Source organism: Pleurodeles waltl, chromosome 9, assembly GCF_031143425.1.
Source record: "Pleurodeles waltl isolate 20211129_DDA chromosome 9, aPleWal1.hap1.20221129, whole genome shotgun sequence".
Lineage (NCBI taxonomy): Eukaryota > Metazoa > Chordata > Amphibia > Caudata > Salamandridae > Pleurodeles > Pleurodeles waltl.
Genome location: NC_090448.1, coordinates 75,970,819 through 76,042,907, shown reverse-complemented (window position 1 = coordinate 76,042,907; position 72,089 = coordinate 75,970,819). Strand labels below are relative to the sequence as shown.

The following is a 72,089-nucleotide window of genomic DNA, read 5'->3' as shown; positions in this document are numbered from 1 at the left end:
GGGGCACTCCCAGAACCAGTTGTAACTGGCTGGAACCTCCTCTCCCTACCATTGTAAAACACTGTAAGAACTGACTATAAGTACAGGGGAATTTTCCCCACAATTTGGAGACTCTTGGAATCATCTTGGAACTGGACACCAAAGGCTGAAAGGACTCACCAGGAACCGCCATGGACTGCTGCTGCTGTGCTGACATGTGACCTGCCTGGTCACTGTGAAGGACTTGCAACTTGCTGCCTTTCCCTTGTGCTGGCCTGTAGCTGGGCCCTCCACCTTGTCTTAAGATTCTGCTCCCCAGGGGCAGGGTGCTGTGGCCCCTGACCCCTGCATCCATTTCTTCACAAGGGGTGCTTCTCCGTGGTTGTGGCTGCCATAGCGTTGATTGCAGCGCTCTTATGGAGCCTTGGGAGCTCGTAGGCTCCTTGCTGCATTGTGCCCCTTTAAATAAGATCACCGCAGCGGCCCGGGAAGCTGGAAGAACACTTGCGCACCGCATCGGGTGCAGACGAGTGTCTGCTTGGGCCCCAGGAGGGGTCCGATCTTCTTGTGGCTTCACGGCAGGACCAGTGGCCGGCGCGGGGAGTGCCCCCTTCCCCCTGGCCTCTGCGTTAGGAGCAGGACGCTCCTTTTCTGCTGTTAGGTAAAACGGGCATTATTGTGGCCCCCCCCTTGGTGGAAGGGCCAGTGGAGGCCCGGGGGGCCCCCCAGAGATCGCGGGTCCCGGGAGGGGCCAGTCATTAAACCGGAGGGGGTGCGTGGTGCCCCCCTCCTGCCCTAAGTTGTTTTTGCTGGCTTTGGCCCCCTCGTGAGGGCCGGTTTAGGCCCTGGGGGGCCCCCAGTAATCACGGTCCCCAGAGGGGCCTGTCTATAAAAGAGAGGAGGTGCATGTTGCCCTCCTCTGACCCCAGAGTATAAGGGAGGCCCCCGTTTTGCGCCTAGGAGCGCCGGGGGCCCCATTGTTCGCCTTCTAGGCACTGGAGGTGCCTTCATCCAACCAGGTACTGTTTAAAGGACCAATATAGTTGCAATCCAAAGTTCTTTCTACAGACTTTTGTTTGATTCATATATTACCTACCTGCGTTTGATGTTTTTACATATGTGTATGCAAATGTTCCTTTTATGGACATGCTTGCTAATATGTTTTTCTAACTTGCACTATGTTTTCTAATGTTCCTACTATGGGCATTTTATGATATTCTTATGACAAGTGCTGTGATGTAATAACGTGTTTTCCCGACTACTGCTTATGTTGCAGAATACTGAGTAACCTGTGTGGTATGTGTGACTACTGCTAGGTTGCAGAGTAACTAATGTGTAACGTTCTGCCAACTGCTAAGGTAGCAGGATAGTACTGATATGTGATGTTTGGTCTGATAATTGCCTTGTGTACAATACAGTATATTTTCATATAATCTGGTGTTGTGTTTCCTTTGTGGTGGGGATATTGCATCACATGTGTTGTGTGTGTTGTGAAAACGCTTTACACATTGCATCTGGGTTAAGCCTGACTGCTCATGCCAAGCTACCAAGGGGGTGAGCAGGGGTTATCTTGGACGTGTAACTCCCTTGCCCTGACTAGAGTGGGTAAGTTCTGCCTGGCTGAGGTGCATACCCTAGCCAACCAGAAACACCATTTCTAACAGAGGGTTTGTGAGTTTTGGCTGGTTTGGTAGGGACAACTCAGTCTGCGCCATTGGTGATCTGGTTGTTGAAGTTCTGCACTGTCTGATCCATGTTGGTGGTGTCTTTGGGCTGTGTGGTGCTGAGGGCATTGGTCCAAAGCTTCTGAGTGACCTTGGAACAGCTGTGGAAGGGGACGTTTTGATGGCTGGGTGTGATTCAGGCAGGACTAGCGAGGGTGAAGTGTACAATGGAGTGGTCCAATCAGGAGGGATCCATGGTGTGACTGTATCTAATTATGTTGCTTGGCATGAAAATGGGGCCCAATGTGTGTCCTGCCTTGTGTGTGGGGTCTGTGACCAGCTGCTTGAGGCTGATGTTATCCAATCTTTCCAGGAGGTCGGTGTTTGGTGTTGGTGGAGTTGTCCAGGTAGAAGTTGAGGCCTCCCAGGAAGATGATGTGTTCAGATTTGATGATGAGTGGGGTGATGAATTCAGTGATGGTGTTGATGAAGCCAGTTTGTGATTGTGGCGGTCGATACGCGAGTGTACCTCTGATGGTGGTGTTATCGTCGGTGGGGAGCTGAAAGTTCATGTGCTCAATGATGGACATGGTTTTGTCGTCGAAGATGGTGCAGGTGATCGATTCCTTATGTATGATGGTGATGTGCCCTCTGTGTCTGTTGGTGCGGTCACGGTGTTTCATCTTGTATCTGATGGCTGTGGCTGTGGAGATGTCCGTAGTCAATGCAGGGGTGAGCCAGGTCTCTGAAATGAAAGTCACATTAGGGTTAAAGGTGGAGATAGTGTCCCAGACTTCGGGGGCATGTTTGCAGAGCGATCTGCCATAGAACAGGCAGTGGCTGAGTTGTTCTAGAGGGGTCTCGACCTCCGGGGCTGGCATGGTGCTAGTTGCTGCTGTGGTAGTCGGTGCTGGTGTGGAGGTGACCCAGCAGCAGAAACAGGTGAAGGGTCATGACGTGGAGCAAGGTGATGCAAGGCAGAAACAGGTGAAGGGTCTCGATGTGGAGCAAGGTGATGCAAGGCAGCAGTTGTTGTTGCATCCGGGGTCCAGGGAGCACAGGTCTGCGGCGAAGTACCTGTGGGAGTCCAGAGGGCCAGCGATTCTGGTGCAGTGCACGATCCAGGGATAGACGGGCGCAGACAGGCTTGCCTTTGGCATGCCAGTGGCGCACCTGTTGCCCACATTTGTGCATTGGCCTCCATTATTAGTCCAAAGTGATGGGAGAGGCTTGTAGGGAGGCGGGCGATCTGGAAAATGACAGGAAAAAAATAAAAATGGCAGGAAAAGGCGCAAAATGCAAAGAAAGAAAGAAAATGGCAAGTAAAAATACAAATGTCAAACGTGAATGCAGGTCAAAAAATAGCAATTAAACTACAATAAGAGCACAGATGCACTCGGGAATTGGGACAGGCAGGCAGTAGGGCAGTGATCTGGGAAATGGCAGGAGGGGGTGAAAAGTAAAAACGGCAGGAAAAGGCGCAAATTAAAAAGTAACAAAGAAAATGCCATGTAAAAATACAAATACTAAGTCCAAAAATAGCAATTAAACTACAATAAGTGGACAGATGCATTCAGGAATCGGGGCACTAACCAACAATAAGTCATCTGACCTGGGACAGCAGGCACAAACTGGCAGCTTCGGGGCTGTGAGCAACTCAGCAGTCACCCAGAGCTAGACAGTGGCAGCAAGAGGAGTGGCGCAAGACCAGGGATTATAGACTACTCACTGGAGCCGTGCAGCGTCCTCCATTATTAGTCCTGGGTGGTGGGAGGGCAGCAATCTGGGAAGCAGCGGGAGAGAAATAGAAATAAAAATGGTGAGAAAAGACATAAATTGCAAAGTAACAAAGAAAATTCCAAGAAGAAAATTCAAATGCCAAACGTAAATGCCAAGTTAAAAAATATCAATAAAACTACAATAAGTGAACAAATGCACTCAAGAATTGGGGCTCAATCCAACAAGAGGTCACCTGACCGGGGACAGCAGGCTAGAACTGGCAGCTCCAGGTGATGCAGCTGTCACCCAGAACTAGACCACCGGTCAAGGGCTACTCACTGGAGCCATGTAGCGTCCTCCATTAGTACTCCTGGATAGTGGGAGGGGCTGGCTGGGAAGCAGGAGGGCTTTGATGTGGGAAACGGTGGGAGAAAAAAAAATGGCAGGAAAAGGCACAAATTACAAAATAACAAAGAAAATGCCAAGCAGAAATACAAATGCCAAAGGTGAATGCCAAGTCAAAAAATAAACTACAATAAATGAAAGCTGAGCTAAAGAATTGGGGCGCAAACCAACAAGAGGTCATCTGACCTGGGACAGTGGGCTGGAACTGGTGGCTCTGGGGCTGTGAGTGATGCAGCAGTCACCCATAGCTAGACAGCTGCAGTGGGGATAGCAGCAGGAGGAGCGGCGGTGGGAGCAGCACAAGAGCATTTGTCAAGGGCTACTAAGGTAGACTTCTTGGAAAACCTGTTCAGTTGTGTTGTATCTACCTTAATTATTTGAAATGTATTTGTTGGTTTCCCACTCTGTCATCTTTTACTCATAGCTACCACTAGCACTCTAGAAAAGTCGAATTGTTTTCATCTTTTTCAGCTTTGCACTATTATTGTCAGTTGTTATGCTGTGTAATGTTATGCTATGTTAGCAGTCTTTTATAGACACCATGCCACGTGTCCCAAAAGCTGCTTGATGGTGCATGGGTCAGAATTCCAGTGGTCTTTCAAAACGTGGTCATTCCCCTAGCCCTGCGTATCTGAAGCTGGCTGAGGTAGGGATGATGCTCTCTAAAGAAGTGAGTCTTTATTAGGGGTGGGTGATAAACTCCACTCCGCCCGTGGAATTCGCAGAGTTTTGGCCACTCGCCTTTACGCATGTAACACGCAGTTCTGACCCAATTCTGCTGACCACCACATGGTGGGGTTTTGTGGCGAGCGTGACTCACCAACGGTAAGATGGTGAGGGCAAACAGGGGCTAGGAAGCCACCTGGCAAGATTTTCCCAAAGAGGGCAGTTGTGGGCGTTAGCGACAGTTTGAGTTGGGAAAGCTGCCACTGGAGTGGAAATCTACTCAAGTGGCAGTAAAACCAACTCGAGCAGCAGCACCCTCTGGCGCTCAGTGTGGCATTCGTGCTGATATCTCAACATGGAGCAGGCTCATGGCGCTACAAATCAGAGCGATGTACCATTTTCTGCTCATGGAACTCCGTGGAATCTTGCATAGGTTTTATGTAACTGTGAATTTCCGCAGAGTGAAACGCCAATTTGTAGCCTTCTGAAGGAGGCATAACCACCTATACTTTGCAGTCCTGTGGGATAGGAACTCCAGAGACGGGACTTTAAGGCAATGTGCACCCCTCAAAGTCTTTGAGATTTCTTTTAAACTGAGCACAGTATCGAAGCTGAAGTCAGCATAAGTGTTACAAAGTGGTGCAATGCACATATTGCGCCACTTTGTAAAGTTGGTGCAGCAATTTTGGCCTCATTGGGCATTAGCGTAAAACAATGAAGCTAATGTGGTGCAAGGAGGCACTAGGGGGTCTTAAATCTACCCCTAGGTTTTACCCTAGCTTTAAACGGAGGCAAAAGAATGCAGTCCTAATCAGAGGAAGGTGGTCACACGAGTCCTCCTTGCAGATCACTTGTTTTGCTTGATTGTACACCACCTGCAGCCTCGCACTGGAGTTATTTGCCTGTTCTCCACCTGAACCACCATCTAGATATATATGAATATCTAGCAGATATTTTCTCAGCATCACAGCCATCTGATGGTAGAGAGAGCTGTAAGATCCCTGAGGCACTTCACAACCCATGACGTATTATAAAAGTCCTGAAGCTCTCCACAAGCCAGGAGGTACTAAGAGTGTGACCGAGACAGATCATCTGCTGCCTAATGATTAGGAAAAGGCTGTCCAAAGTTTTGCTTGCCCGGCAACTCTCACAACTTCTCGAGTCAATCCAGCTGCAAGGAATGATCTACTGTGCCAATGGAGGGCAAGCGGAACCAAAACCAGAGTGGTCAGTCTGCCCCCATCCCTAACCGACAAAAACTGGTCTTCAATGTCAGCTAGAGTAGACTTAATCCTATGTTGAGGATTGAATCCAAAAGAGTGGATGTCCAAGAGTCGGTTGGTCACCAGATGTTTTTGCAGTTTCCTATAGACAATGGCCGCAGTAAACTTACTGATGAAAGGGAGGTGGTTTCAAATGGGCCATCGGGTAGCCAGATCAGCTGGAGGACGAAAAGCCTTTTTGAGTAGAGTTATGAACATCACTAATTTCAGAATTAGAGAGACAACTCCAGTTTCCAAGCTATGTTTGATGAAAAGAGTTATCTGTGGGCAATTATAATCACCAGATTTTTCATACTGCTTCCCAGGCAAGAGTCAACAATAGAAGAGGAGCAACTCACTTTCATTATAATCTTTACAAATTTGTTTTCCAGCTGCTCTAACACAGTTAAACAGGGCTACCCCTAGAGCGATGATGACCATAGTTCCAGAAGGGTCAAATCCATGCCAGATTTTGGGGGTAGTCACATAAAATCCAATTATTCTAAACAGCAGTAATGTAAATATTTGGATCTAGTACTGAAAACGAGGCCCTTATGGACTTGTGTAGGACAGCCCTACTGCACAGTATTCTAAAACAATGTAGTGGATAGTAACCCTGCACTTTGCACCTTGATAGCTTCCGCTCATCATGATGATTATGATTAATATTAATATCAATGTTGTTCTGTTTGTTGTTGTTGTGTCGGTTTAGGAGTAGATGCACTCTATTGGCTGAAGTGATATTCTGGTACCCAAGGACCCGACTTCCAAGTCTCTGATCAAAAGATGATGTGGTTCTAGCCAAATTACTCTCCCTCTCCTTTTTTTATTCTAAAATTGTATATTTGGTTAAGGGGCAGATGTTTATCATGTAAAAGTGAACTAAGTAATGTGTTGTCTAGTGCTGTCAGATTTACATCCACCACACCCTCTGCCCTGTCTCCTGAGGATGGGTGACCTGTTTCAACCATACTTCACACATCCTACCATTCAGTGCTCAGCAACTCATGCTTGACATGATCCTGCTACGGTTCAAATGTTTTGAGCAGAGCTCATCACTGCTCCATGATGCTAGTGTTGCATATATATCAAGCACACAAAAATAAAAAATAAAAAAAAGGATTTTTAAAACAAATGGTAGCACTCCAAAGCCCACTACATACCTAGCCTTCCAAGAACGTGCCCGTTCCCTGGCCCACGTGCCTGTTCAAACACTGGGTGGTGTTTGCTGAGCTAGTCCTGCAAGATCTGTGGTTTTAACCTTTTAGCAAATATCCTGCGAGGAAGACTGGCATTTACTTCGGAGGTACCTGATACACTTGTGAAGGTCAGAGAATGTCAGCTTTTGAAAAATCCAGAGTAATCCTAAATGTATTCTTTTTCTTTATATTGATAGTTAAAAGTGTTGGGAGATTAGTTATATATGTGTATTATGCTTCCACATGCTACATGAGACAGGCTGTTCTTTGAAACACACTCTCCGTGTCTTTCCCAGGTAGCATTTGTGTTCCCTGTTACCATTCTCGGTCTTCAGATTCAACGAGGGAAACACTTTCACAAAATGGTGTCAAGGAGTATTGTCTGCAGTGAATGTACATGGCATGTATGATAGAAGTGCCCTTCAGCTTGAACAGTAATTTGTCCCTATTTTTTCACCCCAGAGGCACTGAGGCATATGGGCCCCCTCCTATACTACAGATCACCTGGGTGAACATTGTGCACCCGAACAATCGCTAAGGAGTGTTCCCCTGTTTGGGTGGGTTGTGACCCATGCAATTGAGGGAACAACTTTGCCACTTACAAATGAGGGCATAGGGGCAAACAAGCTTTTCGGAACTAGACTGACAGTCAGCCGTACCGAAAGTGACATTCTATTAATGTGCAAGGATGGGCACCTTCTGAGAAGGGTGACAGGGATTTCAAGGGGCCCCAGGTATCACCCCAAGGCAGGTACCTGCACCCATCTCTAAGGAATTAACAACATACTCTTCAAAATTAAACCTTCCTATTTTAGTGAATGGTGGTGAGATGGTGTGACACCATTACTCCATCTTTCACTGCTGTTCGGTTCCCATGGATCAACATTGTACAAATCTGTGCAAGGTGCACCCAATACTTTGTGCCATATTTATGTAATATAGCCCCAGGATAACCCAGAGATGCTTTCCTTTAGCATTATAGGCTTTGAACAGTGTGGACAACAGTTATCTTATTTGACATAGCTGAGGCGTCTCTGGAGGGGCAATTATTAGCCTACATTCTTTCGAGTTGTAGCTGACGTATAGAATTTTTGGCTCTATGTCACTTCAACCGCTTGGTTTATAGCATCAATTACAATCGGACACTAGATACGACTGTTCAGTTACGTCTTTAAACAGAAACCTCCACTTTGAACCTCCTCATGATGTTGTGGTACTGCTATGAAAAATATGGGCATATTTAGGAGCTCCTAGTCCCACCTTAGCACTGCCATAGCGTAATTTTTTTTTTACACTAAGGCAGTGCTAAAGTGGCTTTTTCCCCGTGCAATATTCACAAAGTGGTGCAATGTATGCATTGTGACAATTTGTAAACCCTTGTGCCACATTATGCCTCTGCCAGGTATAACGTTTGCCAGGGGGTGGTCTGGCGCTTGGTGGCCAACAAAAATGGCACATAAAATTTAACAGATTTCACTGTGGCATTTTTGGCATCATTTTTAATGCCTATTCAGAACAGGTGTTAAAATTACGATCCTGTAGAAACCTCTGGGCCTCCTTGCACTTTGCTACACTAGCATCAAAATGTTTTACGCTAGTGTAGCAAAGCACCACAATAGCATTAATAATTTCGCTATTGTGCTGATGACTGCCATGGTGCGCGGTATCATAAATACGCCAAAACTATGGTGTCATTAGGTGCCGGTATGGGGGGCGCAGAAAAAGTGGCGCATTAGCTCTGATGCTCCACTTTTTCTTAAATATGGGCCATAGTCTAAGTTGATGAATCTGCAGAGAAGTTTTTGCAGAAGAAGAAAAATCTACTTAACTATAGCTGAAGTTCTCCGTTGAGGGTGGCATTCCTAGTGTCACAACCTCCACACTTAGGAGGTTGACAGCCATTACTTTTTGGAAAAGAAATAAGATAAAGAGTGTGTTCCGATTTCTTGGAGCCGGTGTTTTTAAAGTAGAAGACAATTACATTTTTTTTTAAATAGACTATAGTCCTAATCTATCTAATTCAAGAAATGATAAACCTATCCTTTGTTTATCACCTCTGGCCTTTATCACCTAGCACACTTTCACAAAGCCATGAGTAACTATACATTGTATGTGTATGGTTCGAGCTGCAGATGTGTTTCAGTAAAATATATACTGATTTATTAGGGTTTTATGGGGATATTTGACTAGGTTTATAACCCTAATGTTCTTTGAAGGTGCATGGGGCATTAATGTTCTTCACAGGAACATTATTGCTCATTTGTAAGCATCACACTTTCCACATTCAATTTAGGAGTAATGTAACATTATTATAATAATTATATGTGAAACTTTTCCATAACTCCGGGTATAGCATCAGAAACATATGTGAAACTCACGTTCAGCGTTAGTTTTGTTTTGCAGCTAAGGGCCAAATATCTGTGTTATTGGCTCCAAGGTCACTACCACTGTTTGGCTCTGAATTATTGAACACTGTCACTCATGCCTCCATCCTCTCACTCACTCCTTTTCTCCCCATCCTGACCATTTTTCCTCTACCTCTGGATGAGGTTTGAAGTTTGTGCTCCAAGAGAGCTCACATCTAACTCTATTACAAGGGAGAAGATTTACAATCTTAGGAATCTGATTGGCTGTTCTCTCGTCTTTTTCTGATTTTAATGGCATGTCCACTCTTCAAATTGCATATATGGTCTCCTGAAAATGTTATACGAATGTGGAGATTTGGTAGATGGATAGCTGCATTCACACAGCAGCCAAGTCAAGACTCTTAGGTGAATGCAAACACAGAGATAGGCCACTACATGTATTTTGTTTAGCCTTTACCTTGTACATGTATTGTATAAGGCTGTTATCCAGTCTATAATGCTATTCTATATGAAAACTATGTCAACCATTTTGTCTGCCATGTTATTGTTTTCTTCGTTGGATGTGCCCAAGACATTTCCAAGAATGTTGCGTATGGGCATCTAATTCTACATGTAGGTTTCTGAGTCTGTGTCTAGGTTTCTGTTTCTGTGGGCAGGTGTTTTATTTTGTGCACGGCTTAAGACAATAACTCAAATTGTCAACATGTGCACAAATTCTACATCCACAGCTTTGTACCTACAACTTACCCAAACCTTTGACACATGTCTGTAAACTGTATTATTTTAGGCGAGTGGCTTCTAAAACCACATTTTGCAAAATAACTCAATAGTTGCCAATACCACAAATCACTTTGGCGTGTCATTAAAACTTCATGTCACCCAGTTCAACTTGGCCCACACATGGGAAGCTGTATTCAAAGATTGCAAAACATTACTTTACCACATTTTCACTAGATACCAAAGATCACAATTCATATCTACTCTCCTTCTCAAACTAATTCAAATGAAAGTAGTCCTCTCGACCTTTCCACTAATAACTTATTTACGGAAACTAGTGACCTGGATGTGGAGACGTAACTGTGTAACACTTACATAATCCATATTTAGGGTGGAAAGGTTAACAGTCTAGAGATTTTATTCCAAATAATCGAGGTACACTAATTTATATATCATGGAACTGCCAAAGAAATAGCACTTTTTGAAGTGTCCATAAAAATTTAAAAATGAATCATTTTGGTGTTGCATACCAAAGGTCAAGGCTACTGTCACAGTCTAGCAAGTTTCTGGGAAATGGCATTGCATGATAATGATTCATTGCTATCCATATTAAGTTGCACGTTAGCCAAAATGCACCAATAGATTTCTTTAAAAAAAACTACATTTTTTGGTTAATTTTCCTCTCGCCTTGTCAGATTAATTCTTATAGCTATGGAACTATAGCCGGTTAATCATTACAGGACATCACATTTGAGATGAAAGGTCAAACTGCAATAATTCAAACCCTGTATAACCATTCTATTTAAAAAAAAAAAAACTCTAAGGGTCAGATGTATGACCCTCAATGTTTGTGACTTGCAATTTGCAGTTTTTTGCGACTCGCAAACTGCGAGTCCCAAACACTGATGTACAATAGTATATGAGATACTGTTTGTGATTCCCAAATGGGTTGCAAGGGGAATGTCTCATTAATATTTATGAGGCAGGTCGCAATTTATGTCCCATTGGGAATAGCTGGCACTCACAGGGATGGTGGCCTGCTGGGCTCAACAGACCACCATGTCTGTGACTGATTTTTAAATAAAGCAGTTTTTTTCAAAATGCAGCCCTTTTTCCTTAAAGGAAAACTGGATGCGCTTCAAAAATAAAAATTAAACATTTCAGTTTTATTTTTTAAGAGAGGGCAGTGGTCTGTGGAAAAACATTTTTGCATGGGCCCCTTCCCGTTTGCGAATGGGTTATCACCAAATTGAATTTGGTGGCAAAAAACTAATCTTTTGTGACTGCAATTCGTTGGCAATACATTCAGACATACCACTGTAAGTCAATATTAGGATGGGACGCCTTTGACACGTCCCTTCCTAATATCGAATCGCTACCCATATTGCGATTCGGTGATAGATTACTGACTCGCAAAATAGGGGTTTGTACATCCAAAAATGCTTTTTCTGGTCGCAAGTGGCCAGATTCTGTGAATTGGGTTGTTTATGAACAGAAAAAAGCTTTGTACATCTTGCCTTAGAAGCTTTCAGATAATACCACAAATATTAGAACTGAATTAATAGTTGAGGAAATATACCTATATAGCATTTCTTGATAAATATATTTTGAAGTTAAAAGTCAAAAATACAGACTGTTCAATCTGTTTTACCAATTCACATTAATCTCCTTATAAAGATGATTACATCGCTACCACATTCCTGACAACAATGTCAATGTTTGTAAAACGATAACAATACTCCAGTTCTACTGTTAGCAATATCTCTCACTGTTTTAATTCATTGATAAGAAAACTCCCTAGCCTTTTCAAATAAAAGCTCAATTATTTAAAAAAAATGTATTGCTGCAGAAAATTCACCATAAAAATTTAAAGACAGCTTTTTTTGGTCTCACAATTCCAAAGACAGTCGGGGTCAAAGGACAAGTGACCTAACCTCTCCACCAATTTGACCATTAAAAATGCAATTACTTAGCGTGCTGATTCCAGTAATACTACACATAAAAAATCACTGAATAGTAACAGAAAAAATACTTAGAAATTAATTGCCAAAGGTTACATACTATAAACTTTAATTCAATCTGACAGGTGGACTCTAGATGCAAGTGCGAAGAACCTGGTTATAGGGGACTGGCAGAACAATTTGTAAAACACAGTAGAGGCCAGTACGGTTGCTCTCCCAAGCCAGCAACATTGGAGAAAGGCCTGTCCTGCAGTATATTCACTGTGTTATCACCACTGTCAGTCGTGTGCCGACTGGTCAGATAACAGAAGCTAATCTCTTTAAAGGACCTGTGTTGGGTGTCCTCCATATTATGGAAAGACTGCACTGCACATGTATGAACTTCGTATGTGCTGTGGTGGGGTCAAAACCACTACAGCTCTTCAGAGCCAAGCAAAGGACCTTTCCGACTAAAGGCCATTTAGATCATTAGGAACGGATAGCAGTGTGAATTGTGAGAGGTACTTATAAGTCAATTTTTCTGTAAAATAACTGTTTATAAGACCTTTAAAACCGAGACAAGTGTGTGTGTGTATGTGTGTGTTTTTGTCTGCATGTGCATGTAAAACTCCCAAGTGAAATCATCATACCCGACTTAAAGCACCTGTACCCAACTATTTACTACAGAAAACATTTAGGTGCGTATAACACACCCAACACCCTTCCTGACTCTGAGACCAGCTATGTGCCCGAGTATGCACTCCGATCACTGACGTCAGCATGACCTGTCTTATCATTCTGCTGCACTTCATCATTTAGGGGCTCAGGCGAAATTTAGGAAGTGTCTTCTTTTAGAATTTCGATCCAGAGGTAAGTAATATCATTTCATGACAGCGACAAACATAATTGCAATATCATAATTTTCAGGCGAATGTTCTTTTTTTCTGTTACTTAGGATAAACCAATAAATGTCCCAGCTGAAATGATCTGTGCAATGGTAGTATGTGAGACTCGGTCTTCATCCTTCTGAAGTTGATTAATTCAGAACATATAGGTGCGCAAGAATAATTATCAGTATTGCACTCTGCTAGGGTTGACGACTACTCCGCAGTTACATGGGCAAGAACTAAATACGAGAGCGCAACAATGGGCTCAGAGAAATTTGCGGGTGCTAATGCCCCACGCTTTCAAACTCTTCACAGAAAGTCTTGGATACGGGTAAACGGGGTGGTTAATGCCCGCATTTGGGGCTTTCTGATTCGGTGATCTAACCTCAGAATTCCATAGAGTCCTGTTATCTGATATTGCAGCATCTGGAAGCGCCATTAAAACACGGTATTATTCATACAATTAGAACTGAATCTGTGCTATTCTGCCCTCGAGATCCCCAGATATTCCAACCAGCAGGTTTCCCTCCACAGAGAGACGACAATCCCCGTGTCGGCCTCAGAAATGCCCGTCCGGGCGGTGTGAAATGTAGCATGAGGCGGTGCCAGGCCTGGAATGCTTTCAGACCCTGGTGCGAGCTCGGATCTCATTTTTAGCTCGGGAGTGGGTGAAGTTATGTGAGGCAGCTGTCGTGTGGCACGCAGGGTGGGGTCCGCAGCCGAGAGCAGCTCACACCGCCCAGGGACCCCGACCACGCAACCCACCGTCCACCTCGCGCGCCACCGGCCTGAGAGCCTCGGAGCTTGGGAGCCTCTGTCAGCCGCACCCGCACCCCGGCCTAGAAGAGGAGACATGTCGGAAGAGCAGAGCTTCTACGAGGAGAAGATCCTACGGGACCTGAACACGAAGGAGATCGACCTGGTGGACAGAGATCCCAAGCGGATCAACGAGGATGTCGTGAAGGTACGTACATACATGCAGCGGGGACCAGCAGCTAAGCGGGGCCTTCAGCAGCAGTCGGTTAGTTAGCCTGCCCTGACGTCATAACCAGGAATCGCTACTATGTCATTATATTATTTGCCTGTCTCGATGTTATTAAATTCTAAGTTTCCACGGGGCCATATAGAGGGCCCGGGTTACGATTGCACTATCTGTAAAGTCCATTCTGTTCGATGCTATTACTAAACTGCTGTTCTGTATGAGACAAGGTGACCTGTTCTTGAACGTTTAAATACTGAAATGTAATATTTTTCTCAAACTGTTGAAAAGCCAGGGTGTGCCCTTCTGCTGTGCATTTTCCCTGCAGCATGATCCGGTCACCCAAGTAACCTCTCCCTGGCTCTACAATTTCACAAACTGCATATTTGGCTCTGTTTTCTTGCATGAGTTTTAGTTTTCATATCCACTGAGGCGTTGCTTCCATTGGTGCAGCAGGAGCAGCGACACCGAGGCCTACAGGCCTGAGATTCCACTGTACCCTGATTATTGCTGCATTTCACAGTTGAGACAGTGGCCAGTGGGGCCAATTCCTTCCTTGCGCTAGAGCCATGACACACCGACTTTTTGTCTTATCGCAGTGCTTAATTTGTAAATTCAAACGCGCCGGTGCCAAAAGCTCTCCTCAAAAACACTCGGCTGCCGTATTTAAATGTGCGAGCAGAGAATACAGAGGCAGCGTAATCCTGAAGCCATCTCGGGCCGCTCTATCTTATATTTTTTATTTCGATTTAGCATTTATGCATGTAGTGCTGCCTTTGCTAAGCCTTCATAGCAATTATCCTGTACTTCTGAATTTGTTGTAATACATTTTTAAACAGTTCTGCTGATCTAGAACTTAGTTACTGAGGATACTCTTTACTTATCTGACTTTATTTCTGGTATGTTTGATGTGCTGAAAGTTGTCTGCCTCGTCAACACGTTGGCTCTGGAAATTGAGGTTTAACACAATTGTTTGCGATCTGTTAAAGTTTGCAATATCTAAATTGCCTGGTCCCACGCACCCATATAGTCATTACCATAATCTGCAGAGGTCTCATTGACATGATAGGTTTATTAATCTTAACAACTATTTAAGTGTTTAGTACAGTGTTTATAACACAATTAAAGATAATTGTGTCCCTTGTAGTGCTACTAAGCGGTACTTGAGTATTTCTTCTGAGCATTTCTTATGAGCCCTGCGTTAATTTATCTGCAGGAAAAATGATATTTGCTAAGCACTAGAGAGACGAGTGGCACATATTTGCAAGTTACAAATTATATAATGTACTTTTTGTAATATTCACCTTATTAACTCTGAGCAGAAAATGTAGCTTGCCTTTCTCATATTTAGTAATAGGTTACATTTTTGGAACATTAAACACAATTAAGCTAGAACAGACGAGACGAAAATACTTTCTAAAAGTTAAAGATCACTTGAATCTCTATTTGAACATACTGCACATGTTTTTTGTACAGTATCCTTGAAGTGGGGCTAGAGGAAAGATCGCTAGATTAGTTAATAGAGGAAAATCAGGTGCATTTTGTTCTCAGAACTGTAGATGCTTGGACTCTGTCAGTCGTTAACAAATTCTTTAAAATGCTTTATGTACTAATGTATACAGTTACTTGATTTTATATATTGAACTAATTGTCAAACTCGGCTACTCTAATAAAATATGTTTGCACCATTGCATCTTGGTATTCCTGTACCACGTAAGAGTTAAGGCGAGGCATGGAGCATGGCAGAAACAGCCTAGCCTAGCTGCAAGGATGTCGGGATCTGTCCTTGGCCAATCAAGAGTTTCCACCTATAAACGTTCTCATCATTTAGATCTAACATCTGTATATCAAGTCTTGCAGCTCCATCATTGTAATAGGATGGCTGTATCCTTCTATTATCTTAGCTTTTGAAGTCTTCAGCTGGGGACTTTTGTAATGACAGGTCCTTCTGCACACAAATTATACAATGACCAGTTTCCCGAAAATTATTTTATTAACTCAATTCACTTCCTTTTCAAAATGATATTCTTAGGTCAATTGTCTGTACTTTATCATTAACGAAGATGTACTTCTTACTTCGTGATAAAGTATATATTTTCCGAGTTGTCATCTGAATTTCCAGTTAAGTTTAAACATGGTTCCATGGGCAGCTCGCCAGTTATTTAATGTCAGCCTTCGGTCTGTACTGGATTTCTCACACCCATGTCGGTAAATGTCGCAATTGCTTTGTCACTTAACTCTTGAGCATACCTGAGAATCTAAAATCAACTGATTTCTATAGGTTCATGCTTTAGGTGCTCTTTCCTTCTTTTAGAAGGCTGTGTTATTTAGCAAAGCATCTAAGTGTTTTGATCTGGGTTAGTTGTCCCCCACCCGTGTTGTGCTTGTAGGTCTCATGGGCATCAAGCACAGCATTCCGTATGACAATCACTCGAGTAATGCAGACTAAGCAGTCCATGCCCTCTAGGTTTTGCAAATGTCTCCAACCTTATGATCATCTGAGACATATTAAATTAATTGTTCTCTCAAGTAACTCCTCATAGCTAAGACACCGACCTCTCGTGCACTGTCAATTGTCCAGAGGATTGTGAACTATTAATGACGTAGAAATGTAGGCTGTTGTCTGCAATGTGCGTAAAATATCACTCAGACCCCCTGCTCAGAGATTAAAGGTGGTTGTAATGCTCCATTCTACTACCTTAGCTATTGGTGAATATATAGATTTTTTAAAATCATTACTACATCATGGACCTGATCATACAACACAATGTGACTTTACACGAAAAAATTTAATTGTGTACAAGAAGAAATGTAACTGGGAAGCGATGGGTTCCCATAGGATAAGGGCATGAGGCATAGAAAAAGGTGCTGAGAGTTGTAAGCTAAGAAAGGATACATGATAAGTAGGCTTTCCAGTTTTTGAGTTTCTTTTTTATTTGAGTTCTGATATTTTTCACAGTTTTCCAATGTTTTCAAATACTGTAAAAATCTGTTTATATTCGTGTTTACTTTTTTTGTTGCATAAAAATCATGGGCTGGTGTTTTTCCAGTGCTCAAAGAGAATTTTGCTTGTATTTCCTTCTCTTTGTCACTACCTTCAGTTGTCAATTCTAGTTTCCTTCTATTCTCTTTGTAACTCCCTTTTTGTACCCTTTGCTTAAATTTTCTCTTTTAAGTATTTTTTCTTAATGTCTCTCATCACAGTGTCCTGTTCCTAATCTTTCTACCTGTTCCTTGAGTTTGCTTGTTTCAAATAATGTTTCCAGTTTCTTTATGTCTACCACCTCCACGCCTTTCTCATTTCTCAACAATAAAACTTCCCTTTCCACCAGTGCAGTCTCACCCCCACGTGAATGACTTGCATGGATGGAGACAGCATTGCACCTTATCAAGGGCCTGGTTTAGACTTCAGCATATGGGTTGCTTCATCACAAACATGATGGATATCCTCTCCGCCGCATTACAATGACACTTTTGATACAGTGGACAAGATATCCGTCACGGCTGGGGGCGGCGTAAACCATCTGCTAAACTTGAGTGCAGTGAATAAAAGTTTAATGGTGGACATTTCACACTTCATCCAGCTACTCTGCTCTTCAGAAAATGGCAGATAATGGCGGAATGAAGATCTTCTACTCGGGGCATACCATGTACATTGCGATGTTCTCGGTGCTCTGGTATTCCATGCCAGCATCACACTGCCCTGTGTTTTATCTTGCGGTATGAAGAAAGACTTGACTTATAGACTAATAAATGTACTATTATGTTCTAGTCTGGGCCTATATTGCGCTACCTGGTCTTAAGAACAGGGCTGCTAAGGAATTATATGCATACTGCAGCATGCTCATTAATACTGCAGAAACTGAGCCTTGTTACTGCTTGATTCCACTGATGTCCATTATTGGCTGGGGTAATTACATGACCCTGATATGATGGGGTGGCAGGATATCACCAAGAATAGCCTTTGCAGACTTTTACGAATACAGTAATGGGAGCAAGCTCACATTTTCTGTGGATTTGACTCATTTACCAAAGAAACCATCATCAGATACATAATTTGCAGATTTATTTTTAAACATTTTAGTAAATTTCCATTTTCAATAACACAATAGCCACATTGCTTTAGTGCAGGAGTCGGACCAAAAATTTGCAGAGTTTAACAATGTTTTTATATCTAAGTCAAATGATTTAGAAGTTACGAAAATGTGCCGTAACGTTTTGCAGCACATTGCAAGGCCCTTGACAAATGTTAACTGGCAGCTTTTTGGCTGAGAATTGTTATAATTGGGTAACAAAACTATTACTAATGAGGTGAAACCTGTGCTCAGAGAATGTTAGCATGTATTAAAAAGGCACAATAATGAAGTAACACTATCACAAAACGTGCAGCCTTAGGTTGCATAGGAGGTCTTGCCTTGCCACATAATTTAGTCCTCGCCTGTTGCATAATTCAAGCAACACTATACATTGACTGTTATTAACTGTGCATCACATGACACTGCTTTTTCATGACACTGGCCCGAATGCTACTCCCCTCATAAATAGGCGGACGGTCTTTGCCAGCCTCATCTACCCTCGCAATACCACATTTTGCATCTTACCACATTAAATGTGTACAATTTTGTACTGTTGCAATCATTAAACCATCAGGATATCAGAAATTTTGACACATAGATGGAATCACAATATAAAAATTGAGAAGAATCGGAAATCCACCATACAGTTCCAAAACAGTGTCATGTAAACATTCAGAACCGTGGAATAAAACATTATCATGCATGTAAATCTACTAATCATGTCCTTAAAGTCGCACAATGTCAGTAAATAACAACACACATAAAGAAATATTTAAATTACCAATTAAATTCCTCACTTTCTTTGTAGGCACTTGGGGCCAGATATACAAAAAAAGGAATAGCAATTACCTAATTGCGATATTTTGTGAGTCTCTACTAGGAAATCACTATCCTTCATGTATGAAAACCTTTTAAGTCTCATTAGTGATTCGTAGTGGGTCGTACATAGACTTGCCTCATGAATATTAAAGAGGTATGTCGCAATTTTTGACCCACTGGGATTTGCTCACAACACTGGGATGGTGGCCTGCTGGGGTCAGCAGACCACAATGTCTGTGATTGTTTTTAAATAAAGTAATCTTTTTTTTTTAAATGCTGCCCGTTTTCCTTAAAGGAAAATGGAATGCATTTAAAAAGGAAAAAAATGAAACTTTGAAGTTTCATCTTTTAAGAGCAGTCAGTGATCCATCGGAAATATTTTTCTGTCCATAAGCAAATAAGGATGGGCCGGTTAGCGATCCCTTCCTATTTGCAAATGGGTTACACCAACTTTAAGTTGGTAGTCAATTGTGAATTTTGTGCAAGCGCATTTGTGTCATAAAACATACATCTAGCCCTTGGTGTATCCCTTGGTCTCTTTATCAAAGAAACGCTCAGAAGCCCATCCAACCTTCAGCCACTCTGCACATCTGCATTTATGATTTATGGCATGATGCTTTATTTTCCGTGTTTGATTTCAAAATTACGTTTTTACCAAAACCTAGGTCCAATGGGTTAAATTTGTGCAGTTAAGAAACTTCCTGTCTATTAGCAGAATTGTTTCCCTGTTTAAACCAATTGCAACATGCATTAGTTAATAAGCAAACAGCGTTGCTCTCATGTCAATTTCTCTGAACTCTGGTAATAACACCGAATTTCACTTTGCACTGCAGTACCAAATAGACGAATGGTAGCCTAGTAGTACAGTTGCTCTGAATAACATACATAATTGTGCCAAATTTATTTTCACTGGCACGCCAATACAGAAGTAGAAGCGTGTGTGTAACATCTGTGTGACACGTCCAGCTCACTAGCCTACCTAGGGTCAATAAACTGAATATCATTAAATGAGTTGACAAACTAGCGTGTTTTTTAAACCACGATAAAACAGCAAGACTGCCACTTCCAAGTGCAGCACTTTTCTTTTCATTTTATAATTAACAAAGCCTTCTACTTTTCACCACTGATAACTCAAACTTATATACTTACTTTAATCAGCATCCAATTTGTTGAATTACCATTCTGATGAGTTACAGCCCTAGCCACTGTATGTACTTCACTAAAGACATAAACATAACTTGATTTAGCTCAGCCTCGTGGACTTGTGGCTTTAAGTTAATTGGGAGCATGGCCCGATTCACTTGACGGCAATTACCTCACATCACTTAACAGCACCCCACACCCTTGCTATGATTGAGAGTATGTTTGTTATTTAGGTAGCAAATATAAATATATCACTTCATAGGACAAATTAGATATCTTCTTTGGCACGATTCAGGCTGTACTAAAAGAATTCAATTCATTGTTTGCCTAACTTGGGCCAAGAACCCACTAATGCTTTTAATGAATCATTTACCAAAGGCTATCTTTTTAATAAACTGCTGGAGATGCATGCAAAACAACTGCTATTACTTTTTAAATTAAAGTATTAAATATAGAAGCTATTAAGGAATCTGTAAAATGAGATAAAATAAGAAAAGTGCCAGCACTCAACCTCTAAAGGTGCACCATTTGAACTCTGTTGCTACTTTGTGTACTGTAATAGAAAGTTCATAAACAGTTGAAGAGGTGAGAGTCCAACCCCAAAAACTTTTGAAGTAAAAACATGTATTTCACATATTATTACTAAAGAAGTTATTGTCCAATCTTATGGTTCACAAAACAAGTGATGTTCCTAATTGTTACAACCAACACCGCCCTGCAGCTTTCTCAAGGCAGATTAGTTGACTTAAACTCAATATCAAATTATGTTTTAAGCCTTCTCCCATGTAATCGAGGGCAGAATGAATTCTTTTGACAGCACGTCTACTAAATGATCTCCATCATTTGGTGTCAATTCGACAGCCACGTTCAGCGAATAGGTTGTTCCATGGCTTGCACAGAATGTGCACCCTCGGGCCAGTGGACAGGGCTCTGAGCATTGTGGAAAGAAGGTACGTCAAACGGGCTTCTTTGTGTGCTTGAAAGGTGCTATTCTTGTATGTGCCCACTAAAATATAAGTTTTGCAGCTTGCATTGAACATTGGGCCAGGATGGCAGTAGACAGGGCATAAGAGCAGAGAAGAAAAGAGGAATATATAACGGGCTTCTTTGTATGCTTGAAAGATGCCGTTGATGTATCTGCCGACTGAACTAATGCATAAATTCCTGAGAAACGTGTGTGACTAACCTTACATTTACTCCTACTAAGATGGTTGACTTCCAAATGTGCATTGTTCCTAAACACAGTGCCAACTTCTTTCCTGTGATGTACTCTCCAACTCTGACCACATTTAAGGAGGTTTGACCGTGAGATGGATGCATTACAATGAATTAGTATCCCTGCTTTTCATTGTGTTCTTTGCCCAGTATGTTAATCTTTTTGTCCCTGACTTTCGCTCTGCTTTTCAGCTGGATTTCTGCCTGGAATTCCAATTCTGAAGAACCAATGGTATCCTAATCCTGACCTAGGGTGGTTTAGGTGTCTTGCTTATCAACTGCTAAAACATTTACAATCTTCAAACAAGAATTCCCCAGAATACAGAGGAGCATTTCCCTGCTCTTTTTGGCTTTTTCCTTCCAACTGGCAGCCCCTAAATGATACGTTTGACACTTCCCAAGTGTATACTAAGTGGAGAATGGCACCGTGGAGTCAAGCAATCCAGAAGGAAATTTGAGAAACCTTCACAGTGCCCATGTTTTCATAATGGCCCCCAACCACATTGACAATTATTTTCATGAACATAATAGCGAACGGGTCAAACTGCATTAGCAATTGGCTGGTGAACCTTGGGGTTACGCTAGTCTTTTTGCAATAAATTAATTCAATTGCATAGTGGTGCATGATGCAGCCATATTGAAATGCATTAGTTTCAGCAAATTAACCATGCCACAGTAATCTGACCACATGTGGCACTTTGGCCTCCCCAATGTGTAACACAACATTATGTATATTTACTAATATTTCAGTAGGACGATCCAGCATCCAGCTACACCGAAATGCATTCCTTGCCTTCAGGCTGTTCTCAACCAATTTATCATCCAAAAGTCAGATAACAATGGTCAGCATACAGGCACCTCAACATTAAGAAATGTTAGGTCAGACTTGGAGTATCAATAGATAGACTTGCTGCTTTACAACCAGTTAAATTCAAGTAAATATGCCAGCCCCAAGCATCTATGTTCAGAAACTTTCAGCATGTTATTCAAATGACCAAATTTATAAATTTTCATGAAGCGCTACTTCACACATTGTTAATTTGCACTGTGAACCAGAACCACTAAGGAATCAGCATCCCTTAAATGAAACATAGTAACCGCAAGAATGAAAGTAATAAAGTTCTGTATCAGCGAGGTACCTGGAAAAAAGGGTATGGCTCTAATCTTCTACAAGGAGGCAAAAGAAAAACAGAGAAGAGCAGGATACCACATAGCTAAGGTTGGAAGGTAAGATGTCATATAAACAACAGGCAGGTGGAGATTGCTTGTAGAAGATGGAGCAGTATATAGTGCAACAAAGTAGTGGACATGACAAGGCGGATAGGAGGAGCACATGCGTGAGCAGAATGCAAGCATGGCCAAGGCACTGGAAAGTGGAAGCAGGAATGGCCTGAGGATAGCTGAGAGTGAAAGAGCAATAGAAGACGGGGATAGGCAAAGGAATGCTTAGTGTAGTTCAGGTAGATTGGAAACATGTTGGTTTTCAGCTAGCTGTGGAATTGCATTAGTTAGTTAATGAATCAGGGGTGTGGTACCTGCAGAAGAATGTGAAACTAGTCACTTTATAGGCCATGCATTGCTGATTTTCTACAGAACCTTACTGGAAAAGTGGAAATCTCTATTTTGCTGAAGAATGTTCCTGAATATGCCTGGGAAAGAAATATGTCAGGCTACTTATAGCTGAATCCTTGCTCCAAAGTTTGTTAGAGTCCTTCCAGAAATGCTTGGTCATGCTTGTTGAATTTCGTCCTGCAGTTTGAGGGTACAGATGGAGCTGAAGCAAAGGGAGCCTTTTCCTGTTCAGTAGATCAGTAAGTACTGTAATTTTTTGTCACGTGCAGAGGTTTCTGTGGATAGGTTCATGCAGTTCTGAAGCTTTAAGTGCTTGCCTCAAGACCAGGTGCCTCCAATGAGTAGCTTGTGAGCTACCAGTAGCTCTCCAGCTACCTGTGAGTAGCTCTTCTGTGTGCAGTCTAGCCTACAAATGAAGAGGCTTCTGCATGGTGGAATTATTATATTTTAAACAACATTAAAAAGCATGTATTTTAGGTGAAAATAGGTATTTTCAGAGTACATGAGTTGATGTTTGGAGAAAAATAGCAACATTTTCAAAATGAATTTCCATCTGTCATTTGAGTTGGAGAGATTTATTACTCAAATTATTACCTTGGTGCCATGGAGGATTATTGCTATGGCTGGTGTGTTTTCCACGTAGCTTTTTTACTTCACTGTTGGCAGCCCTGCTTAATGCATTGATTTGGTCACGTCTGACAATTTTGGATGTGGTGGTCCCTATCACTTCACTAACGCTAGTAGCTCAGGATGATTTTCATTGAAAATAAGTAGCTCTTATTAAAGAAAAGGTTGGAGACCCCGGAGGATAGTAGCTGCAAGAAATTGTCTTTGTAGCGTTAAACTTTGAAAAATATAGACTGGGAGCAAACTTCAGAATGTTCTACTCTGTAGATCTTGACAGCTGACTTGCTCCACTGACTTGAAAATACTCCTGACAAATCCACCTACATAGAACTTATCAACATAAAACTATCAAAAGTATCTAGTTCCCTTACTTAGAGAAACAGTTGTTAAAATTCACTATGTCCTGATTAGAGCTGTTCTGCAGCAACTTTGGGGTTACCCATGTAATTTCTCAGTCAGCATATCTGACCTCCTATAGCCCTCGCTTGACATTGTTATCAGGTTTGCCACACTGAATTAATTTCTCTATAGAAAGCTTTCAAAAACCCGTAGAACAAGCTTTGAATACGCTGAATCATCAAATTCAGGCAAAGTGCATGCACTGACCCTATTCCTGTGTACCCCCACGTACTGGTTCTACTGCATTCCCTAGACTTCCATCGAAAGTGAATTTTCCATTGTATTCACTGGAAAACAGACACATTTTGGTTTCTTCTTTTGATCCCTACATCCAATAGTCTTATGTTTTGAGTCACATTACTTAATAAATATATCTTTTTTAAGCTGACTCAGCTTTAAACATTTTGGTTCTTTATTTCTTTAACTGTAGTATTTTTTTAGTTTGATTGTTTAACATGTCACCTCAATCATTTTCTTTGGGGCAGCCTTTTCTACCAAGGTGAGCGGGGTTGCTCTGTTCAAAACCTGTTTTCCTTGTAGAAGTTTACATTTAAGCCATGTGGACCTCAGCCACTGCTCATCCAGGTTGTGGCTAGCTCTACCATGTAGACTTCCAAGTGGTTCTTTAAAACCTAGTTTTCTGTGATTAATCCTCTCTCCACCCAAATTCACTGCGTTTGGAGGTTGGGAGGGAATAAGGTCCACATTGATGTGCCTATTCTTTGTATTGAATCACACTGCCCTACCTTAATTCTCATGTGAGAAAATGAATGGGTTCCAATGAGTCCTTTGTTGCATTGTTCTTTTGACATACTGTGTATTGTAGCATCAAACATCAACTTGAAATGAGATATAAAAAACGCTATTAATTGTTAACTCAGAAGATCATCCAGCTTGCCAGACATGAAAAGAAGCTTTAGTCAAGGGATGGCTAGCATTGCTCTGCCACCAGTGGACCAATTCTACACAACTGAGATCCCCCACTTTTCATAAGGGTACGTAGTCATGTAAAGCCCAAGCCGACTGGATAAAGAGATGATGCACATCATGATTTCTTTCCATTGATTCAACACCCATCTGATAAAGGCCAGTAGTGTCCTCATATATTATGAGTACATCAGTTTTTGGGGGTACTGGAGATGACAGAGCATTTCAGGGGCAGCTTTCTCTTTATGTTTCTGCTGACATCTTCATTTCACCAATTCGTTAAAAGAACTTAGAGAAATAAAGCAAGTGTCCCATCAAGTGGTTGCCAACATAGGTTGAAGGGCCCTCTTAAAGGGTATCAACCAGTAAGCCCACGTGAAATTTAAACTACTATTGTTTGTCCAAGCAACCATATGATATATGTGAGTTGTTGCACAAGGAAATCACATATAAAATATTGTTGCCTTTAGGTTATGACATTATTCTGTACTTTTGCATCAACTCTTTGGAGCAGATAAGTGGAACGTCCCCTTTTAGCAAGCATGTCTTTATTTATTTCCCTGTACATGCTATAAATACCCTAAAAGTGTTTCATGCGTTTTCAAAGTAGTCAATTAGTAAGGTTTATGAGCACAGAGCAAGCTGACCTTCTAGTTTACAGTCCAAACACTAAGCCATAACAAGTGCTCCATAGTGAATCAGGCTCATGCTCACATCTGTATATGGACCACATTTGTTTTCAATCCAAAAATGTACTTAGGATTTCTAAAGAGTAACAACACAGAATATCTTCATTTGTATGTGATTCCATAACAGACTTCATTTCACATTCCAAGGGTAATAGGTGATAGGAATCAAACTCCACAGTTAGCCTGTCTGCCCTGTATTCCTATATGGTGAAAATTGGTGGTGATAGTATTTGCCTATCCTGGGATGTTGACTTACGGTGTTAATACTTGTAGACATTAATAATAATATATCTTGCAGCAGAATGCATAAAACGTATTCTAAAAAGCATATGCGATGTTTTATGGGAAAATATATCCTTCCCTCCCACTCTCCATATAAGTACTCTGTGCAGCTGTCATAGCAGAGCGGTAGTTATAGCAACTTGGAAAATAAAAATGGAGCACATTTGGCTAGGAATGTTTAACAAGCCACAACACCTGGACAGGTAAACACACTAGACGCACAGAGCAGAATGTAGGAGGGCATCACAGCAAAATGGATTTTCTTACACAGTGTATCAGTGTTCGTGGTAGTATTAGAGTTGTGTTTTTTCTGCAGTACTTTTCTACATGTGCACTAATTGATTTGGCATTGTGGTGGTATTCCAAGTAATATTCACAGGTACAGTTTAGGTGTTTATTTAAGGTACTTAAGATTATTTAGGTCTACTATCATCAGAGGCATAATTAAATTGTGTGTCAAGCAAAGGAAAAAAAAGTTAAATTGAAAACCATTAGTAAAAATGATTAAGTCAAAAGAAACCTATGTGACTATGGAGAGTGGAGGAGAATTTACACACTCTTTTTTTCATTGTTTTAATTGAATAATCAGGTATACAACTTAAACTATAATTCACGTTAAAGAAAGAAATACATTGTTCATATTTTATTAATGAATACAGGCCATTAAAGTGTATAATCTTAATCAGTCACCGTGCCCTGACCGGTCTATCTGTAAATACCCCAAATTCCTTTGGCTTTTCTCAGTTCGCCCACTCTCTGATCATACATCTCTTCAAGCTTCTTAACCTGATCCATTTTTAGTGCCAGGTTTTGAACATAGGGGGCATCGGGGATTCCCACTTTTGTAAGAGCAGTGACTTCGCTACTAGAGATCCAATATAAAAATATTGTTGCTGTTGCAGCCTTAATTTACAATAAATTGGAGAAATCCCAAAGAAGCCCCCCTGCAGTTCTGGTTTAATATGTACCTGCAGTTTTTCACTAAAAAGATCTAATTCCAAAAATCAAACAATCGGGGACAGAAAAAGCTTCCATGAGCCCCGTCTCTTGAGCATAATTGCTTCGAAAACATTTAGTCGAGGAGGCCGGAAACATTTGCTGCATGCGAAACGAATTGTAATGCAAAGCTCATTTAGAATTGAAAGCCATGCATTTGTAGTTTGCACCTCCCAGGGCTTTATGGGGCATGCGGTTGAATCTGTCCCAGCCTGCAAAGTCGATTTTACTCTCGATGTGTTGCGAGATAGAATTAAAGGTTGATACAACACTTCAATCATGAGAATATGAATATAATATCCGATATCAATTTCCCAAACCTATTAGTTTGTCTACAAAATGGGCAGTATATATATATATATATATATATATATATATATATGTATATATATATATATATTATTTTGCTGAGTTAGATGCCTGAATATAGTCTCAAAGGTAGGAAAATATAAGATCGGTTGAGATGTTGACGTTATCTGCTGCTACCTGTGGCCACGTTTTTATCTGGCCGGCTATTAAACAGTTTTCACATTTGTGATTCCCTGCTGTAGCCCATTTTATGGTGATAATATAGTGCAAAGTTAGGCCTATTAGTCATCATTCCTTCAATGACAACTGAGGATGTATCAGAGGCAATTGATATTCCACTTGATTTGCGAGAACATTTTTGCGAGCACCATAGGGACCTTGGGCCAGATGTAGGAAGCGTTTTGCATGGTGCAAACAGCGAATTTCGCTGTTTGCACCATTGCAAAACGCACATCGCGATGCTCATTCCCATTTTGCGAGTCGGTAACCAGGTTACCGACTCTCAAAATGGGAATGCGACTCGCAAATAGGAAGGGGTGTTCCCATTCCTATTTGTGATTCGCATCGCGATATAGAATTGCTTTGTGACCACAAACGTGGTCTCAAAGCAATTCGCAGTTAGCACCCATTTCAAATGGGTGCTAACCCATTCGCAAAAGGGAAGGGGTCCCCATGGGACCCTTTCCCCTTTGTGAGTGGTCCTAGGGACCACTGCCTGCTCTGAAAAAATGAAACAAAAACGTCTCAGTTTTTCATGTCTATTGCAACTCGTTTTCCTTTAAGGAAAACGGGCTGAAATAAAAAAAAAGCAGTCACAGACATGGTGGTCGGCTGCCTCCAGCAGGCCACCATCCCTGTGAGTGCTGCGAGTCGGAAGGGGGTCGCAAATTGCGACCCACCTCATTAATATTATTGAGGTGGGTGTTTGCCACCCCCTTCCGATTCGCAGATGGTGTCAGGGACACCATCCTGCATCTGGGTTTGCGACTCGCAAATTGCGAGTTGCTTAGACTCACAATTTGCGAGTCGCAAACCCAAACATACTCACATCTGGCCCCATGTACCGAGACCATTTGGATAGCTTTGGGATCTTCACAAATGCAGGTAACTGTATCGCCGTCTCAGTAAGCATTTTCTGCAGATAAAAGCAACTCGATGAATTACTTTCTGTGAAAGCCCGGTTCAGCCAGTTTGAATGACCTCTTGAATGACATTAAAGTCGGCTCCCATTTAAACTAATCCTGTAAGGGGGGGCTGAAGAATCATAGATTTCTTGTAGTGATGTTGCGTCATCTTCGATAGGCCCACAGAAGCAGACTAGATGAATTACTGTGTTTTTGGTTTTTACACTCGCCAACACCCACTCAGCGTTCGTATCTTCCTCTACCTGTAGGACTTTCCCCGTGACCCTTTGAGCAAATAGAAGGGCGGCACCCGAATTAATAAAATGCCTGTGATATAAATCTAGGCATTACTGGCTGTTTGAAGGATGCCTTCAAATGCGTTTCCTGAAGAAAGATTATTTGACTGCCTGTTTATATAAGTCATGATAACATCGATCTATGTTTGCTCGGGTTACTAAAACCATTCGTGTTACATGAGATTGTCCTAAATATTTTTCCTTTAGATAGTCATCGTCACAGTTCAGACCTGTAACAGCCATCAATAGGATGTCCCCCTGAATCCTTTCTTAAAATGTGCAATCTATTATTAGAAACACCATCATTGTTTATATTTATTCTCCTGGTTATTTGTTTTTCCCTTAGTGCCTCCTCTCCCTACTTCTCCCCCAAAGTACCCCTTCACTGTCCTCCCACTCTCCATGTACCTGGACCCTGCCCCACCTATGGCCCCTTTAGGAGTTAACTCCCTTCCCCCTTCTTTGCAATCCATCCTCCCCCAGTCCCTCCAGCCTACCCCACCTTCAATTATGGTGACCCTTGAGGCTAGCTTCTGGGAGAAAGAGCTGGAGGGCCCTCTACTGTATTTCTGACCACCTGCAATTCAACCCTCCCCTGTAAATTCAAAGCACAGGCTTAATCATAATATTATTGAATATACACACTCTGTTCACCAGTGAAACCTGATAAATTTGATCTAAAAAAGTCTTGGCTTACTCCAATGACTGAAAAACATGTGCATGAACTTTATGAAAAACTTTCAATTTTGACTGCTGAGCTATGCCAGTTGGTGCCCAAGAGTCTTGAAAACGTCAGTCATAACCTTCGAATCTTTGCAGTGTCGTGCTGCTGCAAGTGACATGTCTGGAAAAAATCTAAATGAATAATTGTCAGAGATGTGGCAAACTCTGTCTTAGATATTATACGTACTTTTACACCGTAGTCCCCAAAGTTTATCAAAATAGTTTGAGGATATTGAAGTTTAGGGTATTGGTTCGATAGAACTCAGTGTGCTTGGGTAATTGTAAGATCCACCTTTTTCAATGTCTTATCTAGGCAAATGTGTTTATTTTTAAACTCGTTACCAGCGCTGTCACTGTAGTCCCACTTTCCCGACCCTCCTGAATGCCAGTGAAGTGCAAATTGGATCAGCGGGATCGATTTTTGAAGTCATAGTGTTTCGGTTGTAATTCAGTGAGGTCAGACTGGATTTTAAGGGTTGCAGGATCCTGCTTCAGTTTGAAGTCCTCTAAATTGGAAATTCTTTGTTTGATCTGAGACACCCAGGATTTTCATCTGAGACACCTACTGTGGCAGAGTGTTGTGAATTATTGCTATAGAAATGATGATCCACATAATATGGCCTGGTGTCCGAGGGGCATGCCTAATGCAATTTGCTTCTTTTAGCAAGCTTTGGCCTTTGGTTATGAAGCTATTCCTTGAGAATCTCACTTTTATCACACTTTTTTGGTGGTGTGAAGGAACTGTTTTGGCAGTCCTCTGAATGTGTACTTTGGCAATTTTCTGCAGGGTCATCCCCAAACCTTTTGCGTAACCCTCCTCCAGTTCCCACATTCAGTTTAGTCATACGTCCCTAGTTGAGAGGTACCACATGTGCCCAGGACATGTAAATAAAATACTACTAATGGGTCTGAAGGACTTATTGTGCCATCCACTTAAGTAGCCTTTCAAACTTATCTCAGGCCTGCTATTGCAGCCTGCGTGTGTGATTTTAAACTGCCATTTCAACCTGGCAAAGCAACATTTTGTCAGCCCTAAACCTTTTAATGCTTATAAATCACCTCTAGAGTAGGCCCTAAATAGCCCATAAGAAGTGGTACAGTGTTTTTAAAGAGCTGGATACTTACTATATTTACTTTTAACGTTTACATGTCCTGGTAGTGAACAACGTTTTAATTTGTTTTTCAGTACTGCAAGGCCTACCTCTCCCATAGGATAACATTGGGTTACCTTATTACTTTTAGTAAGTGATAACTTTCAATTGGGAATGGATGGGAATGTAGAGCTTGGTGTCTAAAGAAGTGTGATTCAAAACCTTCTTTAATTGTAACATTGGATTTTCAGTCACAATTCTCAAAATGCCACTTTTAGAAGGTTGGCATTTTCTTGTTGCAACCACGTGGTGCCTGCAACCTGTATCCTGGGTCACATGGCTAGTTGTAGCTGGCACTTTTTCTTTGAGTATTGCTTCCAGACAGTAAGACAAAGAAAGAATATGTGTTGGCAGGATGATCCATATATCTGACTTGATATGGAGTTGGAGCTATCATCTGCCACACTTGCACATCACAAAGTGTCTGGCAGAGCACACTCACAAAACATTTTACAATAGTTTTTATGTCCCCAGATAATCTGGGCTAGGGCAGCTAGGCAGGAAATGCAGAGCACCTCTGAGGATGGAACCCTCTAGACACTTTTCCTACTTCAAAGCTGGCTCCAAGGATACATAGTAGAACCTCATACCCAATTCTTTAGTATTCCCTTTGGGTCTGTGGAAACTTCAGAAGGAGTGCTAATGTGTTGCTCTGCTAGCCTGCTGCCTGAGTGAGAAGGACTGAACCTGCATCTTGAACACACGACCACAAGAGTGACTCCAAGCTAGTTGGATGGCCTCCTGATCACTGCCTCAAGGACAGAAATGGCTCCCAACACCTTGAACCCAGCACCTGGACTCTGTCTGCTGTGAGTACTACCCCACAATTGGTGCCACCGCCCTGTCCTGGATCCTGGGAAGTGGGCCTGAAGGTGCTCTGCCAGCCCAGCTATTGTCCTGTGACCAAAAGTCACACAGCATGATGCATCTCTTCGCAGCTGCATCACAAACCACAGCTGCATGGCACATCCACAATGCAGGACCTTGCATTGCAGCCTGTAGCGTTCTTAGAACTACCGCTGCACAACTCATTATCAACGCAAGACTTTGCATCGCATGCCCCTCATTGACTGCATCCTCGACAACGATACAGGACTCCGTATTGCGTCCCAGCAGCTACCACAGGGTTAAGTACTGGTTAATTTATTGTTTGATTATGTTTCACCGTTACGAGAATTGTGGTTGACGCTTGGGTATGGTTTCACCCCCGTCAGCCAGTAATCCAGTTTCCCACATGTACGTTATGCCTTTTATTGTGGCACTGTTCTTCCACTAATGCTCTGTTTTTACCACATTATGGTCTGGCATTGTTGAAGTATTCTCACGATGATTTTCGGTTTTGCCATTTGCTTTCTATTGTTGGTATAATTATATTTTTCCTTTTTGCTAGCAGTGGGTGAGATTGAGCAGCAAAATGGATGCACCACATTGCAAGGTCATGTCATGCTAATAACTTTTGTGCATTTGTTAGCTCTAGGGATGTGACTGTCATACAGATCCGTTGCTAAGAGAAAGCCAATAAAGATGTCCTGCCGCATAGAGCTATTCCTAATCCACTATATGCAGAATATTAATAGCTGTGGACACACGCACTTGTCTTGACTGATTCTTTTGCAATCATTGTTCCAGAAGTGCCATTAATGGATTGTTGTTTCTAGAGGGAATGCAAGGATGGCAGTCTGCAGCAGAATGATTCCTGTTCTTCCTACCTGAAACAGTAGAACCTTTGGAATTTTAAATGCCATTTGTGCTGAGCTCTTATATTTATTTAGTAGCTATTAAAACGATGACACAATTTATGTAGGCAGGGGAAGGGTGGTGCAAGTACAGCATACATATTAAAAAGGGAAATGTTATCATCCCCACACCACTGCAGCTCATGTTCTTATGAGGTCGGTACTTTTGTTATGGTGATTATGATATTTCATAATATAGATCTGAGTACTGCCTGTAAGAAACTGGCCACTTGCTGCAGTATCCCCCCCCACACACTTTTTGCCTGATATCTGATGCTGGGATCTTGCTAATCAGGCCCCACCACCTGTATTCTTTCCCTAAAACTGTACAATTCTTTCCATAGTTGGCACACCTCTGGCACACAAATAAGTCCATGGTAAAAGGTACCAGTGGTACCAGGGGCCCTGTGCACAGAAATGGTCCCTAAGTTTGCAGCATATATTGTGCCATCTTAAGGGGCCCCTTACCTAGCATATGCACAATGTCCTTGCAGGTTTTGTGTGTTGGTGGGGAGAAAAAGGTAAAGTCGAAATGGCACCCCTCTCAGGGTGACATGCCCACAAACCACTGCCGGTGGCATAGGTAGATAACCCCTGTAGCAGGCCTTACAGCCCTAAGACAGGGTGCACTATACCACAGGTGAGGCCATAGCTGCGTGAGCAATATGCCCCTCCAGTGTCTATCTAAGTCCATTCTTTGATATTGTAAGTGCAGTGTGGCCATATTAAGCACATGGGCTGTGAGTTCGTCATTACGAACTCCACAGCTCTATGATGGCTTCACTGAAGACTGGGAAGTTTGCTATCAAACTTCTCCGCACCATCAACGTACGCTGATGCCAGTGCTTGGATTTATTGTAAACAGCACACAGAGGGCATCTTAGATATGCCCCCTGTATTTTACCCAACCCTCTAGTGTAGGGCTGACTGGTCTGTGCCAGCCTGCCACTGACAGACAAGTTTCTGACCCCATTGGGTGAGAGCCTTTGTGCTCTCTGGGGTCAGGAACAAAGCCTGCTCTGAGTGGAGGTACATCACACCTCCACCCTGCAGGAACTGCAACACTTGACGATCAGCCTCAAAGGCTCAGGCCTCATGTTACAGTGCCTCAGCTAGTGGAGATGCCCGCCCCCCCAGACAAAGGTCACCTTTTGGTAGCAGGTCCGGTGGGAAAATTAGGTAAAAGAAGGAGAACTGACCACTACAGCTAGGACCACCCCTAAAGTGTCCAGAGCTGAAGTGACCCCCTCCTTGCAGAATTCTCCATCTTCTTTTGGAGGAGAGGGACCAATAGGGATAGGAATGTGCCCCCACTCCAAAGGGAGTGGGCACAGGAAGGGTGTATCCACCCTCAGGGACAGTAGCCATTGGCTACTGCCCTCTCACCGCTGTAACACCCCTAAATCCAGATTCCAGAATCCTTGAATCTTACTCACCAGATTCCTGGCGACCTCAAGAAGAAAGAAGAACTGCTAAGCCGACCCCAGCAGTAAAGACTCCAGATGACTACTGACATGACCCCAGCTCTACCGGCCTTTCTGTGGCTTCAAGAATCCTGCTACAACAAGATGACGGATCCTGCAGGACCAGCGACCTTTGCAAACCCTCACAGAACTGCCTGCCCAGCAGAGGACCAAGAACTCCCAAGGACAATGGCCCTGTCCAGAAGAAACCATCAAAAAGGACTTCAGAGGTGCTGGGATCCGCGAGCCCTGCCCATGCTGCACCCAATGCCTACGGCCTTTGTCCAGGTGGCCCACTGGTCCAGAGAGGGTTCCCAGATGATTCCAACCTCGAGTCCACCAGGCCCCGCACCCACCCCCCACTGGATTGACCCCACCTGTCCAACACAACGACACCTGTAGCCTGAATCCTTAGGACCCACCTGACCGCAACTGGATCTGACAAAGATTCCCAATCCCCAAGGAGAGCCCTGTACCTGCAGCCCCCTGGCCTTGGGGAATCCGACCCCCAGTCCAGCAACGTCCCACTGGCATCTTTCCTTCCTGTCCAGCCTTTGGTTTCCCGAAACCAACTACCTGGAAACAGCCTGCAGCATCTTTTACGACCCTTGGGTCCTCCTATTGAAAAGCTTTGGGTTCCCAGCACTGTGTTTGCAACCTGCAGCTGGCCACCCCTGTACCTCTGAGGGTGTGTGTTTGGTGTAGACCTGTGGCCCCACCGACGGTGTTGACCTCAACCCACCAGGCCTGTGTCCTGGAAGTGCGGGTACTTACCTGCAATCTGCTTTCGACCAAGCACTTACATTCCTCATAGGATTTCATTGCAACCCTGATGCCAACGTTGAACTCTACACCCAGCCGGCTCCATGTTGCTGGTGGTGCACTTTTGATGTCAGCCTAAACTTTGACATGTGGACATCTTAACCTCCAAAGACTGGAGTCGTAAGTCATGTACTTAGGTGTTAACTGTGCTAACACTTTCCCCCGCGAAACTCTATTGACTCCTATGAAAAATTTCTCTGTGAAATTGAAAAGTGTTACTTACTTGTAAATTGCTTTATCTGCTAAATCCAAACAAAGTACATTTGATACATATACTTGATAGCTAGTTACAACTGTAGTTACCTTCAATCAAGATCTTCTGGTTCTAGTAATAAAGTAACAACATTTATTTTTGCTACATGACAACAAATGCCCTGGAGTTAGTCATTGAGTGTGTGCCTCATTTCTTGACTGTGTGTATACAACAAATGCTTTGCACAACCCTCTGATAAGCCTAACTGCTCAACCACACTACCACACTACCACAGAAGAGAGCATTAGTATTACCTATTTTAGCATCTGTTAAACCTCTGTGGAATCCCTGAACTCTGTGCACCCTATACCTAATTTTGGTATAGTATATAGAGAGCCAGATTCCTACATTGCCCACTCCCTTTTATCTTTAGCATCATATGTGTGTGCATCACAGTCTGCATCTGTCTGTTAGTACCTTAAATTTTTTGTTGCCTGTATCTATGTGTTGTGTCATGAAGACATTCGGACCCTGCAGTAAGAGTCCTCCTGAAGTCCCTAGCCAGGACAGGGGACACCACTTCCCGCTCAGAGGACTGGGCAGGAAGTGTGAGGAGGAGCATGCATTCCAGCTTAGAAGAAAGCAGGGGACAACATGGGTGGAGACAAGCTATAAGGGAAGTAGAGGAACAGCAATGATGGAGGATTTAAAAAATGAAGAATTTAGTAGCAAGACATCAGTGTCAGTGTATTTATTTACCTTCAAATCCTTACATCAGGACTTGATGTGTGCCGGCCTCTCAGTGTCTTTCAGTTTGTGTCCAAGGGCCTGATTTAGAGGTTGGCAAAGGGGGTTACTCCGACACAAACATGACAGATATCCCATTCGCTGTATTTTGATCCCATCATAGCCTATCGAGATCTTAATACGACGGACGGGTTAAACCGCCCGCTAAATGCTAAATCAGGCCCTAAATCTCTATTTACTATCAGTAGCTTCCTCTGTTTTTCTATGATTTTGCCTGCCAAACTCAGTCTGCTGTCAATAGCTATCTTTATTTTTCTGTGCTTGCATGGGTTCTGCAAGAGAGTTCCAGTTGACCAGTGGCAAATGGTTTGTGTTGACTTCAGACTGCACATATAACACATTGTTATTGAGCACATGCTATTGGAATCCAGTTGCACCACTGAAATGGGGATGTGTGTCTAATGGCTGCATCTGTTGGTTTCAGTTGATTGTGTTTTTTTAACCTGCCAAAATACCCTTTTTCTGCTTCTCATGTATAATTCACTGTACAAAATCTGATGTGCCGCTCATTTACCAATTACAAACAATTTGCAACTGGCTAACTGTTATTCCCACCTTGGACTCTGTCTGTATGACTGTATGTGTTTCCTACGTGGAATTTATATTAAGTTCCTCGAAATTACGCAAAATATGTGAAATGCAAATCCAGCATTTGGCTGTATTTATTTATCATGAAATGCGAACTCAGCCATTTTGGTAACAGGGACATATTTGGTGCTCCAGAAAATAGCTCAGAATTATACATGATGTGAACAGCAGCTGCTTGTCTTCAGACAGTTTGTGATGTTACTGTGCTCCCGCTCTCCCTCAAATTATTGTTATCCGAACACCTCAATTACGAGATATAGTATAATGATGTAATTTCTTGAATTTTGCGTAACAGGCATACAGTCAAATGCCAGAAATTATGCTAGATTACATGCTAGATTAGAACAGCATACAAGAAATGTCTTCTGCTTCTATCCATAAAGAATATCATATTAGATAAGGTAAATGTAAAAGTAAGCCCCACCTTGACTGCTTACTCTGCCTTTCCTTGGAGAATCAACTTTACTATGAGGATAAATTGTTTATTCAAATTAAATCAAATAGTACCCTAAAGCAAGGAACACCAATGCTCATTAGCTGTAACCACAGTGAGGCATATTTACAAGAAAGTGGTGCATCAGTTCTGATGAGCCACTTTTCTTGCGTCATCCCTACCCCACGTAACGACACCATGGTTGCACCGTATTTACAATACGGCCCACCATGGCATCGTTAAGACAATAGTATAAAAAAAATGTAACCTATTGTGGCGCTTTGCTGCACTAGCGTAAAAAAAATCTGAGGCCCATTGATTAAAATAAGCACGTCATTTTAAAAGCTGCTCTGAGCAGGCATTAAAAATGACGGAAAAAATGGCGCAGAGAAATATTGTACATTTCACTGTGCCATTTTATTGGGCCTCCCTTCGTCAGAATGACCACCCTCACATACATTATACCTGGTGCAGGAATGTTGTGGTGCAAGGGGTTACAAAGTGGAGCAATGCAAGCATAGTGCCACTTTGTAAATATGGCGTGGGAGAAAGGCCTCCTTAACATTGCCTTAGCATTAAAAAAATGACTCTAGGGCTGCACAAGGTGGCGCTAGGGGCTTGTAAATATGCCCCATGCACCACAGAGAGGTCTTCTGGACATGTTGTGTTGCAGCTCCAGCCTGGGATAGGCAGGTATTTTTTTGATTTAGGCAACAAAGGTCTGAAATAGAGGACTCTGTTTCATTGTTCATAATATTTTTTTAGTCTTAGCAGTGCTTATCTCTGGCAAACATCCACCTACTTACAGCACTGAGCTTCTGGCAGGGTGAAAGGGCAGGCACTTCCCTGTAACTACTTCTTTTAGCCTGTTCTAATTTTAACCTTCCTAATTATGTCATATGTATTTACAGAATCCACATAGCTATTGACAGCTGCAAAAGGATTACCCCGTCTCACTCAGGCACTCTTTTCCCAGACAGGACTTTTTAGATGCCAGTTGTCTAGGGGACGAATGTCAGACCCGCACTCATATTTACTTAGTTTTCTCTTTATTTACCTCTGTGAATTTCCATGTCAGGCTGTTGCCTTTCATTAAAGCGGATACGTCTGCATGGTCAGTGAGATGAATTGTTCTGATACCCTAGCCCAGTGCTTCCTCAATTTTTTAGAACCACAACCCTATTTGTAGAACAACAAATTTTCTCGACCCACCTACCGTTAATGGACATGAAGCAGGACGATTTTTAAGTATTGTGTGGTAGTGCGCTGTCATTTACACACAGCACATTTTCTATTGAAATGGCCACTAAATTTGCACAGACCTAGGGCCTGATTAACCAAGGTAAATTTACACCATTGTGTAAGTTTACGATTGTTTCCTATTCACGAATGTATTTTACGAGTGGTATCTTTACGACTGTGGAGTCTCCGCACTCTTGGCAGAGACAATGTACATGAAAAGGTAGAACTCTCCTTTCTTTTTATGTGTGTGGTCTGCACCACGAGTGCGGAGACGTCACAGTCATAAAGATACTACTCCTAAATTACCTGTGAATAGGAAAAAATTGTTAACGTACTCAAAAGTGCATATTTACTTCTGTGAATCAAGTCCATACAGTTTACTGGTAAACTATATAGCACACAAATGATAATGTGTGGAAATCGGGTTTCTGTGAATATTTATCTTTTGTACATCACTAAGTAAAGTGTCTTGATTTTTTTTCATCCCAATAAAATCTCTGTTTCCAGCATACTTCAGAATTACAAAAAAGTGCTTCATTTTCACTTTCTAACTGCAGAATAAAACAGTTCATTTACAGATATTAAATTTTGCTGGGTATTGCAAACAAAAGGACAGCCTACAGCTGTTCCCTTCACACACTTGTACTTGGCCAAGATTTTCACATAATTCACTTCGAAAACTTTGCTCATTTTGCAGTCAGAGACAGAAGAGTAAACACCAATCCTCATTTTTAAAAAAAGAAGGGACAGTTTGTCAGAAGACATAGCAGGACATTTGACCTCTGTCTTTGAAGGAACTGCAAATGTGACAAGATAAACAAGAATTTAAATACATATTTAATTACTGCTCGGACTTTCCCAACGCACCAAGCTTGGGTTGCAGCCCACAGGTTGGGAAATGCTGCTGTACCCCATTCACTGCCGTCACAAAGTGGAAAGCCCCCAGGGTGTGGACGAGTTGGTGAAGCAGTGCTTAATTTGAAAATAAAAATGTGCCGGTGCCCAAAGCCCTCCTTTTGAACACGCGGCTGCTGCATTAAAATGTGCGAGCACGAAATATTGAGGCAGCGTAATCCTGAAGCCATCTCGGGCCTCTTCAATCCATTTAAAGCCACTCCCTGCCCCTTCAGCTGGCAGCTTTCTGCTTTCTACCTTAGTGACGCTTTTTCCTTTTTCTCTTCCTCCGTCTTTCCCATATGTGTCTTTTGCTCGCAGCAAATGCTTGAGGCGGAAGAATAAGCCCCGGCCCTCAAAAATAAGTGCAGGTGCTCAGCACCGGAAACAACAAGCACAAATTAAGCACTGTGGTGAAGCACCACGGACATTCCCAATTATCGTTCTCTATAGCAAAATAATGAAATAAAAATTCACGTTTGTCACAAATGTTCTACTACAAACTGGGTTTTGGCGTTCACTTGCATTTCTCTGGTTCTGAGTTACTTTTACCATCGCCCTGCTGTCTGTGCAGTATTATTATCAAACTAGCAGTTCTGCTAAGAGTTTCTCATTTGTTATAACCTTGTTTGAGACATTAGTAAGTATTAATCTACTTAAAACTAATTTTTAAAGACATATGAGCAAAGTATTGAAACAATTGGATGGTAATGTCATCAGCAGTGGTGTAACGAAACTGGAGGGGGAACCCCTGCACAGAACACAGAGGGGGCCCCTCCGGACTCACTCAGACCAGGTGCTGTGCTGAGGGGGCTCTCTGGAGCTAGCACCCCTCCCCCCACAGCCCCACAGGGGCTGCAGGGGTCTTTGTTATGCTTTTATGCTACTGGTTAACAGTGCTATTATTGGAGATATCAGGAGTAATGTCATCAATGATAAACCTTAACACTTCATGAGTGATGTCATACATGAAGCTATAAGCACTGCAGGACTGGGACACAAGCTTTAGTTAGTTTACCTAAACATAACTGCCCAATTTCAATGGTTTTTTGGTTTTATGTTATAACCATAACTTCACTTTAAGTGTGTTTTTTCAATCAAATTGTAAGCCATCTTAAACATACATTAAGGTCTTATAACGAAAGGTAACTATAATTTACCATTATCCTTTGTTTTTTTCAGTCAATTTCAGTTTTTTTATTATATTCTGCATCACACTGTTCCATGCACTAAACCTGTAATTTATGCTAACCCCCACTGCTCACAGACTTCAGTGGTACTCAGCGGGGGTTGGCCACTGGCAGGACCTTTACCCATCCTTCTATGTGTGGTCAGACCACCTGTGCACAGTCTGCACTGCCCTTTGGCTGTGTGCAGTAGGTGATGGACTAAAGGGCTGGGTCAAGCCCTGCTCATGCAGCCAAACCCCATTGTGCAGAAAATATCAGCCATCCACAGTGGGATGAGGAGTAGGGACTTGCGTTCAACCCTCCATGTGCCGTTGACCGCATGACCTGGCTTTAAGGAAAGGCTCTGCACTCAGAACATCACAGCACTAAACCCCACTGTGCACGGCCTCTAGCAGTGCCCAGCATGGTTTGGTCCTGGAACCTGGCACCTGCCCAAGTCTTTCACCCAACATTTCATGAGCAAGCAAATTCTACTGTGGATGGTCTTTGGCACATCTATTTTTTTAAACAAAATTTGGGGATTTGCCGTTTGCAGAGACTAGCCACGAGTTTGAAAGCCCTAGTCGGGTCCTGGTTCTTTGTCGTACCTCCCACAAGAAGCGTGGACGTACTGACCTATTGCATGGCGCGAGGACCTCCGCCAAACATGGGAAAAGGAAACAGGACTTCTTGCTGCAGGTTTGCAGACTTCTGAATAGGTGCTCCAGGAGAGACCCAGGCAAACCTGCAACAAAATATACTTGTATTTTTGTATAAAGTGCTCTGGGTGTGGGGGTTCCTTTGGGATGCCCCACCTATGCGGCTCCTTCTCCCTTTGGCTCTTTTCAATTTATACATCGGGTGACAGAACCAGATCCCTAAGTCCTGTAATGATGCCAGCAAAAGATGTTTCTCTGTCATGGCCAGCCAATCAGAGAGCATCAACTTTTCACACCCAGCTTTGGATTCATACACCAGAAATCGATATACGGAGAAAACGTCCATTATCCAATCAGGATTGAATATTTTTCAAATTTGGACTTGTAGGAGTTGCAAGAACACAGGTTTGTGGACCTTCCCACATCAAAGGTGCAATATATCTATAATTCAACCTTTTTATGCCCAAATTAAAACAATTATTGAAGACTAGTAGTTTCTGAAAACGTTTGCTGCCTGCGTTTAGTACTGTATTCCACCTTCCCACTCTTTCCACTGCATCACTGCACTCTTCCTTTCTTTCAAAGGAGAACTGAATAAGTTTCTTTTATAGTGAACATTTCTACCTCAAATTTGGTCTCTTTGTGGTGACTCGGCCTCAAAACATAAAGTAAAAAAAACATTGCTAGTACTAGTACGACTACAGCGTCTAGCTTCTATACACATTATGTATGTACATGTATTTAGACCTTTGTTTCATTGCTCTTTATACATTACATGTATATTACTTTTGCTGTGTGCCCTGTGTGTCTCTGCCATTTGATACTATTGTTTAAGTATTGCATCCCTTGTAACAAAATATTATTTTGTATATAAGGCACTCTGATACTTTCAGGGCTTGTACATACTCTTAAAAACCACCAAATAAATACATTGACTTATGTTTCATAAACAAATAAAATGCGCTTAAAATCGAGAATTCAAAAGAAAGAATGTTTCCAAAATAAAACCAAATAAACCCTGAAATTGAAAAAAAAGCAGGTGCTTAACTACACAATCCATGACTCACAACCCCAACATGAAAACTATAACTTGCCATCAAATGCACTGCTTATAACCACCGAATACTTACTACAGTAAAACACAGAAATTAACAATCCAACGCCATTTAATAATTACACACATCCATTCAAACAAAAGATCCATAAAATGGTGACAGCCGTTGTGCTAATGGTAAGGTGATATTTAATGCCACACGTTGATGTCCACTATGTAATTAGTAATGTCATCTGCCACATCTTGTGTGAGGTAGTGAGCATTTGGTGTGGAGGTGTGATTTTCATTTTGGGGTCACACTAAGCAGTCATCAGTAAAAATGAGTTATGACGAAGGTCCATATCTTTCAAATTATTGGTCACAAATTGGCAGGAAATTTAGCACAAACATTTTGCAACCGGTCTTTCATTTTGCGATGCAGCATATATACTATAAGGTTGCATAGTATAATGTTGAGTCACAGGCGGTTGCAGAACGAGCTGCCTAATGAATATTAACTAGGCAGGTTGTTATTTGCAATCCCCCTATGATTGGCTAGAAACTCATAAATGGTGACCTGCAAGGAGCACCAGTTCACCATTCCTGTATTTATTTTCCCAAATGGAAACATTTTTATTTTTATTAAAAACAGTTCATCTTCCTTAATGGAACTGGTGCTGCATTATAAAAAAAGGTGTTCCTTTTGGAAGAATACTGGCGGGAGCTAGCAGTGGCATATGGATCACTTCCAATTCCCTATGACCGCCAACACAATTCACAAAGGGGATGGTGTTTCAAAGGGACAACTTTTAGTTTGTGAATCAGTTACTATCTCCTTTTTTCAGCCTCAGACTTTGTGATTTTGTCTTGCAAGGTATGCAACGGCAAATAGCTTTGTACGTCTGGCCCAGGTTCATGTTCTTTAGCTGGTCCCAGATCTTCCCATGTCTTCAGAATAATTGCAGATGAAGTTCCAAAGCTGATTTGATACCCTTCTCCCCCTTCTCCTCAGACATATGAATATCACTGGTCAGCGTTACAACCATCTTGCCCAAAAGCAGCTTCAAAATAGTGGGGCATTGGCCTATGTACTTTTCCAGCTTTATAACTGCAACTGGGCATGCATGTTTGACCTCCCAGGATTGCACCTGATATATGGCATAGTCACCAGTATAATTGCTGACTGTGGCATAGGAAAGCACCACATCTAAGCCTCATTTGGTCTAATATTGCTCATCTATATTACTTGTGCTGGGTTCACAAGTACAGCTATCTCAAGAAGCCAATCTACCTGATCAAAGATCAGTTTGTGCATACCAACTAGAACTATCACTTTAATTCCGCTGTCTATCCTCATAAATAAAAAAAAATGCTCTTAATTCACTGCACATCCGAGAATCACCCACCCTCTACACTGAAAATCCTGAATTCTGGAGAAATTACTATATACAGAGGAGAATCCTCTGGTAGAATATCCTCCATCATATTTTCTGTATGGTGGAGGAAATCAGTGCCATGCAATCATTATGTGGCATCCTGTCCTCATGCCACCAATCTTGCCAACATAGTTTTACTGTTCAAGAGGGTTGTGTGTCTAGTCCCCTCATGAGTGTTTTACATTGTGTGGAAGTGCCTGTACTGACATAGATTTACAACCAAACTGACCATCCTTTTATCACGGGTGACTGCCTTCTCCATGATTAGGTCAGTACACAACCACCCACTGGTAGCAGACGACTGCTCCATAATATAAGAGCTATGTGTGAGATAGTACTTGGATACATGAGAAGCATGCTTCCCTTGTTTACTCCCCCTTCCATGTATGTAGCCCAGTTATTAATTTGAGCTGGTGGTTTCCGGTGCGGGCACAGGCTTTTATTTTTCAGGGCCGGCACTTATTTTTCTACCTCAGACTTTTACTGTGAGCAAAAGCCTCATATGGGAAAGACGGACGTTTTAAAAAACGAAGAAGCTTCCCAAAGGGAGAAGGTAGAAAGCTGCAAAAGTCAACTGAAAGGGCAGGGAGTGGTTGTAAATGGATTAAAGAGGTCGGAGATTGCTTCAGGATTATGCTGCCTCAGTGTTCTGTGCTTGCACATTTAATTGCAGCAGTCATTTCATAGGTTTAGAGATAGATAGATGGCTTAAGTTATGTGTCACCCATGATCAGTTCTCACCTTCCTCCCAACTACAGCACCTATAAACCAAGTATGAGTGTCAGATTTGGATTCACATCATCTTCAATGGATCAGGTAGGTTAATTATGTCCAACCTTACTGGATCAAGCCAGTTTAAGCAGGTCTGTGGTGGGCCATAGCGGTGAAACCTGCAGAAAAAAACTGTGGTCAAATATATCACCACTACAACATGTCTACACAAAGGAGATTTACTACCTGCCCACCATCCTGCATCCTGGGTCTTTATCTGCCCCAGAAACACGAACCCAGCAATAGATCCTGATTGGTTCGTAGATTATCTGGCTCCAGAACTTCTATCTTTGGACTCTAGGAGCTGCCTGCCATCCTCAAGCAAATCAGAGTGCCAGTGAACCTTTGGAAGCCGTTTGCCCTGGCACTGTACAACACTTAGAAGACATATATTTTGAGATGGTTGGTTCCCCCATTAGTGTAGGGACAACTTTGAATCTGGCTGGCTAGTGATTACAGCTTGTTGCTTTGAGTCAATTGACCTCTTCTCTTGAAGAGGCTCTGTATAACTAAATTAGGAAAGACTAGGCGGAGGCACGGTAATGTGCCTGCCTCCCATTAAGAAGTGGGGATTATAATTCAGAACTAAGGGCAAATCCTCTGTAGCTGTAACTGAAAAGAGAAGGGTGTAGATTGGAGTTCTAAAATCATGCCTTAAACTCAAGTCTAGATGAACAGGCTCAGCTCCTTCACATTTTGTCATAAGTAAGTTTGAGCTGCAATGTATTGCTATGATCAAGAGACATGTTGCTCCTGTACAGTCTAGCCCAAGAGTGCTGAATCTGCCACATCTCAACACATTTTCCTGATAGAGAGAATGAAGCGTAGTCAACAGGTAAGGGAGGGGGAGTGAAGAACCTGATGGGTTGCCCAAATCTTATGCCCCTCTGAGCTGTTTCTAGCCCCCTTAACTTCAAGAGCTGCAGCTAGGAGTGCAGGTACTCTGGTCATTTCTCTTGGCCTGGAGCTTTGCTAACTCCAAGCTGCCCCAACTGCACTGCTCCCCTGAAAATGCATCACACATGTGTCTGATTGGGCTACTTGTTCTGGTCACCTTCCCAGCTTGCTTGCTGCTGACTGTAAGACTTCTACACCCATTCCTTTCAGTCTTTGGGCTTGTTCACCCAGTAAGAATACCTATGCTGTCTAAACTCAACTACTGCAGCTCCATTGTGGTGTAGTGCATCACCAGAGATCCCCTATCCTTACATGGACTGTGAGTGTTGGATCCGCATTGTCCCCCCTAAAATCCTTGCGCTGCATTTTGTGCATCCTGGGAAACATGTAAAACTCTCACTGCAATAACTGCAAATTATTAACCCTGCACCTACAGCAGATGTAATGTTTTGGCTTCTAACTAACTTATCTTCTAAGGCTATCTCCCAGAACATAACCCTTTGAGGTGCTCTTATATACTCATAGTTCATTGACAGTGAATTAGATAAGAGAATGTGGGGCTCATTTTGTGTGTGGCGATCTATAAACTGACACCCTCACAATGGCAGTCTGGACTGCCGCCAATGTGGTGATCCGACCGCCACATTACAATTCTGGCAGTCGGACTGCCAGGGAATCACCAGCTCCCCCAGGATCTTGGATCCCAGCAGTCTGGAGGGGGCAGAGATCCTAATCTGCCAGGGCAGCACTGCAAGCAGTGCATTACCACGATGAAAAGGCTGGTGGAGAATGAGGTGCAGGGGTACACAGGGGGGGGGCCTGCACTGCCTATGTACTTGGCATGGGCAGTGCAGGCCCCCAACCTGCCCAGCTCTGTCGCAATATTCACTGTGTGCTTTGCAGACAGTGAACATTGGAAGGGTGCTGGTGCACCCTGCAGGCGACAGCATTTTCACCGGCTCGATTACGAGCCAGGGACAATGCTGTAGCCTGTGTCCCGCTAGGCCAGCAGGTGGAAACTTAGGTTTCCGCCCTCTAGCCTAGCCGGAAACCCACAATAACTTCAACAAGGAGGTTGCTGTGTAGGAGGCGGCCACCCTGTCGGGATTTTGGGGGATGGAGTTTTCTGTCCACCAAACTCGTAATGACCCCCTGTGTGCTATAAATACCATACGTAGTACGCACTTATACTTTGCAGAAAAAAGCTGTGTTTTGTTTTAAACAATTTAGCATTCCCACGTTATAACTGCAGGCTGAATCTAAGTTTCTGTCTCTTAGCCATCATGCAGCCATCATTCAGGTAAGCATTTACTGTTTGACCTTGATAACCTATGAACGTCAAAGCCTAATAAGTACTTGGTGGTTATTATCTGGTTCTGTGGCCACAGGGTCAATAACACTATCCAGAGACTCTGGAAGACTTCCTTGGAAAACATGCATAAAAGGCAGCTAGTGGCATTATTTCACCACATCAAAGTGACCGTTGGAGTGACACCACATAATCCTTTACTCTGATGATTTCACAGGGAAATGGTATCCTAAATGATGTTGCAATACTTTTTCAGTGTCTGCCATGAAATACAGTTACGTGTTGTTGGACCTGGCCCTTTTTGCAGGGTCATCTCCAAACTTTTTTCCTTCCGCCTCCTGTTTTTCTAGCCCCTTTTTGTTGGCTTTAGGACTCTGGGCACTTTACCACTGCTAATCAGTGCTAAAGTGCATGTGCTCTCTCCCCCATAACTTGGTATAGTTGTTTTACACCTGTTTGGATTTTTTAATTTACCTGTAAGCCCCTTGTAAAGTGGTATACGATATACTCAGGGCCTGTAAATTAAATGTTACTAGTGGACCTTCAGCACAGTTTGCACCACCCACAGAAGTAGCCTTTCAAACCTGCTTCAGGCCTGCCACTCTACGGCCTGTGTCTGCAGTTTACTGCCACACTGACTTGGCAAGCCAAACCACTTGCCAAGGCCTAAACTCCCTTTTTACTACACCTAAGACACCCCCAAGGTAGGCCCTAGATATCCCTATGGGCAGGGTTCTGTGTGTGTAGGACAAGTCTTTATGTGTTCCATGTCCTAGTAGTGACTAACAGCCTATTAAGTTTCACACTACTGTGAGTGCTGCTCCTCTAACAGTATTGCATTGAAAATGCCATGACATATGTCTCAGTGGCATCTTCTGATCTGTGAGGAATAGCGTGGGCATGTTTAGAATGTTTGAAATGGTAGCGAGAAATCCTGCTTACTGGTGTAGGTGAATTTTGTATTACTATTTTAGAAATGCACTTTTGGACATTTCCCTGTGCTTATAACTCTAGTGCTTTGCATCCTGACTCCAGTCCATATCTGGGGTATACTGACAGCTGGGCTTTGTGCTTATTTTCCAGACAGCCATTACACAGGGAGGGTGGAGGTGTAACAGGATTACATCTACATATTGAGTTGTCTTCCTCGGCTGGAGAGGGAGAGGTTGGGCACACTTACGTTTGTATAGGCTGTGTCCTGCCCTCACACTAAGAGCTTATTTACCCCCTACTGATGTCTGGAGACAGAGCTGGGGCTAAAGGGGGGTGTTTTGCTTTTCTAAAGCTTCTTTGAAGTGCCCCCTGAGATCAAAGAGAAAATGAGTATAAGTACAGGGGTTGTTTTTAGACACTGTGTGGAGTTGTACAAAGATGCTGCTGGAAGGGACTGTGATTGCCATTAGAATTGACCTGCTTGTTGTGCTGACCTGCGGCCTGCTGGATCACCAGAAGGACTGCCACTGGATTGCTAGGACCCTCATGTGCTAGTCTGCCCACATCCTACTTTGGGGCCACAGTTATCTCCCAGGGGCCAGCATAGGATTATGCAGTTACCAAATGCTGCTGCTGGCCCTGCTATTGTAGTGCTTGGCAAAGTGCTATAACCTTTATTGAAGCACTCTATGGGTGCTGAGAGATCACTTCAGGTTGCTCCTTGATGGCCCCCAGTGCCTGGAGAGCGCTGCCCCTATTGCCTCTATAGAGCGCTCTGACCACTACAGCCCCAGGGACAGTGCAGTGACAGCTTTCCCCCCCTTAGTGGAGAGGCGTGGGGGAAGAAGGAATCCTGCAGTGGCCTCCAAAGGTTCCCTACGAACGTAGACGAGGCTCCCTCCATCGGTGCACCCAGGACACAAGCAGGCACTTGATTTTGAAGCGGAAGCTCCACTCAGGTCATTCTCGCCTCTGGAGACCTGAAGCTGAGGAAACTTTGTGCCGGCTGGGTGTTCTTCTGCCCAGAGTCGCTGCCTCTAATCTGGACGCCGAAGATGAGTTGCCGGGCCACCTAGTCAAATTCAGAGCAGCAGTCCGGGAGGCCCTGGAGGGCTTGATATGTGCTGTTGATTTACTGCAGCGTAGTAACGAGTCATGAAGGTTGACACAGACGGCTGCCTTTTGTTCTCCCACGCAGTGCAACTAACGAGGTCTCCCCACTTGCTGGGACAGCATATGTGCCCCCCTTCTTCCTGATGGCATACCTTTGGAGGGCATTTACCAAACCACTGACAGGACGGGAAGGAAACCCTCGACAGAGGTCCGCTCCTGCTGATCCGTTCATTATGTTTGCACTATGATGGTTTGACAACTACCTGCTGGCAGAATGTTGCAGATTTATGTTGTGTTGGTCTACAGCCTTTGATGTTTAAGCAATAAAGTTTATTTTTATATAGCCTATCGTGAAGTCTCTTTTTGCAGTGCATTTATTGTGTCACTGGGTTGTGTGTGTGTGTTGTGCAAATGCTTTACACATTGCCTGTGGGATAAGCCTGACTGCTCTGGCCAAAGCTACCAAGGGGGTGAGCAGGGGTTATCTTAGGTGTGTAGCTCCCTCGCTCCGACTAGAATGGTGGTTATTGCCTGGCTGAGGTGCCTACCCTAGCCAACCAGGAACCCCATTTCTAGCATGTGTCTGTAGATTTCCAGTTCAGATCCTGCAGCACAAAGCAAGGGGCTGAATTAAATAAACTGCACTGGGACAGAAATTGCGCAAAAATGTCTTTTTCACCTCTTAGATGTTTGCACAATGTGGAATGTAGCAAATTGTTTGCACAAAACGGTGCTGTGTTGGCTGTTGCTTGAGTGCGAACAGAGCAATCTGAGGGGCTTATTTACAAACCCCTTGCGACGCCGGTGCGTCACTTTTCCATTATGTAAAGTGGCACATCAGTGGCACAAGAGGCTTGTAAATAAGCCCCTGAATTTGCAGTTTGTCTTGAGAGTACATTTTAAGGAATACAACAAAGACATATCTCTCTATTTTTAAAACATCGAATATTAAGCCAAGGGCCTCATTTACATCGTCTTGAAGCAGGGCAGCGCCGCAAACCTTCTTGCTGCTCTGCCCTGCATCAAAACAAAAGGGCAAGAATACGCTGTATCTACAAGATACAGCGCATTCCTGTCCTTTTCCCCTGTGCTGGCACACAAATGTCACCCATACACCAACGCAGGCACCCTTGCACCATGGGAAGATATTTATCTCTGTTGCGTCACTCTTACTGGGATGGCGTAGGTTTTTGACGCATTCCCATGTTTGCAAAACCTTGTAAATCTGGGAATGTGTCAAACTCCATGGATGTTATGTGGGAACACCCATGGAAACGCCTCCCTGACGCACAGTAAGGTAACGCAGCACCTTGCGCTACAGTGCCTTACTCCATATCTACAAGGCCGTGAGAAGCCTTGTAGATATGAGTCAGCAGTCTGCGCCACCTGTGCGTCAAAAAAAGTGTTGTGCCTGCGGCACAGGCTGCTTATAAATAAGCCCCTAAGTTTGTCACAAAACCACCACAGTGCTTATTTTTTTATGAATGCACCCAGAATAGAGATTGAAGTCTGCTTCATTTAAAATAAAAATAAAAAATTCCTTATTTTTAAAATAGTAATAATTTATTAACAACCCGTGTTTTCCCCATTTGTCTCGCAATGTGTCAGTGGCGTAGCGTGGGTTGTCAGCACCCGGGGCAAGGCAAGTAATTTGCGCCCCGTAACCCGGGGCAAGGCAAGTAATTTGCGCCCCCTAAACCGTGGATTTTAGCACTCGAGTCTCTTCCAAGATGTTGTGCCCGGTGCGGCCGGACCCCCCCTGCACCCCCACGCTACGCCACTGCAATGTGTTCCATCCACTTTTTTACAGCTGGGCAAATGTGTATGAATAGGAGCTAGAACTAACCCATTTCCCACTGTGCAAGCATAAAAAAGGTGCAAACATGCATTTGCTCCTTTTCGTATCTGTGTAGTAGTTATGTAGCTGGTCCCAGGTCCCGATCTGTAGAAAATAATTCAAAATTGATTGGACTATCTTTGGTAATTGATAAAAACCAGCACTCCTGTTGCAGACTTGTGTCCTCCCACTTCTGCATCACTCAAATACTTGAGCGATTATAAAACGTCGCGTAGGAGGAGCAGCAATAAACTGTTTTCATTTTGGGAGGCCGAGGTCTTTGCGGCATATGATGAGTGCGATAAAGGCCGCCGCAGAGCTGAGAAGCAGGCACGTGTCGCGGTTCGTTTATCTGCACTCGACTGGCAAAAGCTTTTTGGTTTTGTTAGCGCCGTGACAGTAGCACAATTTATTTCAGCCGCATTGCTCGTTGGCTTGGCAGCATGCCGGTTTGTTGACGCCGAGAATACGCTTGGCATTTAGTCACTGGCTGCCTGATGGGAGAAAATGGCTCTTAAAATAGACCCAATCCAGGTCTGAAGTGAGCGAGCGGTGAGTGGGCGAGGGACGCTTGCTGTCTGTATTACAGATACGATATGCAATGAGGGTCTATTTAATTTATCACGTAGAAGCTTACCTTACTTATGAAAGTGACCTTAGAAGAAATCTCTAGCTAATCAAATTACCACTCACCATTATGAAAATCGCGATTCCCAAAAATCCATCCTATTTTTTTGTTAAAAGAATAGTTTGTATGTCCTACCTGGAATGTTGCAGTAACGAGATCCACCACGTTCGTTATTGAAGAGGTAAAGTCCCACATTTATCAAGGTTTTGCTAAATCTAAATGAGATTTACCCAGGCATGCAAGGCAACCTTGTGTGACCCTGCATGGCTTTATAAATCTAGAATAATGCAAGGCGCTCTAAATCACTGTCTTGCATTACTCTGAGGCAGGGAGGTGTGCCGTGGATGGAGCGTGGGTGGTCCCACGCATTTACCCTTGAATTTTGACAAATTTCCAGATTTGCCAACACCGGTAGACCTGGGAATGTGTCAGAATTGTATGCATCCCCACCAGAGGCGCAACGAGGAGAAATATCTTCTTTTCCCCCTCAAGGTTTCCTCTTTCTAAGTGGGCTGCATTGTGCAGCCCACTTATAAAGAGAAAAATGTCTTTGAGGATTGTTATTGTGCAAGGACGGTGTCTTTTCCTGCACAAAAACAATCCACCCCACAATGCATGCACTTTTGCACCATGATACACGGGTGCAAGTGTTGGCACTAGGCATCAGTTTGTGTGCCAGCGCAGGCAGAGAGCATGGATATGCTAAAAAATGTTAAATACAACACATTGCTGCCCTCTCCTTTTCACACAGAACAGCAAGGTGGATTGCTGTGTTGAGTTGAGTGAATTATTGATAAACATGGGTCAAAATATCTTGCACCAATCCTTTAGTTTGTTGGACTCTGGAACTCTGCAGGAGTAGGGGAGAGAGGGCAAGAGCCCATAGACCCTAATGATGGCTTGCCTGTAAAGTGCACTAAGATAGAGCTTTCTGAAGGTTGCCAAAGTGACTTTGCGTTCAGCTCTCAAATGTCCCTTAGCAGTCCCTTGCTACACTCTGTCATCTGCATGAATGAACTCTATCCTGGTACTGTGGATGATCATCTGTAAACAGAGTGCCTCTTGATGCCCCCTCAGGTCGGAATATGGTGCTCTATAAATATCTTTTCAGAGTTTGTCAGTGGTTGCTAAGGCAACGCACATCATAAAGTGAACAAATAGGAGATGGGCACACAGGAGTTTATCAATAAAGGGCTTTCTGTAGCCTGCTTCTAGGTGTTACCAGCTACTCAATGAAAAGGCTACTACCAGTGCTTAATTTGTAAATAAAAAGGTGCCGGTACTCAAAGCTCTCCTCTTAAACATGCAGCTGCTGCAATTAAAAGTATGAGCACATAATACTGAGGCAGCGTAATCCTGAAGCCATCTTGGGCCTCTTCAGTCCATTTATAGCCACTCCCTGCCCCTTCAGCTCACTCTTGTAGCTTCCCGCTTTTCCCCTTCCTGACGCTTTTTCGTTTTTCTCTTCCTCTGTCTTTCTCATGTGTCTTTTGCTTGCAGCAAATGCTTGAGACAGAAAACTAAGCGCCGGCCCTCAAAAATAAGTGCCAGTGCTCAGCACCGGAAACAACCAGCACAAATTAAGCACTGGCTGCTACAGGAGACGAGGTCTCAAAAGATCACAGCTCCCATGAAGTGTTGTGACATGGATACTATAGTTTTTTGCATAACAGTATAGACATACTTTACCATAGTATTTTTTAGTATGTTCTATACTCCAAAAGTGGGTGGTCGTTATTCAAATCCTATGTACAGCTTAGTGAGTTTTCATGACACCTGTGTCGCCTGGTGAATTGTGGTAGAGGCAGTGGGGCCAACATTTGCTCAGTTCATCCAGTCAGATGTCCCTTGCAGCATGGGGTCAGATATGTGTTTTGATAGCACTACACTCATTCTCTGTTTCCAGACCTTTCAAGTCTCAGGGCCAGTCTTTTGGAATTCAGGAAAGGTGATGACATGGAAGAGCAATATCCACTGAACTTCCCCACTGCCACTCACAGCAGAGAAAACATAACGACAGCCACACAACCACATCATTACCTTTCCTTGATTTCCGAAGTCTTGCCCTGAGAAAGAATGATCTGTTAGAAGGCACATGTTGCCATCAAAAACATAAAGATTCTACCAATCTGGACTCTGCAGTCAGCAGGAAAGTTCCTACTACTGTGCAAGACTCTTTGTTTTTCCATTTTTTTAAATATATTTGCCAGATTTACAATCTGGCAAACATTGAAAAAAATGTGCAAAGAAGCAAGTCATCAGGCTTCGCAAGTTTGCACAGTCCTAATCCTTGGCCACATGACCTCCCTGTGTAACATATTAAGGCTCATATTTATGAAAAATGCCGCACGTCATTTTTCTTAACACGAGCTAACACAGCTAACACCATTCCCTAACGCAATCCGTGCACCATATTTAAGAAATGACGCACGATGGTACTAAAGAATGGTTAGCGTGTCAAAAAACTACGCTAGCCGGTGATGCATGGCGTTAGGGGAAAAGGCGCTAGTGGGGAAAAAAGACGGTAGGCTGATTAGCAGCAAAATACCTGCCGCAGGCCAGACTAGCGTCATTTTTTGATGCACAAGCAGCCAAAAATGACTCCTGTCCAAGTATAGACAGGAGTCATTACCACAACCCCAATGCACACCACAGAGCACCAGTGTCCCCAGGGCAAATCCAACATACCCAGTGCCAGCAAGAGGGCCTCATGTAAGGGGCCTCCAGTGGCACACCACACACATACACTTACCTGTGAGGGGCTCCACCCTCCAGTAGTGTCCCTATGGTGTGGGTGGTGGTGATGGTGGGGATTGGGGTGGACATCCATGTGCCCATTCCATGGTGTTTCCCCATGAAAATAAGCCTACCAGCACTTTAACTAATGCTCCATTACTTAGGTCTGCCTCCTTGATGCACGTCGTTTCAGCGTCCGGAGTTAAATATGGTGCTGGGGGGCTAGCGTCATGTTTAGGAAGGGAATGCCTACCTTGCATCTCACTGTCTCAATGAGATGCAAGGTGGGTAGGTGCTATCCTAAAAATGACGCCAACTCCAATATTTTGATGCTGGACGAGTCTAGCGTAAAAAAATTGTTAGCACCGCTCCAGTGTAAAAAAAGTGACGCTAAGGTGACACTAACGTTCCATAAATATGGGCCAGAACCTCCTTTATGTATATCCAAACCTTCAGCTTCAGTGTATATTGTGCCTAGACTTGACTTCTGTTTTTTTGTTGTATTCCTGTGCTCCATCCTACACTTAATATCTCATGTTTTTCTCTGTCTCCCCAGGTGGATTTTGAAGATGTTATCGCTGAGCCCGAAGGCACCTACAGCCTGGATGGTGTCTGGAAGGCCAGTTTCACCACTTTCACAGTCACCAAGTACTGGTGCTACCGTCTGCTCTCGACTATCTTTGGCATCCCCCTCGCTATTATTTGGGGCATCCTATTTGCCCTTATATCTTTCTGTCACATCTGGGCGGTGGTGCCTTGCATCAAGAGTTACCTGATTGAAATTCAGTGTGTAGGACGGATCTACTCGCTCTGCATCCACACCTTCTGTGACCCTCTCTACGAAGCACTAGGAAAGGTCTTCAACAATGTGAAAGTAACAATGCGCAAGGAGCCTTAGTCCGACCCTACAAAGAATCCCACTCTGAGGATAACACCATCTCCCCCAGCAATCAACCCCTTCCACAGAAACTGGTGGCATCCATTTTTGGGCACAAAAAACTACCATCAAAGAAGGATCCAAACTTGACCACATACATACATACTTCAAGAGCAATAGGTTTGGGAAAATGTCTGGTATGTCTGTAAGACTGGTAACCAACCTTCCTCCCTGCAAGTAATCACCATACCAGGGTTTGAACCTGAGAATTTTTCTCAAATTAACCTACATGGCTTCCCAGTACCTCTAGGATTGTAATTTGTCCAGATGTTCTTTGTGTTTTGGTCAGGTTTGCAGCAATGTGGAGACATTCACTTGATATCAGTCAGCAAATAAGCACAAAATCATCCAGACAGGAACTTGTCCCAGTCTTTATAAATGTTTTTAGGAGGGGCGCTTTTGCAGAGAAAAAACGTAGCACCATGTTACTCATTTAATTTCCTGTATATTGTTAGATGTTGTTCTCCAAGAACGAAAACATAGTCTGAATGTAAGTGCTGCATACTAATCTTTTACACATGTCTTGTTGGACCCACTTTCAGAGGTTGCCACAGTGCACCAGGCCAACTTTCCTTATTCACAGCGCATTACTAGGAAGGTCTTTTGTTATATTCTGGTTCTACAAGAAAGGGAGGGATGCACAATTTTCAGGTACATATGTTCCCATTTTGGTTGAAATGTCCACATGTCAAGACTACTCAATGGTATTGATCCAAACTGGAGTTAGATCACCATCCCTTTAAATTAGTAGGTTTGATATTACCACAAATTAGTAAGACTAGTTATTGAGGAAAACATTTTTGTTAAAGGATAATGTACTAGAACAGGCCACCCAAAGAGCCATAAATAAATGCTAACGTTTTAAAATGCTGCCTTTCTCTGTTGTCTGCTTCTCAAATACAGGAGTGAACTATGTGATTACCACTTTGTGTTCTCTAGAATTGTGTGTCCCAACTTTGGTGCTTTTCCTTGACTACAGTATAGGATTGACATTTAAGAAAATGTTTAATTGTATGTAAAGATGTCATGTTTACTTCTAATAAACGTTTCTGTAGCCAATGTCAAAAGGTGTAGAGTACCATATCTACTCTAAGTGCCTGTAAACATGTATTTATTTATTATTTATTTAGGAATTGTGTATAGTGACAAACAACATCTTTTTCACTTCAAAGCACAAAAGATGCAAACCTTTACAGAATGGCAGGAAGTACAGGAGCTTGAGTGGTGCCATTTGTGAGAACTGGTCTCTGTCATTATGCATGGTGAAGTAGATGTCTAGTTGAAGGGTGAATAACTAGATTTTCTGGAGTGTTTTTTAATTGACGCTAATTTCAATTAGAGAATGGCTATGGACAGTTGGAGCTCTAGATATCTGGGCTTTGTGGATGTACCTCTATGTTTCAGTCTTTTGAAGGATCGCTGTTGGTTTACACAAGTGGCAGCTGATCTCCAGTTCACAGTAAAGATGTTAGGCATTTTCCCCACTAAGGTGTATGGATAATTTAGAAAGGTTTACATTTGACTAAAAGCGAATGAATTCCCTTCAGAGGTGGAGGTGGGACACGGTCACTAATGTCTACAAATCTTGGTGTTGTCCACATAGATTTATGCAGTGCACTTAGTCCTAAATAGTACTTTTTTGGTTTATTTTTAGAAGAACATTCAAATCATATTTATGTCTGTCTTATATGGCTTAAATATTTTTTAAAGGTTTTTACGATCAAATATGTGACCATCAGCCAACTCTCTCCCATCCTTCACTGCAAGACCACTCACTGCATAAGCTAAACCTACCCAAGAGTGACCCCATTTAATTTCCCCCACTGCAACTTAAATAGTAAATTCCATTTTCTCCCCTTTTTGACTCTGATTTCCCCACCAATTGTGCCCAGATTCTCTGAATCCATTTTGGTAACATGTCCATGGGATGGACAATGTGGGTTTGGCAAGGTGTATACAATTTAGAGATGCCTTTTTGAGTGCTTATCAATTTGAGTTGAATTCTTCAGTTGGCATCAGACGTGGTTGGACACTCTGCTCCTATATTGCTCTAAATCTATTAGTGAGATTTGGCCATTTTAACCGAACATTTCAGCTGAAGTGGTGAATGTCCAAATTATAGTTTCAGAAATATTGTGTTGCAACAATATTATGTCCAAAATATCAAGGAACAAAATATAGAAGGTAAGAATATTGTTTTGTCTATTCCTATAATATCGTTTTTAGGTCAAGCCTACTAGACAACACATGCACTCTTTGCTGTGGGGAATATTGTGGCTTTCCAACAACATAGAGGTTCTTTACTTACTATTGGTTGGCTTTCCTTGTAACTCTCATTTGTCTGCTTTGAATTCATGCTACAGCTTGTCTAGCTTGTGTTTGACCCTCCCATGGAGCATTGCCTATTTGCAGTCTAATTGATTGTCTGGTGTCTCTGTTTCCAGTGCTTGATTTTCAAGCACTACATTTTTGTGCTGAGCACTCCACCAGAGTGCATATGCTGTTTCCCTTGTGGACTTCCCCCCCTCTGCTTTGCTCTTTGTCATTCATACTTCTTCCTGTTGATTTTAGCAATGTACATCTCCCCCACCTACACCTTCCATGTTGCTCTTGAGTTCATGCCCCCATCTCCAAAAGCTGCTGCCAAGCACAGGCTACCTGAAAATGGCAATCCTGACACAGGGTAAGTTGGTAAATACAAATTTGTATTTTATAAAACGTTTTCAAGAACTTAGTATTATTGCATTTTCTGACAAAAACCTGTCCCTTCATTAGTTTATAAATCATCAACCGGCTGAATGCTGACACCAAAAGAGCTCATTGGCTATTGAAATAGCAGCAACCACAAACAGGTTATATCAAAGTTTTTATTTAACAAGCATGCTATTAGTAGAATCAGAAGCATTTCTGGCTAAACGCAATAGAAAATCCAAAACCTTGCATAGGCTAGATCCATTGGCTTGCCAATGCTTGTTTTCAATATCATTGCATATATTGTTTATTTTAATATAGTATACATACTGTTTTTATTTAATTCATTAGATACTAGTTAGCATATAATGCTTGCTATTAAACTTATTATAATTGTTTTATATTGTTTAGTTTAGTTTGTAAGTTTTAATGTATAACTAAATGTATTTATAGTTAATTAGCATTTTATAATTTAGTAGCAGTTTTTAAGGTTGTAGGGAAAAATGGTGGGAACCTATTTAAATCATAAATTATTGTTTCTTTTTTTAAATAAATTTTTATGTGAATTGAATATATGTAGTTGGCAAAACGTTGTGGAAATTATTTTATTGATTGTTATTTTAATTATGCATGTGCAGTTTGTGATTTTTAGCGTGTAATCTAATTGTTCTGTAGTTTAATTACTAATTTATGATTTACTAGTAGTTGTTTACAACTGAAAATAATAATTATTGATTTTTATTTCAAATGAGATTTTGGTTGATTAAAATTTGTTTGACAATTATGTATATCATTGAATTGTTTTTTCTTAATGCCAATTATTAGTTGCATTTTAATGAGTTGTTAATCTGTTAATAGGTGTATGTATTAATAGACATTTTAAAATAAATGTTCCATTTAATATTTGTTTTAATTTATATTATTCATTTTATTTCATTACTATGGTATCAACATTTTATTTTAAATATAAATAGATTTTTGGGGTTAATATGGAGCTAGGTACTTTTTTTAAAATGTATTTTTTTGTGTTTTTTAATTACTTTTGGGATTATTTTGCTTTATGTCTCATAAAATGTAATTTCATTTATGTATAACCCTTATTTTTTTATTTTAAATATGTTTTAATATTTTTACGTACTTAGGTATTTAAATTTGTTTTAATTAGTACGAATTGGGATGGTATATCTAACCCTTCTTCTTAAGTCCAACAATTTCCCTGCTTTTGCTTACATTGTTTAGATTGGAGTCGGATTAGTAAATCTAACCCATCCAAAGTCCACAACTTTCCTTGATTTTACTTAAATTGGAATGGGAATAGTCAAGTTAACCCCTCCAAATTCCATAACTTTCTCAGCTGTTTCTTAGAATGGTAAAAATACACCCTCCAGAGTCCAGCACTTTGCCTGCTGCTGCTCAAATTATAATGGGAATAGTAAGTCAAACCCCTCTAGAGTCCAACACTGTCCCTACTTTTGCTTACTTTGGAGTGAGACTAGTACATCCAGTACCCCCCTCACAAAGTCCAACACTTTCCTTACTTTTGCTGAATTTGGAGCTAGAATGGAAATCTTACTCTCTTGAAGTGCAACAATTTTTCCAGTGTTGTTTATTTTTCATTTATGTTATTATTTACTGTTTGGATTTTTTCTTTAATGTTTATATTAATTATGAAATAAACGGTTGCAATTTTTATTTCAGTTGTTTTAGATTATTGCTTTAAATTGAGTATTATATATGTTGTGTTCATATATTTTTGCAAATGTTAATGTAACGTATTGTTTAAATATTTTTTTATGTCTTTAAATATATATAAATATTATTTTATATTGAGTTCACCTTATTAATGAAAATCTTTTTATATTAATCTTATTTTTTTTAATTAGGTTTAACATATGTTTTATACTGATATATATGTTTCTTATTTTTACTTTGTTATTCATATTTTAAATGTAATGTTTTAAAAACATATAATAATTCTCCGCCTACAGGAACTGAAATTGCACCTGCCAAGCTTTAATTTAGGTCCACAAGTCTATTATTATTGTCTTATTATATTACAATCTCCTGTCAAACATTCACACGTGCACTGTTCATTTCAAGGTAACCTGTGTACAGAAATAGTCACTATTAAATGAACGTATGTCGCAACAGCAGAAACCACAAGAGCAAGCATAGCTGAAACCACAATAGGGAAGAAAGAAGATTCCACCACAGAAGGATCAAAGCTAAGGTCACACTGGCAACAGCTGGGACTATCACAGCTCTGAAAACAGCAGCAAATACTTATGTCACCACACCAAGGAAACAATAACATTAACAGTTGTCACAGAAACAGGCACCACAGCAGTAGCAAATGTTTCATGCACAGAAGTCAAAACAGTTATTGTAACAGCTAAGCAACACAGCAGCATCAATAGTTGTGCATATAACAGGAAACACTGCTGACAAAACAGTAGGAATCTCAGTTATAACAACAACAGCAACAACAGCAAGGACCACATCATCAATTGCAACCACAATAGTGGTTGGCACTACAACATATGCCACCATTGCAGAAGCCACGGCAGTAAGAATATCCACAACAACTGAAGAGATCATAACAATACAACAGGCGCTACAACAGATTGGGCCACAGCAAGGACAGCAGCTATATCAACAGCATCAATCACAACTGCTACAATAGCAGGAAGCATACAGTGAGTGCAGCTGTAAGAACAACAGTGACTACAGCAGGGAGTGTGGCTATAACCAAAGCTAGTACCAAAGCTAAAGCAATTACTGCCACAACAGTATGGACAACAGCAGTTGATGCCACCACATCAGGGAATACCACAGCTGTGACAACAGCACTGACTACTTTTGGCAATACAGCAGGGACACAATAAGCTTACAAATTTGTGGAGGAAGTGCATTTTCTAGAGTTAGAAAATAGAAAAAGATACAAAATGTAGCTCCACATTCTATCCAAATGTTCTAGCATACAGCAGTCCAATCATTCAGCTCTTTTTCTGTCTTAAAGCACATACGGTTAGATGTGGCTAAATGTAATCTGACAGTGCAGCAATGGCTGGTTAGAGTAGGGGTGGTTTGTTTTGCTGTTTGTGGACCTATTTTATGGTCTGGTGGGCCGGTTTTTAGGTTGAGTGTTGTCTGGCTGCGAGACACATATTGTGAGCTTACTAAGAACATACAAGGGCTTGGAGCCTACATTTTGCTTACCATTGGTTAGCTTTCCTGTAACTCACATTTGCCATTTTCTTATTTGTGTCTCACCTTATAAGTCTTGTGTTTCTCCCCCTTCCTCCTCGTAGAGAATAGCCATTTTACCATCTCTTTTGATTGGCTGGCTTCTGTGCTTCCACTACTTGTTTTTTAAGTACCAGTTTTACTTTTTGGTTAAGCACTCCAAGCACGCGCATGAGCTTTCTACTTCTCTCCCTCATGTTCATCTCTCTCCCTAGCACTCCTTGTAGCTCACTATTGGCTGTTAGCTTTCCCCAGCCCCCTCCATGTTGTGCTCTGTCTCATGTCATTCTCTCTGTGGCTTTTTCACTTGTGTGTGTTCCTCCACCCACTCTACGTTGTCCTCTCACGTCTTGCTTCTCCTCCCCACAACTGTATTGTTTCCATTCCTCCTGCCCTTGTGTTGTTTCCCCACCTAGCCCTCCTTCTGTGGGGCCTCTTGCTTCTCCTCTCAACTCCTCCCTCTATGGTGCTTCCATCTGTGCCCTCCATGTTGCTTCCTACACCACATCTACCTTCTCTGCTGCCCATTTCTTTTCCTCCCCACCCTTGAATTCCTCCCCCACCCTCTGTTTTTCTCTGCCTACGACCTCCATGTTGCTACCACCCACCCAGAGCTTAAACTTAAAAACACTTTCGAGCTTTGTTTTCTTTTCATACGCCAAGCCAAATCAGATCAGCAAATAAGAAAAAAACAGCTGCGTAATTTTGTAGGTGTGATCACGTGTGGTGCACATGCATACAAAATGACACATCCAGCAGTGTCATAGACTTTTGTTTCTTATTAGCCATGCTGCACAGCAGCAGGGATGCTGTACAGCATGGCTGAAAACCATTAACCAAGTCAATACGTTTCAATGATGAGGCCTACTGGCTTTGTCAGTACTTGCTACTGTTGGCTCCCGGATATTACTACAAACACATGCTGTCTCCTGTAACACACAAAACATCTATATAGCAAATTTGCACTAGTTCATAACCACTCCTATTTGCAGATGTGGAACGTTTTACTATCAGATTCTCTGATGGAAGTCACTTTTACTTTTCTGCCCGGTCTGCAGCATTCAGGTCTGACCCTGAAGGCGCATATATGCATTGTTAATGAAAGTAAAGACTTTCTTCTCTTTTGCAAAAGGTTTCATGAACATTTTCCATCATATTTACTACTTTTAATCTTTCAGGAGCGCGTGGGTGTTTTTGGCCATCATCACAAAGTCATTGCAAGAGCCCTTTTTTAATGGCAGAAGCTGAGCTGCATCCAATTTGGGAAATTAGATACATCGATTTGTAAGATTTTCAGATTATGGGGTCCTTTAATGAATTTGCTTAGTGAACATTTCACACTTTTATGTAAATGGCAACTTTGCCATATGCCGAGCTACCATTTGGATATAGATGTATTTCCCCAGAAATATTTGTAAATTCTTTTGATACTGTCGTAGTTTGACTCTTGCTGTAAGCAAGACTGCTGGTTTAAGGATGACAGTTATTTTGTTTGTAGGTGACTAGGCCAATCCTACAACAAGTCGCAAATGTCGTCCGAACCCTCCCGGCTCACAATCAGTACCTCACCAAAAACACTAATGTAAAAGGTGATTTGTGGCAGCCTTTACACATGGACTTAAGAGTGCGACATCTCAGAGAGGTCGTGATTAAACGGAGATTACCCCTTTCGCATATGAGCAACATGTCTCATTCATACACAGGTAATGAAAGTGATGCAGTAAAGTTTTCAATAGGTTTTATTTACAAGACTGCAATCTACTGTAAATTGAATGGGCTGCAATGATTAGGCTAATGAACAATGCAAGAAACAGAATGGTAAAAATGAGAGTCATAAATACAAAGACCGCCACCATCTTGCAATAACATAAGATATGAAATAGATGTGAAATATACCCTGATACCCTAGCATGATGAACCAAATCTCTAACCTAAAGAGAGCTAGGTGTGTTAAACCTAATCTGCCAGTACCATGTCCATGAGAAGAGCCCTCCAGCACTTGTTACCTTGGAATAAGGTCTATAGATCAGACTCTGTGGGGATACAAAGACTGGGTCAGCATCAAGGCGACATGTAGAATAGGTAGCGTTGATGGCATCTGGTAGGAATCCCTCTGATTATCTTGTCTGTGTGAGATGTATTTATACAGATCTTGTAGGACCCCTGGCACAGGTATGTTCCCAAACAATATATAAGAAGACATGCTTGGGGTGGCAATTATAAAAACAATTCCCCGAAAAGGCACATTATGTTACTGTCACACGAAAGTGGGAAAGTACATGATGTGAATACCTACGTATCTCATTTATCTTTGATGCTGATAGTGACGCCTTTACTAAGTGGCACTGATAACGTGAAAGTAAAACATCTTCCTAACTATAAGCATGGCATCCATCTTTGAAGAAATAATTAAATAAATGTGCTAAAACAGAGCAAGCTAAGTAGGTTAAAAGTCACTAGGTGACGGGACACAGGCTTGCAAGTGAATGGCTAAGCTAAACTCCTGATTCCTGTTAAAACTAAATAGGATCCACTACAATGCTTGTAAATTTGGTTATGAAATCTTGAGAAATCGCCTCCAGAAACTCCACAGAATTATCTGCAGGAAGAGGAATGCGAGAAATGTTACTTTGGATACAGTGTTTTATCTCAAGCAAAACATTGCAACATAGTCACAGCACTGTACAAGCAGTAGCACATATACTTCAGACAATTAAAAAAACAAATGGCAAAGTTATTATTTCAGTTACGCATCACCTAAAAAAAAACAAAGAACAACATTTTAAAAGTGAACATTTCTAAAATAACCCATATGAAGTGAACGTGAATGTCCCCAATATTTCCTAAGACAGTCATCTAAATTCCGGTGCCTAAGGGTGCTCTTTTCATACTGAAGTGTTGTTACTAGCCAAAGACTGATTTTGAAATATGCTTTTTTAAATTGCAAACTTTTTTTTATTGAAAGCATTGTTGAAATTCAACTTCAGGTAATGCACGAACATGCAGCCCTCAAGAACAGTGTTCTTGGGCATAGTTAATGTGCTAATGGATGTAAATAGGGAAAGTACATAATCGGCAAGGGATGTGTTAGACCTGAGAGCCTTAGGGTGGTCATCCCCCAACTTTTTGCCTGCCTCCCTCCACTTTACTGACACTGCTTTTGCTGATTTTAGGACTCTGCACACTTTACCACTGCTAACCTGTGCTAAAGTTCATACGCTCTCTCCCTTAAAACATGTTGACATTGGTAAATACCCAATTGGAGTATTTAATCTACTTGTAAGACCCCAGTAAAGTGCACTATATGTGCCCAGGGCCTGTAGATTAAATGCTACTAGTAGGCCTGCAGCACTGATTGTGCCCCCCAAATAAGTAGCCCCTTAACCATGTCTCAGGCCTGCCACTGCAAGGCCTGTGTGTGCAGCTTTCCTGCCACTTCGACTTGTCATTTAAAAGTGCTTGCCAAGCATTTAACTCCCTTTTTCTACATATAAGTCACCCCTAAGGCAGGCCCTAGGTAATCCATAAGGCAAGATGCTATGTAAAAAGGCAGGACATACACATATATGTTTTATATATCCTGGTAGTGGATAGCTCCTAAATTAGTTTTCCACTACTGTGAGGCCTGCTCCTTTCGTAGACTAGCATTAGGACTGCCCTCATATACTTTTTGAGTGGTAGATTCTAATCTGAAAGGGGTAACCAGGTCATATTTAGTATGGCCAGAATGGTAATAGGAAATCCTGCTTATTTGTGAGGTTGGATTTTATATTACTATTTTAGAAATGGCACTTTTAGAAAGTGAGCGTTTCTCTGCACTTAAAACCATCTGTGCCTTAGAGCCTGTCTCCAATCAATGTCTGGTCTGGACTGGTTGACAGCTCCCGTCTGCATTTCACCCAGACAACCACAAACACAGGACACTCAGGCCCTTATTAGGACCCTGGCGGTCTTGAGACCACCAGGGTGGCGGTAGTGGTTGGACTGCCACCAATGTAGCAGTCCCGCCTCCACATTATAACATTGGCGAATGTGCCACAGTCAGACCGCTGAAATCCAACGTTTACGACGGCCCGGTGGTGCCGGCAGTCTCAATCCACCAGGGCAGTGCTGCCCTGGAGATTGCGGCCCATGTACACCGCCATGTAAATGCTGGAGGAGAGAGGGTGCAGGGGGCCCAATGGGGGCCACTGCACTGCCCATGCACTTGGCATGGCTGACAGTAAAAAGCGTGACGTGTGCTGGTGCACCCTACGCACCGCAACATTGCAGCCGGCTCAATTATGAGCCAGTGTCAATGTTGTAGGCTGTTTCGTGCTGGGTCAACAGGAAACTCATAAAAGGGGTCATGGAAAGGTCACTGTTGTGGCGGTGACCTGACCGCATTACTTCGATGGACGGCCTTTTCCATCCGTTGAAGTCAAAATGAGGACCTCGGTCACATCTGCATTCATCTGCATACTGAATGGGTCTTTCTGGGCTCGAAGGGAGGAGCCCCTGACACTTGCATTTCAAAGGCCAGTGGCCTGGCCTCACACAAAGGATTGATAAACCCCCGCTGGGAACCTGGCAGTCAGGACTGGGCTGAAAGATGAACTTGTGCACTTCAAAACGACTCTTCGAAGTCTCCCCCACTTCAAAGGCATTTTTGGGCATATAAACTGGGTCTCTGACCCAACCAAATCAGACACTTCTGGACCTACACCTGCACCTTTTCAGAGGAGCTGCCTGGCTCCCCAAAGGACTCATCTGGACTACTTTGCTGAGAAGGAATGCTGCCCTGCGGTCGCCCGGCTGCCCTGCTGGCCTCTGACTTTGCTGGAAGGCCTTTGCCTTCCCCAAAAGTGCTCTCTAAGCGCTTGGATTGAGCTTGCCTCCTGTTTTCTGAAGTATCAGGGCCAACAAAGACTTCACCTCTTCAAGAAATTTCTTGTGCGTTGAAAATTGATGCAACGCCTGAAGAAAGCGACGTGAAGCTTGAATTGCCACCTAGAAATCGCCGTACAGTCAACTGTCAACTGGAATGAAATAGCCCCGACTTCCAGACTGGAAATTCGACACAGAGCCTGCCTTGCGACAGAAAATTCGATGCATCACCTACCGCATCGACAAAGCACCTCCTTCTCTGCTGTACCTGTGCGTCATTATTTTTTATGCATACCAGGTACTGTGTGTAACAAAGAGACAACTGTTTATTTCTAAGGATTGAGACTCTTTCAAACCTTTTAAAAGTGATATTTCAACTTGTGCTTATTGGATCTTTGTTGTTTTGACCTTATTCTATTCGGATAAATGTTATCTATTTTTGTAAACATGAGTAGTCTATTTTTGTGGTGTTTTCACTGTGTTACTGTATGATTTATTGCACAAATGCCTTCTAAGTTAAGCCTGACTCCTCAGTGCCAAGCTACCAGAGGCTGGGCACAGGATAATTTGAATTGTGTTGTGACGTACCCTGACTAGGATTGTGAGCCCTATTTGGACAAGGGTGTATACCTCTGCCAACTAGAGACCCCATTTCTAACAGGAACAACCACCAATTTTTGAAAAGGGATGGGACTTAAGGTTTAACCAGATAGGATAGGTAGGAAGGTGAACTGCTTTGACTACATTTCAAAAACTCTGCAGAACAAAAAACTATTGAAGAAGGTAGGATAGGATCAGTGAACATAAAAGCATGCAAAGAAAGGAAGTCAAACATCTTTTGGAGTGGAAAAGGAAGAAATGCATCAAGAACCATTAGTAAGAGAGAGCAGTGACACATCTAACCAGTGACTAATTCTGGGATTACATTTTGTGCATCCTGGAAAGGAATGGGCGAAAACAATTCCAGATGTTGTGCAGTTGTAACCAGCAAGATCCATGAGATTTGAGAGTTGTGGACATCATTTTTATTTTAGAGAGAACCGACGGACATTGAGGGATTTATAGACGTGATGTAATAACAGTGTATTGAAAACAGTTTAACATGGAAAGTGAGGAAACTTTTGGGAGTTATTTTTAAGTAAGTAACATGACAAACAAAAAGTGAAAGTGGCTAGCATAGAAGCATGGAAAGAGAGAACAATGGACATCAGTAGTGAGTTGCCTTGGGCACAAAGTATGTGATATTGTAATAAATTAAGGCAAGAATAGCGGAGAACCAGACATTCCATAACATGAAGTAGTGTCTCGGAGAATAAGGAGGTTCAATGTCTCAAAAGTAGCAGAAAAGTCATCTGAGATAAAAAAAAAAGGTAAGAAAATAGTAAAGAGTGACTCGAGCCTATGAGTTGCTCGGCTACTCAGATATGTGTGTGTCTATCATAGGAAAACAGAAGGATGTAGATCCACACATGGGTGAATGATTGGTTGGGTCAAAGGACAAGTGGAATAAGGACTTTTTTTATTACAAATCTCATTCATACCTCTCAGCCAATTTAGCACTGTATTGCTCACTTCTGCATTCATTAGTAATACTTCTCTTGGAAAAAGAACTCAATAATAAATCACCCTTATATTGCTTGCTGACATATATTTTATAATCCATAATGTGGATTAGAATGCAAAATGGGTTTCTGGAAAATTATATTTCATTTCTGGTACTCCTAGTATTTTGGTATGAGATGCTTGTAAATATGTTTTTGTGGAATTCATGTGAATCTCCACTTATCATGATAAATGCAATAGGATCATTATGAATCCCTAGATTATGAGACATACTGCTTAGACGGCCTATAGAAATGAAAGATGAATCGTGTTAGGCAAAAATCTTAATTCTGTGCTCTAACTCCAGTGTAAACATTAAAAGTATAGCACAGCTAGAAGACTGGAGCGTTAAACACCAGATAGGATCATAGATGTTTGGAATCCCACATATTGAATTATAGACAACAGTCCAATATTAGTAACAGATACTTCTTTAACATTTATGTACTATAAAATGAAAAAAAACAAAGAAACATAATCCTTACAATAATTTCTCTAAAAATTAGGAAATTCTGGGCCAACATAATTTAGGGCCTTATTATAAGATTGGGGGGTCCCACCGTTGGACTGCCAAAATTGCGGGGTGGAGTTTATATATGAGTGTATACGCGGTTCCCGCTGGGCTGCCCGGCAGAAACAGTGTACGGTATTAGAGAGCCGAGACCAATACCGTAGCACGCAGCACCCTTGGAATGCACACTGTGTGTAAAGAAGACAGTGCACATTCTAACAGTGTTGGCAGACGGGCCATGGATATGGGCAGTGAAGGGCACCACCTGTGGCCCTCGGCACTCGCTTTCCACCATCCTTCTCATGGCGGGGACCTTGCCATGAGAAGGCTGGTGGAAAGCTGAGTTGTAATCAACCAGGCGGCACTGAGCTCAGGCACACTGTGGCTGAGTACAACTCAGACCGCCGTCGGACTGTCAGGAACCACGATCCCAGCGGAGATGACTGTCCCCTGGCAGGTCCACCCACCAGAGTTGGCAGTCGCAGTGCCACAGTTGTGGTGGTCCGACCGTCACTGCAAGGCTGGTGGTCCATGGACCGCTAGCCTCCTAATGAGGCCCTAAATAATAATAATTACAACCCAGGCTAGTTTAACACAAATCCAAACATGTTACAGACTTATTTCCAAACACACTCTTTTTCTGGTTTCACTGCCAACTGATTGTTATTTAAATGTTATAAAATATTTTGACTGTAAATGACTATAAATGTTGGCTTTAAATGAATATGGAGTCTGTAAAATGTTGGAAAATCAGTGGGTGGAGCTAATGCTTATCATTGGAACCTATATGCATGCAATTTCTAAAAGCAGGCTTACTGTTATCAGCCACTTCAATTTACAACAAGAGGTATGCACCATATAAGTCCAAAGTTTGTAAATATCCATGAAGCCATTCATTGACTCCAAATCATCATGTACCAAAGGACATTGAACATTTTGTTTGATAGTTATTCAACTGAATCCCATATAGCCTCTTAAAGGATGAATATCTAACATCTTTTAGACTCAAAGCATGTGAAACATTTGCCAGAGAATGAGAAGGAACAATTAAGACAGTGGAAATAGTAGACATTATGCCTTATTGGAATGTTTAAAAAGTTCTCTCCATTGTTGCTGCTGTGGGTGGGCAATAAAAGGAGTTTTGCATAATCTCAGCCTCTGTGTCTTTAATAAAATCCAGTTTTTCTGCCCACCAGGTTGGGGAAAATCTACATTTTATGGCATGACACAGAGGCTAATATTATGCAAGTTTAAAATGGCATTAAAACATCACCAATTGCATTCACAATAAAAGGTCTAAAGTAGCAACTTTTGAACATGTTTTCATTTAACTAATCCACAGCTCTTAAGATATCTTGTAGGCCACCACCCGTGATGCAAGCTTTGAAGCTGATGCTTCCCTAAGGGAGTGAGCTTCAAACCTACTAAGATCCACACCTGCTTCTTTCATGATGTATCACCTATCTTGCCAAAGTAGGGGGTGAAACCGCTCTATGAGGCCCACATTAGGAAAACAGTCATTGTGCCACATGGTTTCTCAAGCTCTTTGATCTCCTCTCATACTTTTTCAAACATTTAACCATGCAAAATCTCTCATACGACACAAAATAAGGGTAGAAAATAGATGCAGATAAGGTTTTTGTTCTCCTCCTAATGTAAAAGCAAACACCTTCTGGTTGATAAGCCCTACTTGTAAGATCCAAAGCCCTTCAATCTGAAGTCCTCCAGAATAACACCAGACAAAGCAAAACTGTCAGTTTGTTAGAAATATGTTTCAATGACAGGCTAGAGTTATCACCCCAACTCATTAACGATCTGATTTAGAAATTGGTGGATGGGTTACCCTGGCCCAACGGTGACAGATATCCCATCTGTCGGAATCTGAATCCCATTATTTCCTATGGGATTTATATTTCGGTAGACTGGATATCCATCACCATTGTGATGGAGTAATCCATATGCCAATATCTAAATCATGCCCTAAAACCTGTAATCCCTAACCAGCATCCTAAAATGAAGAATATCATGCTGGAGGAGGATTTAAGACTTGCATACTGCCCATAATCTTCCTGATGAGTATATTTTGACCAACAGATATGGCATCTACTAAGCAATGGCCAGCTGTTATAGCCAACCTAAAAACATTCTCTCTTCCGAAAGATATTTCAGATTCAAACAATTTGGTTAAGTAATTAATCACATCAACTATACCTGTGGAAACTGGACCATAATTCTGACGAATACACCAACAAACACATTTCTTCCAAACCAGTCTATGTGCTTTCTTAGTTCCTGATGTCCAGGATTCTGATATAAGTCTGAAAGCCTCTGCTGAAAAAACTGGCATTCCCCACTGTCTCCTGCAGTCTTCTAAGTCATCAAGTCTAGAAGTCCCTGTTCTATTAGAGAGTGGTACTCTCCCTCTGGACCTATGATTACCTCTCTGAAAGTCAGAATCAGCATGGGGAAGTCTATTGCCATTTCCATCATGATTAGGAATCAAGCTTATGAGCTCCAAACTGGAGTTAGTACCACAGCTGTTTTCACTCATTTGTGTAATTGCAGGAGTACTCGGGATCATAGCAAATGAAGGGAAAGCATAAGGTGTTAAACCCCTCTAGTCCTGCAGAATATCATCTACTCCCCAAGCCTTCGGGTCTGGTCTTCAGCTGAAAAATTTCAGCAGTTGTGTGTTCAGTCTGTCTGCAAAGAGATCAACACTAAAAGGGTCCCATCTCCCCTAAATGCTCAGAAATATCTCCCTTTCAATCTCCAGTTGCTCGAATCTTTAACGTTTCTCAAAAACCAATACACCACACTTTTGTTGGCACTACTCCTGCAGAGTACATCAATAGCCTCATTAAAAATGACGTTATTGCCCCTTACCCTGCTCCTTTGTACTGTGCACACATGGTGGTGGTAGGGGGGTGCTAAGGGCGCATGGAAAGTGCCGCTGCACTTGGTGCAGTGCCACTTTCCATAAATCTGGCCCCAATTGCTTAGAAATGTTGCCAGGTTAATTCCCAATACGTTGCTTTACCCAGGAAATGATGAAATGTTGTGTGATGCTCCGTATGGACAATGTATCAGTCATGAGGTACGTCAGCAAGATGGGAGGACCCCATTCGAAAAGTCTAGTAGGTTTGGCAGAAGACATTTGGGGATATTGTTTGAGCAAGGAAATTTTGGTAGTGGCGGAACATATTCCTGGTCTAAACATTAGTGTGGTGGATTGGTTTTTGAGAAAAGTGTCCTCGACTGAAATAGTGTATCTATAAACTCCATTTTGTATTCCCTGACAGCCTCTAAAACCCAGGGATCCTGCTTCACCAGCTTCCAGTTCCAACAAAATTGGGCCAACATGCCTCTCACTTTTTTAGTGGTATCTGAAAGATCTTTCAAAATTGTTACCTTTCAGACAATCCTCTTTGTCTCTGATCTCCTCTGAAGGACCTGCCACAAAACCTTTGTTTCTGTGGGTAGAAACCTTGGTAGGAAGCAGTGAACCTGGTGCCACGTCCCATGTAGGGTCTAGCATCGAGGAATGGATCCCTCCTGCTTTCGGCCCTCCCAAAAACCCAGTCTTGAAAAACTATTTTGATATATTTTTGTGAATTTTGTATGGATCTAAAGACTCTGACATATTTGGTCATTTCTTTGATAAAATCTTCACTGAAAAGGTGTCCCTGAGAGGATGGGCCCTCTTCTTTAGTCGCCATTTCAATCTATTTGGGGTCGATCATGAGGAGAATACTTTTTCTTCTCTCATTAGAGAGAGCAGATTTAGTGTTACCCAAAAAAGCAGACGGCCCTTTGAACCCACTGTCGTAATTCTCTTGGATCAACTGATTTTCATTGAGATAGGCAACCTTGGCCATCTCAAACATCTTGGTCAGGAGACTAATTACGTCCAAAAGATGATCTTGCCACAATTTCATGCCTCTGTCTAGGCCCTTCCTAAGTCTTTCTCGCTTTTAATAATAAAAGCCACAACTTTAGCGTCCATTTCTGGGGCCATAGCAATGTTATCAGGAAGGGAAGGGAGTGGGTACTCAGACCTTAGCCAAGATTTTACTTCCTTGTGTAGCTCCCTTCTCAACCAAAAGGAAATGTAATGAGCTACGTGCTGTGAAGGTGCCCATTCAGGTAATAGGAGATCGAACATTCCTTCCCCAAAATCCCATTTTTTATCCTGAGGCCTTAGGTACGTCCTCCAATGTTCCTTTTTTCCTGACCTTGATACCCTTGTTGTCGGACTCAAATTCTAAAGAGTAGGAAATATCAACCTTTGGCTCTCATATCTGTCAATATTTATTGGAACATCCAGGCCATTATCCTGCCCATCCACAATGCCAGAGGCACTAATGCTGTCATCTATACTCTCAAGTGTCAAACCCCCTCCTGTTACCTTTGCTTTTCTTGCTTTATTATTTTGAGTATCACCTGAAGCCCTTTTCCTTTGGGTCTTGCCTACCCATCCAGAGCATTCAAGTTGTTCTATTGTTTTTAAAACATTTTGATTCTTTGAAAGCAGTTCAAAGTTTCTATTGATGGCGTCATTGAGCAACCCTTTCAACTTCCCAACTGTTCTATTTACCAAGTCCTCTAATTTCCCTTCCAACCTCTTATCTAATTGATCCTCAGACATTTCTGCCACACCAAAAGTATCAAGTAGTAATAAAATTAGGTTATTCAAAATTGATTTGACTGAAACTTGGGTAAAGCTGAACCAAACACTGACCAACCAGGAAAAGAACAGTTGAAATGTCCCACACAGACTACAACCGCCAAAGACCTATGCAACCAATATTTAAATAATTCCCAACTTAAAAATGACTGCTTTCATTAAATGGATGCTGATGTCCCAAACTCTCAAGATGGCGGCCAACACACACACCTGGTCCGTCGCTGGTACGTCGCCGGCCACCAGGGTATTTTCCTCAAGTGAAGTGTTAAGCAGGAAGTAATGCACCCCCAGACAGTGCAGACACATATGGAAGTGCCCTGCACAAAGAACAAGCTGGGGAAAGTGACTTGAATCAGTGTGGACGCCTGCTGAGAAGAGGCGCCACATCAAACAAACAAAGAAGACACAGGATTACAGGATCATCAGTGTGGCCACGTATGGAATGTGCGCTGCACAAAGCCCCTGAATTAATACCTAAACCTGCAAGCAACAGAGTTACGCTGTGTTGTAAAGGAAGAAGCCGACGCATCTCACTAAGCCCACAAAGCCACCCTATCAAAAGCAGAAGGCGCACAAAAGGGCAAGCACAGCCTGCCATGGCTACTCTATTTAAAAGGCAGTGATCAACTGCCTATCTTCTGGGAAGCAACAGAAAGGGGCACAGAATTAAAAATAGGGCATCACAATGCCTACATCCTAAACACAGGTACAAAGAAGGG

The 72,089-nt window shown here is 42.3% G+C and overlaps 1 protein-coding gene across 1 annotated transcript; it reads left to right on the top strand.

The window, feature by feature from the left end:
* The first annotated feature begins 13,455 nt into the window (after positions 1-13,455).
* CAV3 (caveolin 3) lies at positions 13,456-54,637 on the top strand. Its single transcript, XM_069206338.1, has 2 exons — positions 13,456-13,768; positions 53,387-54,637. Exons 1-2 carry the CDS (start codon positions 13,658-13,660, stop codon positions 53,726-53,728), a joined length of 453 nt encoding a protein of 150 aa, XP_069062439.1. The 5' UTR covers positions 13,456-13,657; the 3' UTR covers positions 53,729-54,637.
* Positions 54,638-72,089: the final 17,452 nt, after the last annotated feature.

What these genes read in the sequence shown, in the direction of transcription:
- CAV3 (XM_069206338.1), top strand. Translation starts at nt 13,658, where the DNA reads ATGTCGGAAGAGCAGAGCTTCTACGAGGAGAAGATCCTACGGGACCTG. An exon ending in TCAACGAGGATGTCGTGAAG is followed by an intron (nt 13,769 to 53,386) that starts GTACGTACATAC and finishes CTGTCTCCCCAG; the next exon opens with GTGGATTTTGAAGATGTTAT.